The sequence below is a fragment of the Arachis hypogaea genome, chromosome 18 (genome assembly GCF_003086295.3).
Source record: "Arachis hypogaea cultivar Tifrunner chromosome 18, arahy.Tifrunner.gnm2.J5K5, whole genome shotgun sequence".
Classification (NCBI taxonomy): Eukaryota; Viridiplantae; Streptophyta; class Magnoliopsida; order Fabales; family Fabaceae; genus Arachis; species Arachis hypogaea.
Window position 1 is genome coordinate 6,963,244 of NC_092053.1, and position 71,230 is coordinate 7,034,473.

A 71,230-nucleotide genomic window follows, 5' to 3' on the forward strand; every position below is an offset into this window, starting at 1 on the left:
AAAGTTTCAACAGGAGCAGGAGCAGGAGCAGGAGCACTGCCTTGAGAAGCAGAAGCACTGCCTTGAGGAGCAGGAGTACTACCCTAAAGAGCAGCACTTGCTTGAGGTGAACTTCTAGATCCAGGATTGTTTCCTGAAAATAAGATCACATAGTATAACATAAGAAATATAGTTTAAAACCAAAAGGAACAAGCCAAGATTTGAAACCAGAGACCTGTTATGTTTGGATTAGGACAATGCCTCCTATTGTGTCCATATATATTGGCCACAGTTGCTGCAGGTAACTGTTAAGTCCTACTCCTATTGTTGCAGGTCTGACTACAAGGCTAAAAATCTAGTCGTAGTTGACTCATTGTCTCTGATGAAAGCATTTGGCCACAAGCCTCGCTTTATACTTCTGAATAGTTCCATCAGGGTTCCTCGTTACTCTAAAATCTATCGACAGCCTATTGGCTCCGAATAAGCAGGTGGATCAACCAGCTTCTAGGTTTGGTTCTTCATGAGGGCTGAGTATTCCTCATTCATTGTTTCCTTCCAGTATGGGATTGAATGTTACAGAAGGCTTAGAGAAGGGGGAGGGTTGAATCTATGGCATTCTTTTACTTTGATTAGATTATGTCTTTATGTCCAACTTCAATCTTGATTTTTGTTTGAACTGTGCAGCAAAAAAATTAAGAGACAATTTAAATTTGTCTCATAAATTTCAGAAAACAGAACAATAAGAGAAAGAAGAAGTTGACACAATCATATATTTTGGTTCAGTTGCCTTGCGTAATGCAACCTACATCCAGTTTCTACCATAACAGTGGTGGAATTTTCATTATAGTCAAAGTATTACATACACCAGTTCCCAAGATTCACACAATCCTATATGAACACATAAGTTTCTTCCCAAATTTGACTTGGTTATGCTAATACCTAACTCTTTACACTAAGTGCTTACCCAACTTAGCAAGGGACACCTCACTGGTACGAGATACAAGACAGAAAATTACAACCAAAGGAAATCTGAAATCACTCTTGGCTTTTTTTCTCAAGTGTTTCACTCAGCCTTTTTCACTCTTAGGCTTTTTATCAATGTCTCTCTCTTAGCCCTTTACCTCTCAAAGACAATACAGAAAGATATAAATTGAAGAAGAAATACAAAATAGGAAAATATGAAGGAGATGATGAATAACAGCCTTTGTTGCTAATAAGTTGAATCAGATTAAGCAGAATGTTTCTTTAGCTTAGAAACACTGTCCAAAACGTTGAGCTCTTCACAGGGAAACTCTCAAACAAAATCAGATTCTAGTTCTCTCTCCTTGCTTCAAAAAAGAAAACCTTTTTCTTTTTGTACATTGTACAGAGTCACAGTTTAGGTTTTTCTTAAGTCAACTCTTTGAACTCTGAGCTTCCTTAGCTTGTCATCTCTCTTTCTTCAATTAACCCCCAAATTAGGTATTTTAAAGCTGGTTCTTTTTGTTTGACCGAAGACCTCAGAGCAACAAAAAAGTTGTTCAGTGGTAAACCCAAATTCAAACCCTTGAGATAGTGCTTTATTCCCAAGAAACAATTTGAACATTTGATTCATAGCAGTGATTATCAGAAATCACTTTCTCCATATATTCCAAATTGGCATTGTAGAATTTTGAAGAAAGACTAAAGAAAATAATTTGCATGCAAATGGAAATAAATCACCTTTATCCTCTGACTTAGCTTAGCTTGCTTTGATTAGAGCGATTAGACATTTACTTTTGTGATTTACCTTTCTTTTTCTTTCTTCTCTGGTAGATGAACCAGGAAGAAGCTTTCTCTCTTTCTTCATGAGTCTAACTGAAGAGAACTTTGTGGACGTTGGCTTCAACTTAGATGGATTAACTTAGACTTGGATTGGCTTTCTACTCAACCCAATTGATTTCTTTGTTTCATTTCTTTGGGCTTTGAGAGTTAGAGAACCCATCAATAATTTTTTGTTTCTTGTTTCCATCTCTTTAGGCTGCTGCTACTTTAATTTTGGCCTGCAATACTTATAAAAAACAATCTAAACTAATTGGGTGTTTAACCCAATAAATCAATATTTGTTATCATCATTTAAGTTAATTATGCTCTTAACTCTATAGGAATTGCAAGTGCCTGAGCAATTGAGTGTGGAAGGTTATTGTTGGTGTCTTCTTCGACAACTAGAGTGGTAGCAAACACTCTGGGTTTAAAAATTTCACTCTTGCTTCGAGTTTGCATAGCATGGGTGTTTTGAGCAGTAAGAGAGGCACCATTGGGTGGATCAACCTAAATGTTGGGTCCAATAATAACCTGTAAAGGCATAGTTATAGATGATTTTGCATTTTCAACAATTACATTAGCAGAATTATTAACAGATGTAACATTAGTTACATGAACAGATGTTGTTGGCAATGAATTAGATATAAAATTAGTAAAATTAGAAGGAGGATCATGAATGCCTATGCATGTTAGTTGAATTGTATAGGTGAAGGGTGGTATGGTTTTGGTTTTTCAAGATTGAGGGTGGTGTGATAGTCACTAAAGAAGAGAGAAAAAAGGGAATTTGTGTTCACAAAATAGGACATGGAAGGTAATACACACTCTGCCTGATGGAGATAGGCACTTGTAGCCTCTATAGTTTAGCTATAACCAATAAAGATACACTTGATGGACCTATGATCCAAATTGTGTCTGTTATATGGTCTTAGCTAGGGATAAAAGGTGCAGCCAAAGGGCTTTAAAGTACTGTAATCAGGTGAGGTATGGAAGAGAGTTTCTAGTGGTATTTTGGGGTTAAGAACTGGGGTGGGCAGTTTGTTTATGAGGTAAGTGAAGGTCAATATTGATTCATCCCAAAAAGATATGGGAAGGTTGGCTTGGGACAATAATGTTAGTGAGGTCTCTGTTAAGTGTCTGTGTTTCCTTTCTACACAGCCATTCTGTTGGTGTGTGTGAGGACAGGTAAGCTTATGCTGAATTTCCTGTTCTCTAAGGTATTGAGTGAACACTTTGGATATGTATTCTTCACCGTTATCTGTTTGAAGTGCTTTAATTTTATGGTTTGTTTTGGACTCTATCATAGTTTTAAACTGACAGAAAGCTATGAATGTTTGTGATTTTGTTTGGAGGAGATAGGTGAAGGTGTATCTGCTGAAGGCATCGATGAAGCAAACATAATACTTGAAGCTTGATCTGCTAATGGTTGGTGGAAGCCCCCAAAGATCAGAATACACTAGTTCTAAAGGTGTGTTGTATTTGGTTTGTGACTTTGAGAAATGGAGTTGATGTATTTTATTGATGAGGCATTGTTCACAGTGTGTGTTGGAGCTGCTGTGCTCTTGGCAAAATGGGATTTGATTCTTGGTGATGAGAACAGTTTTGGTAATATTGTGTAAGGGGTGGCCTAGTCTACGATGCTAAAGGTCAAATGTGCTAGTGTTATTGGATTTGGAATTCGGTTCTTGATTGCCTAATTAAGGGCTTGCTGTTAATTTCAGGTATGTTAGTTATAATAGCATCATTAGAATCGACAGTATTAGCAGTGATAGTAGAGTCAGAAGAAACAATATTGGCCGCAACTTTATTTATATTGGGAATGACATGATGATGAATTTGAACATTATTGTTTGCACTGCTATCTTGACTACTACTGTTATAACTACTAGTGTGCTGTCTATCGCTATTACAACTGCTAAATTCTTCTTCTTTTTCTTTTATTAAGCTGTGACTATTTTTTGCTTTGTGAACTGTACTACTAACTTGACCATTATTATTAAAACTGCTAGTACTGTTGCTACTACTGATGCAGTTATTAATCACTTCTTCTTTTTCTCTTGTTGAGCTGTTGCTATTCTTTTTCTTTTCCTCTTTTCTTTCTTTTTTCAGACTATTAGCAAGTACCACACTATCAGCAATATTAGCACAAATTTTCTTTTTCTTTTCAGCAGAAAAATCTTGAACTTTATCAATTTTTTATATTGGCCTTTGTATCTGAATGTTATCAAAATGATATAATATATTTCTAAGCCTGCCTTGTAGTAGAATTTTTTTGAATTTTTGGTATTTTATTTACAGCATACAAGTAAGGTCAGAATTCAAAAAATACTCAAATTGTCAAGTGCAAATTTGGAGACATACACTAAATTATTTGAAATTTATAGGACATAAAGCAAATTCTAGAGTTTAAAAAACTTGTTTGACATAGATGCATGCATGATAGTCCTTCCAATGTTAACAATATTCATATCTTTCCATTACCTCTAAACACTTGCTCAGGTCTCTCATATTCTGAATTGTTGATCAGGTTCATTTGATCAAAAGTGATGTAGTGAAATGCTCTAGAGTTAGGATACCATTCTGTGTCACTGCTGCTTGCTGGAACTGTTAGCAAAGCTTGAGGAGCTTGGTTAGGGTGGTTTGGTTGTTGAATGCATTGGTAGTAGGATTGTGTTTGGTTGTTTTGTTGATGGAAAGCACCATTTGGTGGCAGAGGCACCTGATTAGAATGTTGAAGTTGTGGATTTTGGTAACTTTAGTTGAATCTATGGTAACATTGCTAGATAGTATGAGCCATTCTTCCACAAAGCTGACATTAAGCTCTGTTCCCTTGCCACTATGATCTGCCTCCGCTAAAGCTTCTGCCTCTACTCCTTCTGCTACTTTGGCCTCTGTATGAGTCTCTTGTATAGTTTTCATAGGAATCTGATTATTTGTGCACCAGGTTCGCATGAGCCATGGTTAGATCTACTTTTCTAAACCTATCATTCACTTCCTCTTGTGCTAGGAGTTGTGATAACACACTGTATTCTTCATCCAATCCTCCAAAAGCACATTTAAAGTATTCTTCTTTTTAGAGAGGAGCTCCAAGAGCTGAAAGTGAGTTAATTACCTTATTCATCTTGCTAATGTATTCAGAAACTGTGGATCCATGCTTCTTGATTGCCTTTAGCTGCACTTTTAGTGATCTTATCCTTGACTTTAGTCTCGCTGTAAAGTAATTTTCTAGAGCATTCCAGATCTCAAATGCAGTCATATTCTACTACTTTATTAACAAAAATTTTAGTCATAGCAGAGAGTATCTATGCTACCAGGCACTCATCTCGTTGTTCTCATTTTTCAAATTCTGGAGAGATTCTGTTTTCTATTTGATCTTGATTAGAGTTGAACTTTTTTGGAATTGACGGTCTTGTGGCAATGTAATTCAACAACCTATTTGCCTTGATGCACGCTGGTGCTTGGAATTTTCATGTCTTCAAGTTGTCTTGATCCAGCTTTATTGTTGCTGGAAAATTGGCAATTGAAGCCATTGTTATTGTTGTTGACTGAAGGTGTGAAGCTTGAACAAAGGAGTGTTAGTTGGCGGAAGATGTGAAACCCTCCATAGATTAGAACCGAAGCTCTCATACGATGTGAGAGAACTGAAATTAAAAGCAGAATTAAAAGAGAGAATTGGGAGAAAATTAAGAGTGAATGGATTTTTGCTATTGATTTAAAAATGAAGAAAAATATTACTTTAGGATTTTGCAAAGTTACAATTTATACAAAGAAAAGGGATGTGAGAGGTATGGTTGTAGTTAATTAGAAAAAGAGAGCAATAAACTAACTAATTTACTGAGCTATCATAATAGATTAACAACTTGCTAATTTTAAGAATATTTATTTGCCTAACTAACACTAGCATATGTTGCCTAAAGAATCTCTTTTAATTGTAAAAATTCATTTTGATCCTATCACAATTTTATTTGATGGAGGACCCACCAAATTCCATGTTTTGCATCTTAAAAGGGCCTGAAATTCAGCATTCATAGCTCTCTTTCGATGAAAACATTGCAGTGCTTGTTTGACATTATTTTGGAACATTTTGAGTCAAATTATACGGAGCTGAGATTGAAGCAACTAAAGCTTGAGCTATAACACCTCAAACTAAGTCTTAAAACCTTTGGTTAGGGTGTTATATATATATTGAGAAGAAATCTCATTTTAGTATTATGCAAGGTAAAAAAGAGTATTTAAGGTGTCTTATCAAAACTATATAACTGTTATTAAAAATAAAAAGACGCGTTAAATAGAAACAAAATATTATGAGTCTTAGTTCTTAGTATTTAGTTAGTGATAATGTTAGGGAGACAAAACAAACAGTCAGATCTTACCTTATTTAACATTCATTAATTGTCGCAACAATTAATAAATATTAAATAAGGCAAATTATGGCTGTTTTTGGTTAATTTTCTTTGGTTACCAAATATTTTCATTAGTTAAATATCTAATGAAAAATAACTAAAACAAATAGAATACGCCGCCATAGACTAAATTTTATCAAAGAAATTCTCATTCTTGTCCCATACTCCATCCTTCATTTGAAGCTTTTAGAACTCCACAAATCTAATGCACCAATAATCTTCAATTTTTAGGTTCACAGGAGTAATTTTTTTTCTCTGGGCTCTTCTCCATTGGATTCTCCTCTCGATGCGTCATAATAATTCTTTAGAAATAGTATGAAAAAAAAGAAGGAATGAGAACTCAAAAGTTTTAATAAGAGTGCTATGTCACACCTTTATACCATAATAATAAACAAGATATGAATTATATTCAATGACAGGAATTCAACTTCAAAGAGCTACAAGCATAGCAGAAAAATGTAACAGAGAGAAAGAACCGCATAAACTTGTAATACAAGAAAGAGTGAAATAGAGAAAGTATAATTGTGTTCTATCTTCACATAATATACTAGTATCATATATAGCTCACTGTAATTGAGATCAATGCAATTCAAATACAACTGAAAAAACATATTTGACTAAATTCTAGTTTTAACAAACTTTATAACTAACGTAACCAACTTAGTTACCTTACTCACTTATAAATATAAGGTAAGAACTCCAGTGAAGTCGACTTTACGTGAAGTTGATATCTGAGAGCTGTTAGATGAAAATTTAGTCAAATCGGTCAAATTATTTAACGACTCTCAAGTATCAACTTCACATGAAGTCGACTGCAACTGAGTTTTCACCTAAATATAGTGATGAATAGATTGATATTTTTCTAAATACGGCATTGATAATATTAAGAAGATAAAAAATTTCAGAATTTACTTTATTTAATATTTATTAATTATTACAATAATTAATGAATGTTAAATAAAATAAATTCTACCTATTTTTAGTTAATTTATTTTGGTTACTAAATATTTTCGATACAACATTATGTATTTTTATGTAAATAAAATAACTAAAATATTTAATAACCAAAATAAATTAATAAAAAATAGATAAAATTTATCTTATATAATATTTAATAATTATTATAATAATACATAAATATTAAATAAAATAAATTGTGACTATTTTTTTTTTGTCTCTTATTATTACCGATAAAAAAATAGTATATCTTGTGCATTTTATTATGGCTGAAATAGATATTGCGAGGCAAATGTTGTAAATGACGAAATTACAAGTTGTAGATAGCAGGATATTTTAGGGACCGACAATGCAATTAATCTGAAACCTGCTTTTTATTTTACCTTTCCAAACATAGATAATAATTCATTGGTGGGTGCGACCTCTCATGCTGTAACACATACATTTTGTGGGGACGATTTTGTAGCTCATATGTTGCATTGCTAGCTAGAATATTTATTTATTTATTAGCTAATTAATTTTATGTGGTGCATGTTTATTTTCTTATTAGTGTATCATCCGTACGTGTATAACGTATTGTGTGAAGATGATGAGTTTTGTTAATTAGTGGCAATATGCTCTAATCATAAACATTTTATTTTGTTAAACACACCAAAATCAATCATTATATATAATTTAATTTATTTTTAATATATATTATACTGATTATTAATTTTAGTATCTGATTTTAATATATTTATTATTTAACATGGTTAGTTGTTAATTAAATTATTCTATTATGTATATCGTAGAAGTGATAAATCATGTATTGAATTTGAATAAGTTAAGTGCGGATTTGGAGGGCTGATTAGGGTTTTTATGATAATGAAACAATCTAGCTAAGAGTAGAGTGGATTCATGTCTAGCTATGAATGAGGTTTTTCTAATTTTTTTATGCATACCAAACAGACACGCACCCAAAAAATTAAATTTAAAAAAAAAAAGAAAAAGAAAAAAGTGTGGAGGATAAGACGCACATAGCGAACGCTGTAGCTGAATGTGTACAACAATACAAGAAAATTACTTTCGAGCTGTCTATTATTGTTGATAAATACATAGAGGTCAATTCCATATTATATTAATTAGATTTTTAATTAAAAACGGGCCACTAAAGTCACCAGTCATCACTAATAATAATCACTCACTTGTCTTTTTTTAAAAAATATATTATTATATAAATCACTTTAGAAAATTTCCCTTGGTGTTGCACAGAGAGAGAAAGAGAGAGTAGAGTTTAGAGGAAGGAATTGAAGCAAGAGAAGAAGTTGAAAACTATGGCGAGTGAATAATCCGAAATCCAATCCTTACTACTGTGAAAGCAAAAGGTGAAGCTTTAATTTTCTTTTGGGCGATGATGATGATGATGATGGAAACATAGTTAGTTTGTCTAAGCTTAGATAGCAGCTTTCTACCTTGAAGATTAAAGATCATCAATCATTATTATTTATTTTATGGTATGAAAACAACACACTCCAAACTCTTTATATTATTTCTTCTGCACATACATATATCTATCTATATCTTGATGGATCTGTTTCCATTATTTCTCTATTGTTTATTTCCTTTTGTTTCTCTTTTCACCATCAAATTTCAATTCAGATCCCCTTAAAAAATTATATTCTAATAATATTTCATCTTTGCCTTTTTGTTTTCAGGATCTGTGAAGCCCAACCCAATATTATTGGTACTGGATCAATTAATTAATATATTATAATATGCTTTTATAAATAATGATTGTGGTGCAGAGAAGTAATAATAGAAAGTTTAAATGTTTGTCCGTACAGTGGGGAGAGAGAATAAGAATTTGAGATCAGAGATGGCAACGTACTTTCATGGAAGCAATTCTGAAATGCAATCTTCTTCGCCTTCAGCTTCCGCTTCTGGTGCAGATGGTGGCTTGCAGACACTTTACCTTATGAACCCAAACTACCACCACGTGCCCTATTCTGACGCGCCGACGCAAAACATGCTTCTTCTTAATCCTAACCACCAAGCCCACGCGCTCAACCTCGCCAACTTATCCCACGCGCCCCCTCCACCACACCACCAACTACTCATTCATCGACTTCCCAACTCCGACGACAACTCCCGGGCCTCTCTCTTCGGACACCACGACATCGCCACGGCTACCGCCCCGCCCACTTTCCACGGCTTCTCTGCGCCGCGCGTGCAGTACAATCTGTGGGGCTCTGTGGTCGACCAGCCTCAACCGTCGCCGTCCAGCAGCTCCGGAGGCGCCGACATGGGTTTCCGGCGGCCTACTCAGCAGGGCTTGTCGCTCAGCCTCTCCTCACAGCAGCAGCAGCAGCAGCAACAGCAACAAACAGGTACCTATAGGTCTCTCTCCGGCGAGGTTGAAGTTGCCGTTGCCGGAGGTGTCGGTAACTCGCCGTCATCGGCGTCGAACGGGATCTCGGGCGTGCAGGGTGTTCTGTTGGGATCAAAGTACCTGAAAGCCGCACAGGAGCTTCTTGACGAGGTGATGAACGTGGGCAATAAGGGAATTTCAAAGGAGGAGTTCGCAGAGAAGGTGAAGCCCAATAGGGAATCAAATTCTGGCGTCGGTGAAGGATCCAGTGGCGGCGGCGTCTGCGGCGGAGAGAACAGTGACGCCGGGAAGCATGTTGCTGAACTCACGACTGCTCAGAGACAAGAGCTTCAGATGAAGAAATCCAAGCTTGTCTGCATGCTCGATGAGGTAGTAATAATAAATATCTATAACATTATTTCATCTTCTCAATTATTTATTATTGTCTTCTAGTTTTTACTGAAAAACATGCATATCTTCTTTCCTTTCTTGTTCCATTTTGCTCTTTCTGTTTATTTAATAATTAGTCATGTGTTGGATCTTGTATATGTATATGGTAAGTACTAACAGTGTACTACTTAATTAATTAGTAGTATATTGGGTAATAATAATTGGTTTTTGGTTTTTGTTGTCATCATTCAATGTGAGCAAGTAATGTATGCGTGATTCATCGATCAGCTTTTGGAGGAATAATCAAGAATGTGACAGTGGTAGTGAAACTGACAGGAACTAACTAACACACACACACTCGTTTTCAGTTCTAACTTGTCCTAAAAATAAATATAGGTAGTAGAGAGGAAAAGGAAAGTAATGTGTTGATGAGTAGTAGATAGTGTGTCAGAGAATATAATAATTTTTGTGTTTTGGACCCATCTGGAAAATCCAAAAACCCATATATATTACTGATTGTGATATTGGATGGACATCTATGAGAGAGTTAAAGTAATACTACTACACAAATATGGGTCCAATTTTCTTACCTTTAATTTCTGTCATTGTCCTTTCATGGTTCATCTTTAAGGAACATTATTAAATAAAATATATGCAGGTGGAACAAAGGTACCGGCAATACCACCACCAAATGCAAGTTGTGATATCATCGTTTGAGCAAGCGGCGGGTTTCGGGGCGGCGAAATCGTACACGTCGCTAGCCCTAAAGACAATCTCGAAGCAATTCCGGTGCCTTAAGGATGCGATATCTTCACAGATAAGAGCAACAAGCAAGACATTGGGAGAGGATGATTGCTTAGGAGCTAAGGTAGAAGGTTCGAGGCTTAGGTATGTGGATCACCATCTTCGCCAACAAAGGGCACTGCAGCAACTTGGAATGATTCAACCCAATGCTTGGAGGCCACAAAGAGGCTTACCTGAACGCGCTGTTTCAATTCTTCGTGCATGGCTTTTTGAGCATTTCCTTCACCCGTAAGTTATCTCCTTTACATCATCATTGCCATCCATCAACTTAATCATCACAGTTTTCATTTCAATTTTCACCTTGCAGTTATCCTAAGGACTCTGATAAAGTTATGCTAGCAAAGCAAACTGGACTTACTAGGAGCCAGGTATGCATACGTTTCATCAAGAGATTTCAACATGAAATAAATGTTGACTCTTTTGTTTACTTACATTACAAGATAGAATAAATGATCATTTGTATTTATAAAAGATGAAAACGCTGATATATGTATCCACATTAAATTAAAACTAAACTTGTACCCACGCAAGATGTTTTCTGTGTGATAAAATTATCTTGTCTTTAGAGGATTGGAGTACCACGTATGGTACTTTTGTCATACAGAAGACATCTTACATAGGTACAAGTTTAGTTTCGATCTAGTGTGGGTACATATGTCAGCATTTTTATCTTTTATACGTACAAATAGTCATTTATTCTTACAAGATAATAACAGCAATATAATGAATGTGGATGCAGGTGTCTAACTGGTTCATCAATGCCCGGGTTCGGCTATGGAAACCAATGGTTGAGGAAATGTACATGGAAGAAGTGAAGGAGCAAGAAATCAATAACAACAACAACAACGGTTCAGAGAGATCAAAGGAATCAAGCAAGGAGTTAGGTTCAGCTTCAAATGCTACTACTAATAATGGAGCTCCAGATAATAATAACAATAATAATAATCCAGTTCTTGATCCCATAAAAGTTCTTCATCAATCAAAACAAGAATGCTTCAACAACAACAGCTCTCCAACGGGGGCCGGCGAGATCTCGGTGAATTCTTCGTTGTCCACTTCTCCCATGGGTGGAGGAGTAGGATCCCTTCAATCCCACAGCGGTTTCCATCTTGCAGGTTCCTCTGACATGCAAATTAGGAGCCCAAACAAGGCTAGAAACGCTTCCGAAATTATGCATAACTCCCCAAGTAGTATCCTCTCAGTGGACATGGAAATGAAGCACATCAATGGGGATCATCATAGAGAACCCAATAGTATCACTGGTTATGGAGCTTTCTCAATGGAAGACATTGGAACCAGGTTCAGTAATGTCACTGATCATCATCATCATCATCATCATCATCAATTAGGTTCTTCAAGGTTCCAAGGCAACAATGGTGTGTCTCTCACCCTGGGGCTTCCACACAACGACAACACTGTTCCTATCTCCGCAACTCAACATGGATTTCTTCCACAGAATATGCATAGTTTGGGAAGGAGACTTGAGATTGGAAACAATGGCAATGAGTTTTGTGTGATCAACAATCCAAGTTCTTCTCACCCTGGACCTACCTATGAAAGCATTGACATTCAGAACAGAAAGAGGTTTGCTGCACAGTTATTGCATGATTTTGTGGCTTGATCACAAACTCATACATAGTTATGGATACCGCAAGGAAAAGGCACAATGGTTTACATATTATACACTCACTTGGATTGCCATGATGAAACTTTATATATTCCTGTATTCTTTTTTCTGGTATATTGATTTGCCTGTGGTAGAGAAGGGGCAAGCTTAGCTTTATATATATATATATATATATATATAGGGTTCATAAAGTTGGGGGAGGGTATATTTGTATAGGGTATATTATATTGGATATGTAGGTAGCTAGGAAGGTGTGTAGAAAGGATTTGATGATTTCAATGATTTCTTTTGATACAAGCCATATATGTTATATATAGATCCATGAATTCAGTATTCTAACATGTTACTTTTGATTTGTTGCTTGCTTATTGTCTATTATTCTATACATTCATGTCTACCTAGGGTTGGAATCGCGGAACACATCAAGTAATATATTTTTTTATAAATCAGAGGTGAAGATTGGAGAAAATATTGTATGAAAAGTTAAAAGTTTTAAGTATCTTGGGCGCATCATATAGGATAATGAAGAGATTAAACAGGATGTAAATGATAAGATCCAAGCAGGTTGGTCAAAATAGTGGAGTGTGGTTTTATATGTGATAAAAAGTACCTTTAAAACTTAAAGATAAATTCTATCGCACGACTGGCGCTTTATGGTACAAAGTATTGGGCGGCTAAAGGAGAGGACGAACATAAGTTAAGTGTGGCAGAGATGAAGATGTTGAGATGGATGAGTGGTCGTACGCGATTGGATATAATAAGGAACGAAGATATAAGAAAGAGTTGGAGTAGCATCTATTTTGAAAAAGATGGTAGAATCGTGTCTCAAGTAGTTTGGACATATGAGAAGAAGACTGACAAAACATCTAGTCGGGACGATGAGTAAGATAGAAGATGGACAATAAATGAAAAGTAGAAGAAGATCTAAGAAAATTATTCATAATATGGTCAAATAAAATCTACATATAAACAATTTTTTTGTAGACATAATAAATAATAGAATTCAATAACTATCATTTGATTATCCCTCTACGAGGTAAGTTTTATTATTGTCGTAGTTGTTGTTATTGTTTTTTATGATATACATTATAACATTCTTTTATACGATGAAATTAAATGACGGTTTGAATACTTTAATTTACTAAACTACTATGCATGCATGCAAATGTATATATGTATGTAGAAATGAAGTTGTTCTATATATATAGCTGATTCAGCTTAATTTATTCTTAATATAAAAAGGAGAAAGAAAATAATACCGGATGATGACTATTTATATTAATATTGAAGCGGTAAACATTCCGATCAATTTCTGTTTTTGAATGACTACAGAATCCCATGCATAATTACCAAATCAAAATGGGAACAACTAACAAACCTACATCATAGTTAGTTGTGACGCAACATTTCTCCCTAATTAGCTTAATAAATTTCCTCATTCACTAAATTTTAATGACTAATACGAACTAATAAATATCTATATAATTAAGACATTGGGATTGGTTCATGTATATTATATATTGTCGTGATGAAATTAGGTTCAATAATATCTAAATTTTAGTCGACGAGTAATAATTCAAATGACATAATCTCCCCATACTCAATTAAAAGTTATGAATTCGAGTTTTCTATCTTTGATAAAAAAAAAATATCTAAATTTTATATTAGTAAACAATATCCTAACCATAATTCGTAATGACCCTAAGAAATTGGCTATAAATTTAGTAAAAATATTATTTGCACACTACAATTAATTACTAAAATCAGTTATCATGCATGTATTTATATATAAATATATACATAATTTAATTCATTTTTTAATATATATTTTATACGAATAATTGAAGTATAATTATAAATCTAGACTTAGATGAATCTTCTTCTAAATCTAAAGTAACTCAAACTAGTCTCAAAACCTAGAAAATGAATATATAGATAAGCAGAGACAATAAGAAGAATAAAACCTAAGAATTGAATGCTAAAAAATATGATTCTCCCAAATGAATTCTGAGTGTCAAGGTCCACACACAGCACCTACGTAGAGTTAGAAGATCCGTTATTTGTTGTAGTTCTCTCTCTAAATTAAAAGGCTTCTAGGTCACGTTACAAACTACTACATATACATATATGTGTGTGTGGCGTGAGAAGATGGCATCTAACTTATCGGAACATGAAATATAAAATGAGCTGTGTGGGCATCCCTATCTGCTTAATTATGCTGGGACCAAAAGGAAAAAAAAAAGAGAGAGAGAGAGAGAATAATAACAAGACGCACGACTAAAAACAAAGCTCCGTCCATAGAATATTAATTAGTGCCCTTCGTGCGGGTCCCATGAAATTCATCAACACGTACAACACAACGCTTCTTCATTGTGATGCTTAATTCATAGCTAAATCATGGATTTGGTAAGTTTCTCATTATTAGTCACGGATTGTATTAGATCATTCTTAATTATTGTTAGTGGACAATAGTAATAATCATCAAAATCTTATCTAACTATGCATGTGTCATGTGTGTGCACCTATCTTCCTTCTACATATGCATGCGAGTATTATATATTTGACTCAAGATGAAAGCAACTCAGAAACATCAATCTAGAACAGTAATTGATGTACATCAATATTTAGAGTCGAAATGCTTTTTTTTTTCTTTTGGCTAATATCACTATTTTAACACTACATGTTAAAATTTAAATTATAAGTCTTAAATCCTAAATTTTTTAAATAAAAGTTAATAAAATAATTTTATGATTAAAAATTAACTAATATTAATTAATTAAAACATAAATACTAACAATGTGGCATTTATATATGAACAATTTTAGAGAACTAACCAGGGGTGAAGCTTAGTATATATGAAGGGGGCAATGGCCCCTCCCAAATAAATAAATTTTATTTATAAAGTCTTCTAAATTTATAATTTGGCTCCTTTCTAATTTTATTTTTTGTTCTCTATTTAATTGTATTTTGCATGTTAGCCCCCTCTCAAAAGGGGGTTCGAGCTTCACCCCTTGGAACTAACATTTTTAGTCAGCATCAACTAATATTTTTAAAATTATTTTAAATTCTAAATCTTAAATTATAAATGTCACTCTATATCTTAAATTATAAATCTTAAAAAAAATTAGCTAATATTAACTAACTAAAAATTAATTCTCTATATTCTTTTATTCTTATATTAAAGCCAACATACTAATTGGACAAAATCATATAAATAATGAGTCAATTAATATTTTTTTTTTAAAAAAAAATACCAAACTCAATTTTAAACCGGATGCATGTGTTTGCTTTTTACCTAGCTAGGGCATGACCAGGTCATCCCTAATCTTTGTGAAATGGCCAAGGGTAAAATAGTAGTAGAAAATGTAGGTTATTTTAATTAGGGTAAATGGAACATGCATGGGGGAAGTTTGTGGCAATAGCAGTGTCGGCGAGAGATGAGAGTAGTATGTATAATAAAGAATTAGCAAATGATGCAATGATTGTGTAGTGGGTGTTGCAACAGCATATCTCTCTTGAAGCTAAATTATTTTGTGTATATCCTTATCCCATATATCAAGATCCGCTTTTGTTGGACTATGTTCTGCTCCATAATCATTCTTCATTAGCATCACTCTTTATTATTAAAGTCACAGATACTTTCATTTTCGTGCTTTGCCTTCCCCCTTTTTCTTTATTATATTTCATTTTTTATAATATAGTGGTAATGAACAAATGATATGGTATTTTAATTAAGAAGAAATAAAAACAATCTTTACCAAAAAAGGCGATCATTGCTCTTTAAAATAGTGTACACTGAGATACTATACATATTGTATACTTTGATAGGCAAAATTTAGTGAAATTTTCGGATTCTTTAATTCTAAAATATTCATATTAAATCATTAAAATATATATTTTTTATTTTTTATTTAGACTCAGTTTTTTATCGTTATCTTAATTTATTATTTCTAATTTTAATATATAATTTTTAAATTTTTCTCAATTAAAATTTATTAATTTTTATGTTAGACTCAATAATAATTTTTTGACAAGAAAAGAATTATAAAGTGATTTTTGGTATATTGATGACCAAAATATAAAATTTTATTTATACTTGTCTATTAGTTTTTGTTAAACTCTGAAAGTCAAATAAAATAGAATAATATTTGTATTATTCTCATTAAAATTTAAACGGATAAGTAATTTTAACTTTTTTTTATTATTTATACCAATAATGAGATTACTTTAAACTTATATAAATTAAAATACAAAATAGTTAATATAATTATACTTGTATATCCCATAAAATAAACTAAGGAAATAAAATTTTCTGACAAAACCAATATTGCCCCTTGAGTGTTGAGACATTAAAGGTATATATGTGCTAAATGCTTAATTAACAGAGTCTTGAATCTTGGAAATAATATATAACAAATTCTCGAGGTATAAATGTATAATAACACATGCTTGATTAAAATATTCATGTCTATCGAATTTCCAAAGCTATAACTTTATCAACAGGGCAATCATTTATCATGTCATAAACACGTTTTATATATCCACAAAGAGACTGATACCAATCACAACTTAGGTCAATTACCATTAAGAAGCAAAGTTACAACATTTTTTTTCCTTTGTGGATCTCACTCCCAACTCAAATTTGCTATATGCTATATCATCATCATCATTGAGATAGATATAGTAAATCTGAAAAACCAACCAAGAACAATTGCATTATTCCTCTGTCCAAAAGACCATAGAATTGCCCAATTAAACCTATTATATATATAGTCAGGGTCATATATAATATGGTAACTATGATCTAAATAGAACCATTTATATATGCTACAATATATTAAAATCAATCAATTTTTATTATAATTATCACTACAGGACAAGCGGTGAATGGCGGCGGTTTATCTGCCGAATTGTGGCGGTTTTGAACCGCCGCTAAACAGATTGCCAGCGGAGCATCATCCGCAGTGCATAAGGGCGCGGGAGTTACATTTTGCGGCGGTTACTAGCAACCGCCGCAAATCAGCGGTTTCGCGTCAAACACCTTAGTAGCGGTTTATAACCGCCGCAGCTCCCCTGCTCCGGCAGCGTTCGCCGAATCCACTCGCTGCCTTACCGAGGAGGGCCCTATGTCTTCCCTGGGATCAGTGTCTCTAAAGTGCTTTTCGTAAGCCGGTCAACGGTTGGCTAAGATCTTATTCCGAAATAGCTTCTTCTTTTCGGATTCATCTTCTTATGCTCCTAAAGAAAGAGAAGGGCTTTACTCCGAGTTGAAAGAAGAGTTTACATCTTATATATATTTAAGAGACAGCAGGGAATGAATGAACTAGCAAAGGATGGCCTTGACAAATCCTCCTTCGCTCCTGTGGGAGTCGAGTATTTAATGAAATTGATTTGCGGCGGTTTTAGAACCGACGCTATTTGAGGCTTCGTTTTTTTAATATTTTATTCCCGGCGGGTTGAAACCGCCGCAATTCCGACTTTTTTTTTTCGTAATTTTACAAACCTGGCCCTTTTTTTCTAAACTAATTTTAATTTAAAGATTCTTAACGTTACTTAATTTTTGTTATTTTTTATATTTTATATATTTTTTCCCATCTTTCTTAATTAAAGAATATTAAACTTTTTTTTTATAAAAGTCTGCACTATGGAAAAAAAAACTCTAATTATATTTAACTGCAAAGCAATCTAACATGTCTATTTTAATAATGTCAATAACGTATTTCAATAGTCATCCAAAAAGGTAAAGTACTTGGCTAATACTAAATGCCCCATATTTAAAAGAATCAAAACATGTACTGAAAATCTAAGTATCACCTAAATCCTAATATCTATGTTCCTCCATGTCTGTCCAAAGAATTCATCCGTGCAGCAATGTCTGGAGGCAGCTCCCCACATTGCTGTTGGACCAGATAACTCAGCACACTATCTATTTCCTGCCTCTTTGTCTTCTCTGCTGCTAATTCATCCTCAATTGCTTTCGTCTTCAATTTTTCGGTCGTCATCTCCGCTTGTAGTTCACACAGCATCCTTTGGGTCTCTTCTACTTGAGCTCTATCCACTGGCGGCTGCGAACTCGAACGGAAGAGTTAACTTCGTGTCGGCCCGTGTCCCATCCCACGCACTCTACCCGGGTGCTCTTTGCCCAGAGCTTGGGCAAGGGAATCATTCTCTGACAATATTCTTGTAGATTCATCCAGTTGCTCAAGCTCAGATATTTTTTCCTGCAGGCATAAACATAATTACACAATCACACCAGGCTAATAGTATACTCAAGACATTTCAATTGCTAAACCCAACATGTTACAACATATATGACTAAGTGTACTTACACCAATCCTCCGAGCTTCTTCATGTATATAGCTGCCATCAGATCTTTTGTGCTTTAGGATCCATAGTTCTCCCCTACCAACAGTCCTTCCTTGTAGTTGTGACTGTGAGAATTAAATTTATCCCATGAATTTTACTTCTATAAATTTTTTCAATACTTCTAACATTGTTTACTGTATGAATAAATCAACACTAAAAGCCACTTATTCTCTATTACAAGTTTATATTACCTCTTCTTCTCTAGCCCTTGCCAAGCTTTTAGATCCGCCAGTGTGCGTGTAAAGTTGCTTCTTTCGATTCAGCGCGTTCTGCTTGCACTTCGCCTATTAAAAATCAACAATAAGCTTGAATTCAATGAAGTACTAAAACTTAGTATAGTATACATATATCCTACGTTGCAAGAGACTCAAAATATTGGGGGATTAAGTATACTAGTGTGGAATTTGAGTAAACTGTGCGTATTCTAAATTTAAGTGTTGCTTTAACAAAAAGAATAATTACACGGATGCAGTCCCTATTTACATATAAGAAGTTAACAATATTATTTTATTTCTAATATGCAAATGCCACCCATAACTCATACCACAACTAACGGAAAAAACATTTAGTAGCCCATGTGAGATAGTCCAATAACAATCATATAGCATAAATTATAATAATAGGGGTACTCAAATTAAATTAATTGTCTTATATGGTAACCTACAACAAATAAGGTTCTAATAAGTAAGAATGGTGTTAACCAATCTCAGCATCATGCATGTATATATTAAGATCTTAGTCAAATAGCCTGTGCTGGGAATTGATATATTAAAGTGAATTAATCATGTATACTAATCAACATGGTTCAAATTCAGCTCAATCGGAATAAAATCTATTTATTTATACCAAATCATATCAACAAAACAAACGGATTACATTTTTTGATTTCAAGGAAATTCATTTTTTTAAAAATTATATGTATTAAATGAATGGGGTACCTTTGTTGCAGGATCATTACGATACTCAATGAACCACTTCCAATGCTCTCTAGAAATTCCCTCCGGGCACTGCTCAAGATTCTGCTCAAGTGTCCTTGTTGGTTTGTAATGCGAGTCAAACAGCCTCCCCCTTGTGTCCTTCCAAGACTTCCCCATTTGTTTCAAAAATGATTTCTTGATTAAACCACTGCTATCCTGGAAGTGGAACATCTCCTGCGACGACAATGTCTAGCTGTAAGTAATTGCAAGTTATTTGTTTGATATGATTAAACAATAAGAAAATGAATTACCTTTATACAATCGTCATAAACCCTGTCTTTGCCCCGCACCTTTGCCCAACTCTTTTCACATATAGGAAATTTACTGTAATCCGAACCCAGCGCTCCTAGAATGCCACTCAACAGGCCAGCTCCATCTCCCACTGCCTGCAGTTCCTCATTGAACCTCAGGATGATCTTGCTACCATTAAGAGATCGCTCCATAGCCTCTCTCACACTCATTTTAGCTTGCTTGATTATTCCTTCAGAATCTAACAATAAAGAAGAAAAAATGTAATTTATGTGCTCAATGTGCCCCACATGTAAGGAGCATAACAAAATCATAAGCTGATCAATTAAAAAAATTTTAAGTTCAACACTTGTTACCAATGAGATCAACATCCCAAAACTCAGTAGTCTTTCGTCGTTTGCGCTTTGTAGCATCAGAAGCAGCAAACATCCTGTCAGTGTGTTCCTCAAACGAATCTGCCTCGTTCGCCTCAGGGTCAATGGCTTCATTGCACGGTTCCGTCACTCGTAAACCGTTAGCGGCCTGTGGCTCAGGTCTTGTTTCGCTCCTGGGCGGACGAAAGGATTGTAGAATAGCCGTTGCGGAGACACCACCATTACTGGGGGGCGGAGGGATGAGCCAGTCATCGTCATCGGATGGTGAAGACACAGGAGGTGCAGCTGGAGGCTGCTGACACGGTGGCTCCACTCTTGTGCCTTTCTTGAAGCGAGCTTTCCTGGGCATCTTACAGTCCTAGTAAAAACACATGTATCATGCAAAAAAAAAAAATTAATTCCTCATGGAAGAATAGTATAATTAACCAACAAATATCATTACTCACACTTTAACTATGTAACATCATATCAAAAACCAATCTATATATGTACATATAGTGAGTATATAAATAGAATCTATTTTTTCCAAATGATCCAACTACATGTAAATTAAAAGAATCTAATGAAATTTCGTGGGAAAAGCTGTTAATGGACGAGGACACTAATAAAGCCATAGAATTTTCTGTACAGAAATGATACCTTATATACAGAATTATTAATTAAGGTACTATGATTAAAATTACCATTTTTAATATTCTTATTTATCACAGGTGTATTAAAGTCCAGTTATTTTTAATTAACGTACGATGATTAAAATTAACATCCATCATTAATAATCATTACCAGAATAAATTAAGAAATCATAGTTAAAATTAGCATCCATCATTAATAATCCTAACAGAATTAATTAAGAAAATATGAATAAAGTTAATATTCCCAAATTTGCATGAACAATATCTACTCCATTAGATTCACCATTCCCGTTATCAATGTGCGTATTCATAGCAGTTGTGCCATTCGCAATTTTTTTTTTAATCAAGAAAATATTTTTTTACTTAATATAATTAACTTAGAAATTAGAAGGAACTATCAGTGGCCATATTCTTGCACCCTTTTTTACAGTTACATTGAAGAATAGAACATACAACCCCCCGAACGACTTATATTTCATCTGTGAATGTTCATACCCACATAGAATTCAAGTTAAAGTTAAGTTAATGGAAAAAAAACAGATTGATTGCATGCAATTAGAATCGGTCATCATCTCATTTAATTTGTACTTGTGGCCAATGGATGTCAGGCAATGTGGTTTCTTCCTAATTGCATTGATACATAGTGCACGAACTCAACTAAAAATGCTCAGCTCACAACATAGATAACTGACCCAATATGAGCAACATAACTATGAGCATGACAGAGCTAGAACTTGTTACCTCAACGAGCACGACGACCGGGTGGAAGAAGATGTGACTGATGACCGCGAGAGAGGCAAGGGCGCACCAACGATGACTACGCTTCTCAAAACCAACCATGGGGAGAGTGAAAACAAGGGATCAACTATGGGAGGATTGTGCGCGCAACTGGGGCTCATGTGAGAAATATTTGGGAATTTACTTTATTACCTTAACCGCTTCGAGGCTTGATGGTAGTGGTGTGGGCCTTGATATATTATAAACCCACTAGGCCATTACTAATGTAGCCTGTTTTCCTAATTATATAAACTGACTAATGGAACCTCAAATTAAACACCACGAGCAGCTGAGGCCCAGCACAATTGGCATACCTGTCCGCCTCATACAAGGCTGCACCCGGGTTTAAATCCTAGCTGAGGCTAGTTGTTGGTTTAAGAACCCATAATACCCATGGTAGTGTGTGTGAGTGTGTTGTGTGTGTGTGTGTGAAACATGGGTGTAATGCCTAGGATTGGGGGCTGTCCAATCCACTTGACCAAAAAAAAAAAAAAAAACACCACGAATTCACCGTTTTCATAACTGTAAAAAGATAATATATCAATGTTTAATTTTGTTCACTAATCCCAATACATAAAACAATAAGACTACAATGCTATATATTCTACCAAAACATTTCAAATTAAAGACCAAAATATTAACTTAACTTGTGTATTAGTTTTATTTAAGGTGAATTCTATGGTGTAGAAATAATTTTTTTTTATACATGAGGAAACTAATGTGGCTTATGTTTAGGAGTCACTCCTATTTTTTACTATTATTGCTTTGTTTAGATGTGACAAGACAAATATATTAAAATTCAGATTTTGTCTTTTATAATTAAATATTAATATTAATGAAACTTTATTTACAAATATAATTTTATTATATTGGACCAAAAAAAATTGAAACAAAAAATAATAATTTTTGGACTGTAATATATTACTATCAAAGAAATATATTTTATTGTGTTAAATTTATCAATAAAATTAATTAGTTTTTATCAAATATTTAAGTATGCATAAATTATATTAAATACTACAAACAATAAATATTAAAAAATAAACATTTATATTCAAAATTTAGTCTCTAAATTATGGTGTAGAATACTAAATTTTTCGTTTTTAAATATCAAAATATAAAAATAATTAATAAGCAAAATAGGAGAGTATAAAAATTGTGTATCGAAAAAAAATCTTTCGTAATTTATCATATATCTTCTTATCAATAATTTCTTTGGTCTTAAAATAGGGCCAAATTTACTTACCATAAAAATAAATGGATTTGGATTCTCTAAAGTTTGAATTTCACTTTAGAGAGTAAAGTGTGATCTCTCACCATTTATTTTATAGGTGGGACCATGAATAAATATGAGAGAGAAATCATTCGAGGGTAGAAGATCACACTATACTCTCTAAAGTACAAATTTATAATTTCGCAGATCCAAATTCAAAATAAATATATAAACCCTTGAAGTTTATTCAATTAAAAATTATGTGTAACAAAATCAAAATAAAATTTAAAAATATTATTTACAAATTAACTAATTTTAAACGTTATTAAGTATAGTTATTTATTTTTAATTAGTATTTAATTTGAAGTCGAAATAAAAATTTATACTCAAAGCACTCTCTATCTTCATACATAATTTCAATTGTTGAAGAATATTCTATTTTTTAAACTCTATAATTAATTTTATAAATTATCTCCAATTTTATTATTTTTTAAAATTATTAATTTATATTTTTATTATCCCTTACTATATCAAACACTATTCTCTCTTGCTATTATTCTCTATATGACAAATACAATACTTTACATAATTAACTATCAAATCTAGTTCTCTAAATAATTAATTATTTAGAAAATTAGTATACTAATATTTAGAGCAAAGCTACAGAGTACATTGTAGTCAGAACAAAACGGCACAGACTAAAGAATTTTTATTAACTATTTCATAAATTGAATGACAAATTTTTTTAAAATGTATTCTCACAAAATAAAAAATAACACTTGTTAATTTCTTATACAAAATGTAAGAAAAATTTAGTATTATTGACAATTTTTTTAAAGATACTTTCACAAAATAAAAAATAACACTTGTTAATTTCTTATACAAAATGTAAAAAAAATTTAGTATTATTGACAATTTTTTTAAAGATACTTTCACAAAATAAAAATAACACTTGTTAATTTCTTATACAAAATGTAAGAAAAATTTAGTATTATACACAATAATTTAGAGACTAAAATTTGAATTTAAATATTTATTTTTTTACTATTTATTGTTTATAGTATTTAATATTATTTATGCATACTTAAATATTTAATAAAAACTAATTAATTTTAATGATAAAGTAAACACAATAAAATATATTTCTCTAATAGTAATCCATTACAGTTCAAAAATTATTGTTTTTCTTTGGCCCTATTTTTTTGCCCAATACAACAAAAATATATTTATAATTAAAGTTTCATTAGTATTAATATTGAATTAAAAAAGTCAAAATCTGAAGTTTGATGTATTTGTCTTATCACATATGAACAAAGTATTAATAGTAAGAGATAGGTCTCACTCCTAAACCTATACCACGTTAGTTTCATGTGTAGAAAAATATATATTTCTACACCATAAAATTCACCTCACCTTTATTTAATTGAATATTGGCAGTGAATTCAATAATGGTAATTCTACACTTTGTATTTGTTGGAAAGACAATTTTCAGCACAAATTCTTCGAGTAGCTGGCACCAAGTAGGAAATAAAAAATTAACCATAGTAAAAGTAATAAAAAAGTACCAAAAAACTATTGAATAACTTAGCTAAATATCTTTGTGTTTGAAATAAATCCAAATTGAATTCTGTGCAAAAAGTGAGGAAAACAACTAGACATAACAACGAAAACATAACTAGGATTCAACTAAGCAAATAATGAGTCACATTACTCGACAAAAACACCAGCAGAAGAAATCAGGGTAGAGATGGATCATTCTATCTGGTTCTCGTCCGGTGTTTTATTGAGGTCATAATTTCTCATGGTAGCCTTGTTACCGGTCTAAACAACCTCGTCGGAACTGTTGCTGGGCACGAGTTCTTCTTCCAGTGAGTCTGGAACTACCTCCCCTAAATCTTCTGTTTCCTCTTGAAGCTCCTCTTGGGATAATCCTGCAAGTTACATCGCATCAAAACGATTTGAATAACATTACTAAATTATTAAGGGACATGGTCTGGCTGCCATATTCTACAAGGTTTGATAGACTTACGTTCCCAGAGTTTCGTGAGTCTTCCTTCTATGATGTAGAATTGCTCTCGGGACGCCAAATCCAGTTCAACCAAGATATTGTTCTCGCATCGAGCCTAAATCAGATAAAAAATATCATCAGAACAATTGGGCATTCCAACAACTAGGAAGACATTACATAGGGTAATCTGAAAGTCTCCATGGGGAGGGGATTTGTTGACTCAATTCAGCAAGATTCATCCCAAAGTTTTATCTTTTAACCTGATAATATTTATTACGGAATGCTTTCTCAAGAATACAATAAAGAACGAGACAAGAAAAAAAGATTTTGCTTGAAATATAGATGCTTTATAAAGAAGATCATTCATAGCAATCACAGCACATAGCCTAAAATGATGATCCGCATCTGTCATAATGATGAAAAACCATATAAGAATCACAAAAATTAAACCGGTAATTAAACTAATAAAGTACATGTGTTATTATTCGTGGTCTCTTGTGATTTTAACATTATATATAGCGATTAATATCTTTCAAAGAAAAAGGTTGATACGTTTATTAGCATTAATCAATGACCCAAAAAAACGTTATATAAGACAACTTTCTATTTGTAATATGATTTTGAGTGCTGCTTAGGATCTAATTGGGTGAACTTCTACCAAATAATAATTATTTTAAGTGATTTTTAAATGAAAAAAATCATATTTAAATATCTCGTATAAAAATACTTTTTTATTTAACAATTATGTTGGATAGAATAATATAAAAATATTTGTTTGTTCATATGTTATGTTAAAAACATTTTTATGTAACAAAATTAAAATAATAAATTATAACTTTTAAAAAAAATATTTTCTTATTTTTTAATAGTATTTTTATTTTTACTATTGAAATTTATTAAACACAAGAAAAATAAGTATTTTATCAAAAAAAGTTTTAATAACTTACTGAGACCTAAATAGGAACTTATGGGAGTGTGTATATTTAACATAGAATGAAAAGAAATTATTTATGTATATATTCAAACCAATTATTGTTTCAGTTATCAATTCCCAAGCATGCAACTGTACTCTATATATATATAGTTTGATTTTACTTTTTTTAAAATCCTTAATATATATGTTAACATTCATTGAGCCTTAATATCTTGCAAACTATTAAAGTGATGTCCAAAATATTATAAGTAACAATAATAAAAATAACATTTAATTAGTTGATTTTATACCTTAACCTCCTCCAATATTTTATGGGAATGTTTAAGATCTGTAGTCGTAAAGAAATCGAAGCCAAATTTCTTCCGATACTTCGCTCCAAATTGACTCAAATCCTACAACATGCAGAGTTGTATAAATCATCCGATAGTTGGCTTTGTCTTATGAGTATGGTTATAGAACCCTTGATTGGTCAGCCAGTTTGGATACGTACCAAAATTAGTTCAGTAGGCGCCCTACTAATAGCTGTACCTATGTGCCTGTGTGCGGAGAATGCATCCAACCATGATCTAATAGGCGAATTGTTGAACCATAAATCTCGAGCGAATGAAATTGCGTGCTCAAGTGAAGAGAACGGAGATGCCTCTTGCATCGAGCGGACGAAAAAAAAGCTGGTGGCACACATAAAGAGATCATTCTCTTCCAATTTCCCTGCTTAGTCCCAACACATAAAAGGGTGAGCAAGAGAACTCTAAGTATCCAGGTCTTGCATATTAAATCTCAAGATACATACACTTAAAAAAGGCAAGTTTAAATAAGATCAAAGTCGATCCAGACGACTGATTTTTATTATTATCCTATTTGCTTATAAATGAAATTTCAAGAGTATAATAAGGGGAAAAGTACAAGTGTGCATGTCATATATTGCTATCCAAATATATCTAGGAATCAGCAGCGTCTTCACCGGTTTCGATTGCGTCAGGCGTGGGTTCTTCTAAGTTGCCATCCCTTGTCAACGATATACCTTCAACATCACGCTTAGACAAATCAGTCAGATTTTGTTGGAGGGAAAGTTCGACCTCACAGTGTTCATTGTATTCACCCATGTCAAACAAATCTCTCAGCTTCACATGGACCACTACGCTCCATTCCTTATCGACTTCATCGTCCACATAGTATACAAGGCGAGCCTCGGAAGCAAGAATGTACGGCTCGTCATCTTCACGATCACCAGTGTGAATCGGATTGCTAAAGTTAACACAGGTGTGTCCCAAAATGTCTTGCTTTATGCCTCTACCGGACGTGGTGTCTGCCCAAATGCATCTAAACAGGGCCACAGAAAATTGTCCACTGTAATTCAGCTCGATGATATCTACTAATCTTCCATAATAGGAGACGCCACCAACAGCCATGTTACTATCATGAGCGCTTGCATAACTTCTAGTGTCAGAAGTGACACAAACCCCGCTATTCTGGGTTCTCATTCCATCCTCTCTTGATAGGGTTCTAAACCTGAATCCGTTGACATTGTACGACTTAAAGTGCTTTGCCTGAATATTAGGGCCACATGCGAGCCACTGTAGTTCTCTCGGGTGCATCGAACTTCCCAGTGGTATCTACCAATGAATTAAAGATTATCAGAGTTGAGTGGGAGAAGGCAAGATATTAACGAAAATATAAATGGAAGAGCCATACAGAAGATTCACCTCATTCTTGAACCACTCGGCGAATTCTCTATGGACAACCCTGTCAATGTAGGCTTCGTTTCTTTTGCCAATACTTCGTAGCTGTCTTTTTGTACTAGCCCTAAAATCCCTGAGCATACCATGTGGATCTACTGTTAAAGGTATAAACAAATATTGCCGTCGGGTACAATACGATTCTAAGTGTAATAACTGCACTTACTCTAAGAAATTCTCCACAGTTGCGCAATTGACCAATACGTGACGATGTGCTTGAAGTCTCTCGGTTGGTGACAGATTCAAACTCTCGGAAGCCCCTACCACTTTGCCAATCAGTGGGAACATGCTTGTCGCGTTATTAGTCGCACCTTCGCTCGGTCGATCATCAACACGCAATGGTTGATTGATCCTGCTTTCAACGTTATCTAGATATCTGGAACAAAAGTGAGAATCTCATCGGAAAAGTAGCCCTCTGCAATTGATCCTTCCGGTGCTGCCCTATTACGCACGTACTGCTTAAGACGACCTAGGTACCTTTACGAGCGAGATATGTGTTAGGTTGTTAGCTTATGAAATAACTCAAATGTAAAATTAGTCGTATAGTTACCTTTCAATTGGATACATCCACCTATAATGGACCGGGCCCCCTAGGCGTACCTCTTCGACCAGATGCGCGGTTAGGTGTACCATGGCTGTGAAGAAAGATGGTGGAAAAATTATTTCCATTTGACAAAGAGTGAGGATCACATGTTCTTGTAGGAGAGGAAGTTGTTCAGGGTCTATAGATTTACTGCATAGTCGTCTAAAGAAAGTTGACAAATCAGCCAGGACGACTGCCACTGGGGCTTCCAATACATTCCTGATAGCTATTGGGAGAAGATGTTCCATGAGAATGTGGGAGTCGTGACTTTTCAAGCCGGATATTTTTCGCTGTTGTAGGTCAATACAGCGAGATATGTTGCTTGAATGACCATCTGGAAAGATGACATTCTTTAAGTTCCTAAGAAAAACGTCCTTCTGTGAATTCGACATGGAGAATATTGCAGTGGGATACTTTCCATCTTCTCGTGGCCAGAGTTCATGCCTAATTCCCATCAGCTGGAGGTCTTTTCGAGCTTTGAGGTTGTCCTTGGATTTACCACTATCGTTCAGTATCGTATAGATAATGTTGTCGCACACATTTTTCTCTATGTGCATCACGTCCAGATTGTGACGCAACAAATTATACTCCCAATATGGGAGTTCAAAGAATATACTCCTTTTTTTCCAAGGAGGCTCGTCTTGTAATGCAGCCTGTTGTCCGCGCGCTCTTTTACCGGCTTCCGTTTGCACCTTGCCAAGCTTGACATGCACATTATCCAACTGTCTCAAAATATCTCCACCCGATAATGTTACAGGCGGTCCTCTGACCTCTACCTTCCCATCAAATCTGACCCGGTCCTGCCGAAATCTGTGGCTTTGTTTCAGAAAGCGCCGATGACCCATGAAACACCATTTCTGACTAAACGTGAGTCGCTTAGACTCGGCATCCAGGTTGCACGTAGGACATGCTCTTCCACCGTACGTATTCCACCCAGATAAGTTGCCCAACCCTGGAAAATCGCTGATTGTCCACATCAACGCAGCATGCAGCTTGAATGTTTTTTTCTCACTAGTGTCGTACGTATCAACACCACGCCACAGCTGCTTCAACTCATCTATCAACGGCTGTAAGTAGACATCTATGTCATTACCAGGCATCTTGGGACCAGGAATAATCATAGACAACAAGAAAGAGCTGGGTCTCATACAACTCCATGGGGGCAGGTTGTAGGGGATGAGAATCACGGGCCAGATCGAGTACCTTGAGCTGAGATTTCCGAAGGGATTAAAGCCATCGCTAGCTAAGGCTAAGCGAACGCTGCGTGGATCGCCACTGAAGTGAGTATATCTTCTATCAAATGCCTTCCATGCCTCTCCGTCTCGTGGATGCCTCAAAAAACCATCCGAGTTAGGACCTTTCTTGTGCCACAACATGTCAACAGATGTCTTACTGGACATGAACATCCGCTGCAGTCGTGGAACAAGGGGAAAGTACCGAAGAACCTTCGCCGCCTGCGGCTTCCCTTTCTTCTTAACAACCACATTGATCCGGATAATGGAATTCCTCCTAGTCTTTTGCTTCCATCTCGAGGTCCCACATATCTTGCACCTAGACAGTATTTGATCGCTGCCCTGATATAGCATGCAGTCATTCGGACATGCATCTATCTTCTTGTACGCAATACCGAGCTTTCGTATGATCCTCTTGGCATCGTGCAGTGAAGCCGGAATCTTTGCATGCTCAAAGGCCTCACACAGTAACTCTAGTATCATTCCGAATGCCTTGTCGCTCACGCCGCACATGCACTTTATATGGTATAGCCTGACCAAGAAAGACAACTTCGAGAATTTCGCACAACCCGAATACAATTCCTGCTCTCCATCCTCAAGCAGCTCATCAAAATGATGGGCCGCTGAACTAGGTTCGCTATACAAATAAGGCAACTCTTCGGCATCCCCCTCAAAATCTTTGTTGCTCGAGTCATCTTCATCGACAACAGAATCTGAAAAGTTGAATGCCTCACGAACCATGTCGCGCATTGGATCTCGATAGACGCTACCAGGGTCAGTTTCCTGTGTCTCAGTAGAACTCTCTCCTACGCGTCTCTCCCCATGATGTAACCAAAAAGTATACTTAGCAGGAAACGGTTTTAACAGCAAGTGATCGTAAGCATCCTCTCTAGTTTGGAATAGCCGGAACCCACACGAAGGACATGGACAATGTATCATCCCATCGGATGATGCATTTGCAAATGCGAAATCCAAAAATTTGTTCAACCCGGCTTTGTATTCGATACTACCTCGTGGCCTTGAGATCCAACTCTTATCTATATCTATTTTTATGATGTTCATATAAACGAATGAATAAAACTTTAATAAGGAAATACAAATAGAAAATAATTAAAAAAAAAAAAATTCGGACGTACTGTCCAACGGGATATATTAAAGGGAAAATTTTTCTTAAGAACCATTAGGAAGATTTAATTATTAAAAAGGACGTTTAATACCAAAATTATTAAGAAGGACTAAATCTTTTTATAATGTTTAAGATGTAGAATCAAATCTTTTATAATATTTTTTATTTTTGTGATCTTTACCCAACGAAAAAAAAGACAAAAGATCATAAAAGTAATAAATAAATAAATAAATAAGTAAATAATAAAATTACTAAAAATTTTAAAAATATAAAAATAATTAATTTAAAAATAATAAAAATAAATAAATAAACAGTTAAAATTAATATTTTAATAATCAAATCTCCCTGACAATCTTTTAGACTAAATTTTTTAAAAGTAATTAACTTATTAATCTCAAGTGAATTTTCATGCATATCTGTATAACGTTAAGAATCAAACAACATATATTAAAGATTTTAAAAATTAAATAAAAGTATAGTTAAGAATATATTTATTTCCTTATAATAAGATTTGAATATTCTTCTTAAATATTATAAAAAGATTTGGTATTTTTTAATAATTTTAGTATTAAAGATTCTTTTTAATAATTAAATCTTCATAACGGGAGAGTAATATTCGATATTAATTCAGTAAGTAATACAAAAGAGAGAACGGGAGAATAACCCGAAAATGAAACATAGATAAAGGTACTTGTATCCGGGATAATAGATAGAATATAAATGGTATTAGGAAAGTTGCTTACTCATGGTCTAATTCTGCACTTTTAAGAAATTACTGAAAGAAAGAATTTCTGGTTCCGAAGCCAAAAAATGAAATGGAAAAGACGAGCTTCCTTATCACCTAAAAAAAAGGGGGCAGTAAAAAAAGTTAGAGTGTAACGATATAAAACACAAAAGTATAAATAACAGATCACAGTGCACAAAAAAATAAGAAAGTCTTTGAATCTGTTCATGTCGAGAGTGAAATAAATTGAAAAATGTTTTGGTGAGCATCTCTTCCCACACTTCCAGCACTTGTTTCCCATCTTCCAAGTTGCCTTTTCATTTTGCCTGATCCTTATTTATTAGATTTTCAGTGATACATCATTATTTATCTTTCATTTATGATCATTTTTATATATACATTAACGGTACATGTCAGTAAGATAAATCAAGGTTCCTGATTTGAGAAATGTAACGAATTCATCATACAAATCGTTAATCATAGTAAACAATATAAGGAAATGGCTAATACATGTGGGAAGTGAGATCCGAAAAGAAATTGTAGCCACTGTATGTTACATAAAGAAAGCCATCTTCATCCTTCTATTCATATATGGTTTAAATAATTGCTCCTGTAGGAGGAAGTACATTGTCCACTAAAATGAAGATGGCCTTTTCAGCACTTAACTATTGATATTATTACCAAAAGAGTATAACTAATACTCCACCTTAAATTTGTCATTTATCAGCTGGATAAAGAAAATCAATGACCATGATCACTGGCTAAGAACTAAGATGTAAATACACAATTCAGATGCAGTTCAACAAGAATTAATTCAGGTCCTATCACAATATAAAGAAACATATCAAGTGAAGAAAAATATGGTAAGAAGCCTAATCGGCAGCTTTATTATATCATGGTGCATATATTAATATCAACCAAAGTTGATGTTAAATATTTCATTGAAAGTAGCATATCGCTGCACTATCCTCATTTATTACCATTAGAAAAACGACAACAGTTGGTCATAAAAGTGAACACAATTTGATTAGTATACCCCAAAACAGCTCCACTAGTCATATTATATACATCTTGCTATGTTATTTTTAGACCAACCCCTCAAAAGTTCCTCACTATCAACTTATTTTAAGACTACATAAACAGCTATACTAGTCATTTTATATTACCAACACAAAGATTAATACTAAAGCGAACCAAATAGTAGAAATCAAAGTAATCATGAACCAATTTGAAAAATAATAAGTGCTAGAATCCCAACACAATCTTAGGGAACAAACTCGGTCAATGAAGTAACAGTAAAGAGAAACTCAGTAAGGTCTTGAACAGAGCACTTTTTTTGTGTGCTAAGGTCTTAAACAGAGCAAGAGGAAACAAAAATGTGATTAACAAAGCACAAAAGCTAAACTTAGTAACTAAGAATTCTAAAAAAAATGAAACTTTATAAGTAAACACGCAGAGTCCATATATAATATCTCCATTGTTTTTCATACTTGGAAGATTGACCAAAATCCTATCTTATGTAAACCAAGTTCTCTATCAATAATTAGTATCTAAACCAGCCAAGCTAGCTAACTGAGGAAACTAATTAAGTACTAATTTCAAGTTTCACATAAATAATAATACAAAGGAAACCTCTAATTATTTTTTGAAAAAAATTAAACTAATTAAAATAAGTACATAAATAATTATATCTCTAATTGATATTTATTAAGTCAAATTTCACTTCCTATTATTACTATTACCTAAAAACTCTAAGTGCATTTTATCCTCGTTGATTAATCGTTATGTATACATAGTTATATACTGTTTTAATTTATTTAATATATAAACTAAAAGAATGGTCAATCATCCATTCATAGGAGACATATATGAAATAATATGTGATTAACAATTGCTTCTCTTCTAGTGACATGTAAACATAAAGAGCATGTCATATATATTCTGATTTAAATGCCCCCTCTCTATCTCTCTCTGATCTGTTTCCTTTTATAATAATATATAGTAGAAACTAGGCCTTGCAGCTTGTATTATGGCATAACAGCAGACAAAATGAGACAGCATAAAACATGCAGGGTGAAACCAGCAACTATGTCTGAGTATATGAATCAACGACTGACATAACACGGAGAATTTCTATAGACCACAGCTAGATAAAACTTAGCTCGTTCAATCTTCTGTCCAGGCACAGGCAGAGAAATATATAATAAATGAATAAATGTATTAATAATTCTGTTGAAATCTGTTGAACATAACAGGTACCAATCAGTCCAACTAAAAATGGAATAAAGACTCATGTATCTATATGTTTATTATAACTTAGTAACTCCTCTTGATCTCAACAGTTAATTCATTAGTCAGAGTTTTTGGAAATTAGAATGTCATCAAATATACTATATTATCAGTTATCCAACATTTTCCAAAACTCACATAATATTGCTTATTCGAATTTAATATTACTAATAATAGGCAAAAGATGCAGTGGTGAGACGTTGTCAATGCAGGTAAGTATTGGTTATAACACATAGACAATATTATGGTTACATCAGGATCAAATCCTTCTTACTATAACCCTTTCCTAACTAGGAGAATGATCAATTCCACTACTCACATATGCAAAAGATGAATGGATGCAATATTGCTAAATAAAATTTATCATAGTGGATTCAATAGTTTATACATTCAAAATTGTTTACTCCTCTTCATCTTAATTCTCTGAGGTCACTTTCTTTCCGTCTTCATCTATCTTCAATAGTTTAACCAAATTGAATAAAGTATGAAATAATCAAACAAATCCAAACTTAAAAGATCAAATATTAGTGTTACAAGTTCAAATACCATAATTTGAGAAAGGAGGAAGAGGAGGGGAGGCAACAATTACATGTTCCAATGGTTTGTTTAGCGTAAAAATTTATTAACATGGTTTTAAACTGTAAAACCTAATTAAAAATCAAATAAAACTAGAGAAAAGTCAATGACTACCCTATATACATGTGGCCACCTCTTTAAACATTTTTTTTTGTTTTTTTACCGATTCATGTCTCTAACGTGGAGATTAGAAATGGTTGGTTAAGACAAATTGACTTTAAATAAAGACGACTTGGCAACACATGCTGCATGCAGCAACTTGCTATACTTTTGTTCATTCTAATATTATCTTACTTTAGTTATGTCCAGAAACAATAAGCCTTTAGCACAATTCGATCGAGTTCACTAATACTCAATCTGATGAGGGCCTATTATTCACAAGAGATCATTGTTTTGGGAAACAAACCAGACAAGCCAGTTGAACTGAAAAAAATTCTAAAACCGATGCCTATAGTAATTAGAGTTGGGAACAGATTTGTTTGAAGAAATATAATTTTTTACAATAATGTTTCAGAAGCAATAAAAAATTAATCGCACTGAATGAAATCCCTAACTCGAAACCGCTTCAATTAGCCACAATTTATAGAAGATATAGACAAATACATGTTCAGAACTCTGAACCAATAATGAAAACCAGAAGAAAAGCTCAATGTGGAAGAACAAACCGGTGAAAGGGGGAGGCAGCGATAGCTAGGATTCGCGCACGGTGGAGGACGGTGTCGGGGTTTCACGCACTACCGATGATATGCTCAACTTCGTCGCCGGTGATGGAACCACAGTTGGCCGCTGCGCGATTCGACGGCGAACACGGAAGCGCCGAGTGGAGCAGATGGTACGCGGCTCTGCTCCCGCTCGTGTTTGGCGCGCTACCAAAATGAAGTGACGGGTTTCTGCAAATTTGGGGGGAGGGGGTTTCAATTAATAGCAGTAAAGTAGAATGGGGAATTGAATTAAGGAATTGAAACTCACCTGGCGGAGTTTCTGGGTGTACTCGCGGGTAGGTTGCGCCAGAGGGAGGTTGGGTGCTCTTCGCGCCTCTGCTCGTGCTTTCGTTCGCGCCAAGAGGCTAAGTGAAATCAGCATGGTTAGTTGAAGATATATACACCAAATTCGAAGCGGTTCGGATTGCACGGCCGATATCCAGGGAGGTTTAGCGGTACCTGCCAGACCGCCGTGGATCTCTGCCAGGATCTTGTAAACTAGCGGCGTTTTTAGCTAGGGCCGTTGTTTCTCCGCCGCTAGGCTCCGTATTTGCTGTAGTGTATTTAGTATATTTAAATATTTATTATAAGATATTACGTTTTTATTATTTTAATTTTTTAATATTTATAAATATATTTTTATATTGTATCATTCTATACAATTTGAATAGACATAAATCATTTTTTTATATTGCTCTCTCTTACCTTTTCTAACATGGTATAAGAGTCATAGTATCTTTTTTTAGGAGAATATGTTATTTTTCTTCTGGTGAAAGTACTGTATTTTTCATACTTTTTTTCCGTGCCATTTTTTTTCTTTTCTTTTGTCAATGATTTGATACTTTTTCACCTCATCGATTAGCTCATTCACTACTTACTTATTCTCATGGAGAAATCATATGTTTTTCGTCACCTTTCGATAGTTTGCCATTTCTTCACACTTCGTCACTTTTCAGCAGTTGGCCACTCTTGTGGCAGTTCTGTCTGCGCTTTCCTTACGGCAGTTCCGTCTGGGTTTCCTTGTGGCAATTCCGTTACATTTTTTTCGTGGCAGTTCTGTTTGCGTTTCTTTGTAACCGTTTCTGATGCCGAAACGTCGCTTGGGTCACCAATCTTGGCGAGGTTAACAACCCTACTATGGTGAAAGTAGCCAAGAACCCACCTTGGCTGGCTAAGCCAAGAATGCACCTCTTACTCTCAAAGAGTCTAGAGGAAAATAAGCACACATCTGATTTAAATATATAACTCAATCAATTCAACTCATAAATAAAAGGGATACATACGCATATTTATACTAGTAGGGGAGGGGAAGCCTTTGAGTATTAGGCGATGTGGTACTAATTCATATGCATATTATAATAACATAACTAACCTTTACTACTTTAACTAATATTTCTACTAACCTAATAGATACTCCTGCATCATTCTCCCTAGGTTGAAAGAGGCTTGGTCTTATCTTCTATTGATTCTGCATCTTCTTCATAGTAAGGTGACAGATCAACCACGTTAAAAGTGGCAGATACTCCATAGTCTCACTACAACAAAACAACATTTTGGCGACGGTTTTTTTAATGGTTGGCGATAGTTTTAACCGTTACTAGATGTTTTCGCGACAGTTAAAAAAAGCGTCACAGATTTGAGCGTCGCCAGCTGACATAGTGATGGTTTTGGACCACCGTTGGTAAGAAGTGTCGCTAAATTGTTTGTGACGGTTTTTGAAGTACAAAACTGTCACTAATTTGTAACACTTGTCAAGGTGTTTTTTGTACTGTATTTCGTGACATTTTCAAACTGTCATTAAATTACTAAATCCAGCGATAGTTTTTTTTCTATTTCGTGACTGTTTTAAACTGTCATGAAATTTTTAGCTACAATTTGAAACCGTCATTAAGTTACTAGTTCTTATGACCGCTTTTAGGTACATTTAATGACTTTTTAAAGCGTCACAATATTTTTAGTGACGATTTTTTGATTTAAAATCGTCGCTAAATTACTAATTCCTGTGACAGTTTTTTCCTGTATTTAGTGACTGTTTTAAACCCTCATAATCTCTCTAACATCAATGCTTTCTTTTATTAATTATTGTAAAAATTATTTCTATTATAAATAATAATTTATGTGTTTACCAACAACATAATAAATGGCATTATATTTCAACAAATTTAAACTAAATCTCACAAGTTTTACAAAAATATAAACAATATATTTCAAAAGTTAAATTCTACAAGTTTTACATAGTCATAATCCATAAAATGTAAATTCAAAAAATCCTAACTTAATCCAAACATATAAAGCTAACAATTGTACTTGTAACCTAATCCTCAATTTTTCTCTTTAACTTCGCTTCACGTTCAACCTCAATAGTACCCAGCTTCAACAATTGCTTCACAAGCAACTCTTGTCCTTTGCAAATGAGAGAATGCAATGATTAGAATGCATTCACGAATAGAAATTTGAAGTCCATAACATAAAACTCAGCATCGTACCTTGGAAAGAATAGAAATTTGAAGACCTCTTAAAATAGCAACAGGTCCAACAGCTTTTAACTACATGGATACAAATTTCAGAACAGCTTCTCTTTAGAAAATGAAAATCTATCATTATTCTCCAACCCCTAATTGAGGAAGAGATCCCTTTTAAATTTTTGTAATGGAATATAAATAAACCAAAACTCAAAACTATTAAACCCTGGTAAGAAACTGCATGTACAAAATTTTACTTTGTGCCATCATATAATATTTCTCATTACTTTCTAGATAATGCTGTAAAACAGAATTTTGGAAGAAATAAGCAATATAATTATTAATAGCCAAGCTTAAAAAAGAAAGGTGCAATTTCAGAAAGGAAACTTGCCTTGGCCTGATCACTTTTATCCTCATTTTCAACACTAGATTCACTCTTATCAAGAAAACTGCCACATTGTGCTTCGTCAATATCATGTTCAAAGCGACTTGCTGCAGTCTTTGCTTCTTGTAGCTTGGAACAAAGCTTTTGGAGATACTTCTCAGTCTCTTTAAGAAGTTGCTTCACATGGTCAGATTTCGCATCCTAATGAAATAATTGAGGTCGATGATTCAGAAAAAGCTATTGAGCATTGGCACTTTTATGCAAGTTTAGAAACCATTAACATATATTAAGTACAGCAAATATAATGCAAGGTTTTTTAGCAACTCACACTCTCTCCTCATCAGTAATTACATCCTCCCCAAGTTTTTTTACTGCAACCTCTATCCCACGCCAGAATGTACTGCAGAAAATGCCCTGCCAATATCATGCAGAAAATACTAAGAAAGGGGCTTCTAACAGTATATATTTATATCTAGAATTCCTTTGTTAAAGTTAATAGTACTCCAATAACAAAGAATAACCCATCCCTTTGCATGACATTATTCGAAAAACACTAACAGTTGTTGCTATTCGTGATCAGTCAACACCTGTTTCTTTTCCACACTCAAGTTTTTGCCTATTTGCCAAATTCTACAATAAAAAATAGACTAAATCGTGTTAAGAGAGACAAAATCCAAACACAACCAGGCAAACATGTATTAGAGATCTCACCTCTTTGTTCAGTTTTGACAGAGAACTAGAATAATACAATGGTATGTAGAAAACATTCATAGGACAACTATAAGGAATGAAGTAATATAGAATAAAATAGTAAAGAACAATCTAAAAGGAATAAGAGCCATGAAATTAGGATTAACAGGGACTTAGTTAATAGGAACAAATATTTAGTAACTTATTATAGATAATTATGTGTTAGGCCAACATGTAAAGATCATGTCAATGTCGTTACCTCCATTTTTCTCTTCTTAACTTCAAGAGATGCTTTCCCAAGCACTAACATATAAAGGTCATGCCAATGTCTTCCCAAGAGCTTCTTAAATTCAACTTCAGCTTCAATGGTTCTTCTTCTCTGAAAAATACCTTTGACAAAGTATGATTAGCACATAAATACTAGATTTACAAGACAATGAATGACTTCTGTTATCTTTGTAATATTAACTAATAAATAAAATGAAATTTAAATACCTCAAAAAGTTTTCTGCATTGATTGATGACCTTTCCTTTCAATCCTAATAAACATATGTAACTTTCTTGTAGTTTACTCTCTTCTTGATTTGTATCAATTTTTTTATTTTCTGCATTGAATTAAACAATCACTTTTTCTAAAATTAATTACAGCTAAAATTAGGTTATATTAGTAGTTACTAGCTACCTTAAGTGTCTTGCCTTCAAGTATGATGATACCACTACAAAAAATGAGGTTTAAAATGGCATTTATATTATGGCGGTTCTTTAAAACTGCCATAATATTTAAATATTATGGCATTTTATAATGCTGCCATAATTAATTTGAATAAAATAGAAATTTTTGATAATTTTGGCGGTTGAAACCGCCATTATCAGAGCACAATGTTAAAAAAAATAAGGCCCAAAGGAAGGAAAATCGAAAAGCAAGAAAAACCCAAATATCTTAAATCTAATGTGTTCCCCCAACAAGGAAAACCCTAACACGCGTTGCCACCACTGTCAAATCCAAAAACGACGATCTGTGCTCTGCTCCGGCAACGTTCTGCACCAGGGACTTCTTCGGCAACGATCTGCTCCAGCGAATGCTCCGGCGACGATCTGCTCCGGCGATGATCTGCTCCAGCGAATGCTCCGGCAACGATTTTCTCGGTGTTCTCCTCCGACGAGATTGTGTGCTGTGAACTGAAACGCTATCTCCAGCGACGATCTCCTCTGGCGGCGCGTTCTCCTCCTTTAGCAAGCTTCTATGATTTGGATTTGATATGAAGATTGTCACTCATCTCATCACCGTCATTCATCTCTGCGCCATCGCAAGCAACACCGTTTTCAATCTGGCTCATCTCCTCGCCGTGGCAAGCAATGCCGTTGTTGCTGCCTTCAGCAAGCTTCTACAGTTTGGTTTCGCGATCTCTATCACTTCTAATAGGTAACTCTTCGTTCTTTTAGATCTACTTCATGCTCTAGTAGGAAGAAACAAAGAATGCTGGTTCTGTTTTTATTATTGTGTTTTTAACTTTCATTGATCTTTTGTGATGTTGTTGTTGTTAGCTTGTTACTGCTGCATTTTCTATTGTGTTTTTGTTTTTTTGCTTATGATTTTATTTAGTTTGAGACCTAATCTATTTTATTGAACTGATTCATTTGCATCATTTGTCCGAAATTAGTACAAAACATGGCGTGTGTGTGTATTTTCTGATGTAAGTGTTTGAATGATGGTTAAATGCAATAATGAAGAGACACAAAGCACTCCTAATCTGTTCCATGAATGTTGTGTTAATGTTTGAATGATGTAAGTGTGTATTTTGGCTTTCAATTTTTAATTTTCTTGCTGATGCAGAGGTATATAAAAGATCATAAAGGTGTTTGAACAATTTTTCTTCTGGATTGGAAGCTTTTGCCCTCAGAAATTCTAAAGGTAATGCTTACTATCTAGTTAAGTAAAAGATGTTGAGAAAAAGCTTCCTTATTGTGAATGAGAGCACCAGCTTTGCATGTAAATGGTGATATGATGCATTATTAATAATTAAAAAAAACTGTTTTGATTGCAGATTCTGGTCCTTAGGATTGAAACCATGACAGAGCAACAAAGGTCAGACATAAGCAACCTTGGAAAATCTACTGCAATGGAAAGATTGGCAGGTTTAGTGAGCTTTGTGAACCAAGTAAGAAATTTACTTCATTTTCTTGAATGAAAAGCCATTAGTTATATTCAATTTAACTTCCACCGGTTTATTATTTTACCACTGTGTCAGTGACAGCAATGATTGAACATAATTCTGCAATAAAGAATAACCCCATTTGATTTCAACAAATTTGTTTTAGAAGTGATGAAACTAGGAAACAATATAGTGTTGTTCCAACTCATGTTACTTAAAGGAAAAGAAAATAAACAAAAGAAGGAAATGAAACATCTTCATTCACTAACTTGAAGATTGAGCACTAGAAAATTGAAGGAAGCTTTACTATGTTTGAAACTTGACAAGATTGTCATTTATATGCTCATACCTTAGTTTTGGCATCCAGTTAACATGGGCTCTTGGTCAATGTTGCAGTATTAAAGGTGTTGGAAGCTGATAAATGCTTGGAGCTTGTTTTCGAGATTCCTCTCCTATACTATTATTTTCTAAACTAGTTTATACTTCTGAAACCCTTCTAATAATATAAGTTTCAATTCTTAATTTCATAGGTATACAGGACGAGGTCTTTTTATGGATCCTCCTTCTGTCTTCATGAGCAACAATATGTGGAGTCTTTTGTTGCCTGAAGGGTTTCAGATTGAAAATCTGAAACTTGGTAACATTAGTAAGTTTCAAATTCCAACACTAATTCCTTTCTTGTTTAGAATATCATCATATTCTTTTTTGACATTTTCACAGCCTTTGCTTCACGTGACAAAATATTTCTCAAGGGCAGGGATACTTCTGAGCTTGTTGTAGTCTATTCATCTTACATATCAAAACTGTTATCTAGATATAGAGGGTCCAATAATATTGGAGCATTGATTATGGAACCAGGCAAGAATTTTATGAGCTTGCATAATTTGAAGTCCTCATTTTAATTCCAAACTCTCCTCCTTTCCCTCTAATGATCTTATCTGTTGATATTACTTTCTCCAATGAATAAATATGAATGAGAAAAACAGAACAAGAATCGGTTACTCACTTAACACACATCAATGTGATAATATATTAGAGCTATGCTCACAGTAATGCAATTTTCTATGTAAGGAAAATATTGCATATGGTCTCTACTCTCTAGATCTTCCAAAAAGAAAAAGTTTCTTGCTTTTCTGTCTTGGTTTCTTAAGACGTTTTCATTCTTTAGTTGTTCCATTGTCTATTTAGATTTTTAAATTAAAATAGTTGTACCTACTTCCCTAAATTTCTATAATCTCATTTGGACCTAAACTTTTCTTTAGTTATACAAGGTGCTGGAGGAATGCATATGGTTGATCCATTGTTTCAGCGAGTACTTGTTAATGAGTGTTGGAGTAGAAATATTCCAGTTATCTTTGATGAGATTTTGTAGTCAATGTTTTATTTTTATGCTACTAGAATTTATAGTTAATTTAAAATTTAATATTTAGGTTTAAAACATTGATAAGTATTAGTTAAAAAATATTATAAATATAAAGTAAACATTGATTTTGTAAGTTTTTATGTATTTAATGTATTGAGAAAACTAAATTTTCCTTGTTTAATTTACTTCCTTTACTAATACTCTTAATTCACTTTTTAGTCAAATGATAGATAACTACACAGCAAATTTGTGAGGAAAAAAATTAAAAACTTTAGGTTATTAGCTAACCTTTATAATTATATATACACAACTATATTTAAGTTACTAAAAACTTTATTGACAACTATAATTTTCTTATACCAGGAGGGTATGATAAAGCTGATTCATTTTTCCCCACATTATTTTTATATATTTTTTTATTATTTTTATTTTTTAGTGCTTCTCGTATTTCTTGTATTTTCAGGAGGGTATGATAAAGCTGATATATTTCTTGTATTCAGGATTTGGCAGTCGTGGCTTTGCTGTACTCATTCCTCTTATTTCACCCAATTCTTCCAAAGGAAGGGTAAGATTTTTTTCAAGTATTATTAGTCTTGAAATATCTATTTTTGCAAGACTATTTCTCTTTGCTATTTTCTGTTCATGATTAGTGTGCAATGTGGTACTTATTTAGTTACTTGAGATCAAGTGAAATATGGCTAGTGGTACTTATTTAGTTACTTATTTTCTGTTCATTTCCTCTTATCTCACTGCATAATAAGAGAGTGCAAAGTCCCAACTATAGTGAGATAATAACCATGTAGTTAGTCACTAGCATTGTATATATAGAGAGTGCAAAGTCCCAACTAAACTCAGCAGCCTCAACCTTATTTTAATTTTCTTCAGACTCCAATCAATAATCATCAGTTTTTTTTCTTCTTCTCTAGTCTCTAGATCCCAAAAAAAAAAATCTACCACCATCATCATCATCATAATCATAATCGTAACTCCTCTCTATAGTTTAGTTTACACACTTTAAAGCACTGCCACTTACCATTTATTAAAGCACTGCCATTTTAAAGAAGAAGATAGGGCCTGGGGTGTACAACATTAGTACGGCGGATGATGCAGAACGCATATTGACGTCTGAGAATAAAGTTGTCTTGGCCTTCCTCACCACTCTAGTTGTAAGTGTTTGGATTTCTTATATTTGGTCATATATCTGTTTTACCATATAGCAAGTTGGTTGCCTTTTTATCCTTGTTTAAAAGTAGGGGCTGGGAAATGGAAGTAGAATTTGTTTAGTTTTTGCAATTTCTATGTCCATTTCAAGATAACTTGATGAAATTGTAGTCTCATTCCTCAGACTATGTTTCCATCATAGTTAAATGAAAATACTCCGCTGCATTTACTAATCAAATCAATGGATTTATCATTTTGTTTGTTATTATATGCATGCAGGGTTCTGAGAGTGAGGAGCTAGCTGCTGCATCCAAACTTGAGGATAATTATTTGTGTCTGCATCTTTTTATATTTGTTAAAGTAGGAAGCAATATTCTTTTAAAGGACTATTTTCTAACTCTATTATGTGTTGTAGTTGTTGCTGTTTGTGACTAAGAAAAATTCAGATGAGTTTTTTCCAAAATTGATCTTTCTTTCTTTTATCATGCATTTTGTTCATATAATCTCATGATAGTCTCAAAATTTATTCACCTGCCATTCCCTTGAAAAGAATCTTTGTATTTCTAATGTTCAATTATCTGTTGCAGCTGGTCTTTGTTCATGTGGACATGGACGATGAAGATGCTGGAAAGCCTATAGCAAGCTTCTTTGGCATCACCGGAAATAAAGTATATGAGAAACAAAGTACTTAGAGATGTAATTCAGTATATATTGCAAAGGTTTGAAAACTTTCATTTTCTTGTTATGCATAGATTTCATCAGTAGTCCTTGAAGGGAAAGGTGTATCATCTTCCAATAATTTGTTGCCCAAAAACAAAATGATCAACAGAATCCTGAATGCACAAAATCTTCAAGGAAAACTCCCTCCAGAACTTGTCAAGCTGCCACACCTTCAAGAGATGCATGTAATAAATGTCTTATTTGAAGTAGTAAAAACAGCACTTATTAGATAGTTTAAATACATTATTAAATATTAAGATAGTTTAGGGAACTGGATGGTAGATTTGACTAATTAGTGCTTATTGCAATGCTTGTATTTTGGTAAGTTTAGTAAGACAAATTCTTGTATAGGAGTTATTACTTTTGATTTTCAATAATAAAAAATTATATATTATATTAATATTTTGTTTATGAGTTATAATATTTCATTTATGGATTATGATTTTTTGTTATTGTAAAATTTTAATCACAAAATTATTTATTTAACGCGATAAAAACGTCGGTAAAAACTGGTTTTTTAAACGATAAAAAATGTCACTGTCAGGGTAAAACGGCGGTTCAAAATGTCATTTTAACTAACTAAAACGCCACTGTCAGGGTAAAAATGGCGGTTTAAAAATGCCGTTTTAATCAACCAAAATGTTATTCTGTCAAGGTAATAATGGCGATTCAAACTGCCATTTTAACCTATGAAAAACTGCCGTTTTAACCCTGGAAATAACAGCGGTTGAACCGCCATTTTAACCTATCAAAAACCGCCGTTTTAACCTATTGAAAACTGCCGTTTTAACCTATCTAAAAACTGCCATTTTAATCCCTGAAAATAACGGCGGTTTGAACCGCCGTTTTAACCTATTCAAAAACCGTTGTTTTAACCCAGGAAATTATGGCGGTTTTTAAAAAACCGCTGTAATAACCAGAATGGCGCCCAGAATTACATCGTTTTACAAAACCGCCATTCTTGGTAATAATGGCGGTTCAAACTGCCGTAAATACCCAAAAAACCGCCGTTTTTTACCAAAATTTTTTGTAGTGTACCCATGTTTACAAGAAGGAGGATTAAAAACTGAAAAACCCATGTGATGTGATACAGCTTCTTTCCTTCACATATTAAGAAATAATTCAAATTAATACTCATCAATAATAGTTTTCTTCTTCGGTTAGAAGTTAAGACTTGTAACAAGATATCATATTATTTTTACACATTAAAGTCATGTGATCATATATAGAATTAAAATGATTGATCATTGCCATAAATGAATCCCATAAGGTCTCTGTTTACTTTCATAACCTAATTTTTAGTACCTAAACTTTTGTTCTGGACTTGAAGAATAGCAAGAAAGAAAGTATGTTCTCCACTGAACTCCTTAACCTTCCCTGATATTAATCTTTAAGGTGACTGAGATTTTAAAATATGAAAAATATAAGTCTATTGGCACTTAAAATAAATCAAAGCTCCCAAAAATACCAAAAAGAAAAATAAGATGATCTAACCTGCATTCTTCAAGCATAAGTGCACAACACAAGATACTAATTCAGAACAATAAAAAATGAAAACATTCACTCATTTAGATAGATATGACACCAATCATCCTACCAGAATTAGAGCAAACTACAAGTGTTTTATGTACTTATAGATAATCTATCAAAATGGTTTTTATGGAAGTGGTGAGAATCAAAGTTAGGTCCTTATGGGATTCAAATGATCAAACCCTAGACCTAAACTGTAAACAAGATGAGATGAGTGATCAAGATACCTTTTTAGTTAGACCATGAGCTGACATAACTTCATAGAGCTTGTGCATAAGCATTTCTTCTTCGACATATTAATTAGAACTCCATAACTTAGTGATGAATTAATGTCGATGAATTAATACAAACATGTCACACAGAAAAATAAATCATTATTCAAAAATTTATTGATACATGCCACCAGAAATCAATATCACAGTCCCAATATAAACCAGAAAGTACTTTCTCTCTTACAAACATCACATTTGTTATTTGTTATTGAAAAATGCATCAAACTAGGACCTCAAACTAGGACTATCTAAATAAAGAATGTAATTTCTATTTCAAAGAGAATAGCTAAAATAGTAAAAAAAACAAATTAAATTAGAGACAGGAAAATTCAGGGGTAGTGCCAAGCAAAGAACCTGAAGTTTTTGCGATTCATGGAGCATTGATCTGTAGGCTTCCATAAGGATCTCATTCTGCTTATCCATATGCCTATTTCAACATAAAAATCTGAATCAAACTAGGTTCCCAAAAAATAAAATAAATTGAAGAAAAAAAGAAGCAGGGCGCAGGTTGAAGGGAAAGTACTTCAATAACTCTGAGGAGTAAGTTGGATCAAATCTTCCAGGTTCCATGGTAAAAGAAAGAAATTGGGGTTTCAAACTGGAATAATAACGGAACACGCTCACGGGTTTTCCGGGGAAAAAGAAGCAATCAAATTGAAACGAAAGATGGTATGAATCTGCTCAAGCAAAGTGTGGAATGGCTAAATTCCAATTTCAATTCGAGCAATCACTCTCTTTACTGCTTGCAGCATGTGTTTAGAGAAGGAAACTAGGGTGTTTTTCTTATTTCCAATGGTCAACTTCGACCACAAGCATTTTCAAGTCAGTCTTTGATCAGAAATCAATCTAGTTCTTTAGGCTCATTACTAGCAACTCGTAGCAGTAGTAAGAAGTCAAGTGGGAAAACAGGCAGCGTAATGAAATATCAGGAACAACATAGCAAAGCAAGCAGACATAAAATCAATGAAAGCACCACAAGGAGAAGATTTGGCCAAAAAATGAAGTTCTTTCTTTCACATTGCCGAGATTCGCAAGCCATTAAGGCAACTGTTGCTAAAGCACAAACCATTCCAGAAATTTGATGATACAAGGTTTATTCCCTGTAGAATTCTTTCTTCAAAGAATAGAGAATGGCATCAAGTATTTGGCCTTAAATAGCTATGTAGTTTTGCTTAAGTAGAAATGTGAGTTGGCAACTTATATATAAAATAAGACATAGCATGCAGTTGAGAGAGTTTTAATTTATCATAAAAAGCAAAAGTAGTGCAATCACAAATCATATGAAATGACCAAAGATATATTAGACACATGGAAAAAGCTGTGCCTTTGTTCTTGAAACAAGAAACACACACAAAAGCTAACTCAAAGAAGAACATCATATATTATGATAAATTTTGCATTGCACAAAACCAGAGCTGCAACTCTGAAGTTGGTTACAAGATTAGATTGAAACCACAAATTCTACCTATGACTAATCCACAATATAAACTCAGAGCCAACTAAAAGCATTGTTAAATACTCAATTGAAGAGCTAATTCACAATATAATATGAACAAAAGTAAAACATCAAAGCGGAGACTATAATAAAACCTAATGATAAGAGCATTTTTAATGTCAAACTTGTACTGTAATAGCAATAGAAATAAGAGAAGGCAAAGAAAAAAAAAATCAAACAACTTTGGTTGAAGCATTTCATCGAACATGTTGAATATTATGGTTGAAAGAGAAGAAATGGTTACCGAAAAGAGGCCAGAGATTAAAGAGCTCCTGTTGAATTTAATCACACATTGAATTTACATCTCATAAAGAGGCAATATCAAAGCTAATCTAGTAAAAGTGGAGAGAATTTACATCCATATATGTTAACACATCAAGTCATCAATAATCGATTAATCAGAAAATAAGATCTTGAGAGAGGTACAGAAACTAAACGAGAGCATATCAGTGGAGAGAACTGATCGAAGGCAGGAGAGTTCAGAGGCAGTGACGGAGACTGGAGGATCGGAGCAGAGAGCAGAGCAGCGGCGGCGAGAGCAGATTTGAAGCAAAAACAGAGCAATGGCGGAGAGAGGCACAAAAGAGAAAAAGAGAGCAGATCGGAGACTAGCTCAGAGGTGGCGAATGACAAATGCTAACTTCCTAGAGATTCAGATTCAAATCTGCGAACGCCATCTTTCATCTCATCTCTGCAGTAGTAGGACTGAACGACGAAGAAAGCTGAACCACGAAGAACACGAACCGCAAAGAGCACGAACACCATTGTTACCTTCTCATCTCTTCTCGTCTAATCTCAACTCCAATTGCTACATGACCAATTGAATCAGTTAGGGTTTTGGAAAATAGAAAATAAGAAGAAAAAGAATCAAAAGAATAAATTGCTATGTTTCTTATTACTAGGACACTTAAATTTTTAGTAACGCTAAAAAAATTATATAAATAAGTGTCACCATTTTATTTAATAACGACTGTTTAAGTAAGGGTCATAAAATAAGTGTAGTTATTCATCTAATTTGGTGTAGTGTCTCTTGGAAGCTCAATCTTGTAAGCATTATCATTAATGCGCTCCAAGACTCTGAATGGTCCATCCGCTCGAGGAGATAATTTTCCACGAGACTTAGGAAATCGTTCCTTTCTCAGATGAATCCATACCAAATCTCCAACATTGAAAATATTTGGTCTCCTATGTTTGTTGGCTTGGGCCTCATACCGAGTAGTCTGACGCAATATCTTCTGTCGTACATCTTCGTAGAGTTTCTTGATTTGTTCAGCACGTTCATCAGCATTTGCACTATACTCTCGAGGAGTTGGTAACGTCGGAAGGTCTAAAATTAAAGACTCAGGGGTTGCTTGCTATATACCACCTCGAATGGACACCTCCCTGTTGTTTGACTAATGGAATTGTTGTAGGAGAACTCAGCTTGTGGCAACACAAGGTCCCACTGGTGAGGGTGTTTGCTCACAAAACTTTGTAGCAAATTTTCCAGGCTTTTGTTGACCACTTCTGTTTGACCATCTATTTGCGGATGACTAACAGAACTAAATTGTAGGTGAGTTCTCATTTTTCTCCTTAAAGTCCTCCAGAAGTGACTCATGAACTTCACGTCTCGATCTGAAGTGATTGTTTGAGGGATACCATGCAAGTGCACAACCTCTTTAAAGTACAAATCTGATATGTAGGAGGCATCATTTGTCTTATGACAAGGTACAAAATGAGCCATCTTCGAGAATCAGTCAACCACTGCCATAATAGAATCCTTTTGCCTCTGTGTCCTAGGTAATCCCACAACAAAGTCCATGCTAACATCTTCCCATGGGGCCTTCAGAACAAGCAACGGCTTGTACAAATCAGTGTTTTGATTCTCACTTTTAGCACTGTGACAAATGTGGTGGTATCTCTAAATGTGTCGAATGACATCCCGCTCAAGTTTTGGCCAATAGAATTTCTCTTTTAGGAGAGCCAACATTTTGTCCCTTCCAAAGTGTCCTACTAATCCTCCATTATGGGTCTCCCAGATAATTGATTGGTGTAGTGAACAACGGGGCATGCACAACTGATTGCCCTTGAAAACATAACCTTATTGAATGAAGAATTGTCGATAGGGTTGTTGTAAGCAGCACGTCCAAATTTCTCAAAAATATTGATCTCCCTCATATAACTCCCTTACAACCTCAAAACCAACAACATTAATTTGTAGAGTGGAAAGGAGAGTGTGTCGTCGGCTTAAGGCATCAGCAACCTTATTTTGAGTCCCAGATTTGTGCTTAAGGAGAAATGGAAAAGATTGTAGAAACTCACTCCAAGTTGCATGACGTCGATTCAACTTTTGTTGGGAGTTAATATGCTTAAGAGCCTTGTGATCAATATACAAGATGAACTCCTTAGGCAATAGATAATGGCTCCAATAGTTTAATGCTCGTACAATCGCATAAAACTCCTTGTCATAAATGGAATACTTCATTTTAGCGTCATTAAGCTTTTCACTGAAGAAAGCAATTGGTCATCCTTCTTGAGAAAGTACAGCATCAATGCCAACATTTGAAGCGTCACAATCGACCTCAAACATGGAATCAAAGTTTGGAAGTGCAAGTACAGTATTTGTAGAAATCCTTTCCTTCAATGCCTCAAAACTCTGTTGCGCCTTAGTGTTCCATGTAAAGGTATCATGCTTAAGACATTCAGTAAGTGGAGCAGCAATGGAGCTAAAATTCTTGATGAATCGCCGATAGAACGAGGCTAATCCATGGAAGCTCCTTATATCATGCAACGTCTTTGGAGTAGGCCAATTAACAATAGCATCGATTTTGCTATGATCCACCTCAATGCCTTGACTTGTCACAATATATCCCAGAAATATGACTCTATTCGTCAAGAAGTCACACTTCTTGAGATTAGCATATAGTTTTCGCTCTCGAAGTACCACAAATACTTGATGTAGGTGGACTAGATGTTCATCATGATCCTTACTATATATTAAGATGTCATCAAAGTAAACAACAACAAACTTCCCAATGAAGGATCGGAATACTTGGTTCATCAAGCGCATAAAGGTGCTTGATGCATTAGAGAGGCCAAATGGCATAACCGTCCATTTGTACAATTCATCTCATGTCTTGAAAGCTGTCTTTCATTCATCACCAGGCCTCATACGGATTTGATGATAGCCACTTCTTAAATCAATCTTAGAGAAGATAACAGCACCATGTAATTGATCCAGTAGATCATCAAGTCGGAGAATAGGGAACCTGTACTTGATGGTGATCTTATTTACAACACGACTATCAATACACATACGCCATGAACCATCTTTCTTTGGAACTAGCAGAGTAGGAACGGCGCAAGGACTAGCACTTTCTCTAACTAGGCCTTTGTCTAGGAGATGTTTTACTTGGCGTTGCAACTCGTCATGCTCCTTAGGACTCATATGATATGCTGGCTTGTTTGGGATCACCGAACCAAGGACAAAATTAATGGCATGTTGAATATATAGTATTGGTGGTAACTCGTTAGGGATCTCCTCAGGGACCACATCAGAAAATTCTTCAATCAAAGGCTTGTCATCCTTATGCACAGACAAAGTCTCCTTGTTCTCTTCATAAATCAGTAAAAAACACATGACGTTGAACTTTCGATGAGTTTTGTTAAGGTCTGACCTTATTGCCACAGACGTCCTAGTAATAAGTGACATGCGTCTATTGGGATGACATCACACCATACCTCGTCTGTATATTTAATCCCAATTGAGAATTGAACGTAACATCACCTTGTCACTTTGACCTCATTCCCTTTTCTCAGCCACTGCAACTTATAAGGGTGAGGATGTTCCTCTGTTGGAATCTTCAGCTTCTCCACCATATAAGTCGCAACAACATTCTCACAACTTCTGTAGTCAATGATAACCTTGCACACCTTTCCTTAGGCAGTGCACCTTGTGTGAAAAATGTTATGGCGGAGCCATCCTTCATCTTCCGTTAGCATGGCAGTGTTCAAAATGTGGCGAACCACCAAAGCTTCACCACAATCCGCTGGAACCTTCTCTTCAGCATCATAGTCAATATCATCCTGCTTTTCGAACGCTTCACTTGGCTCTTCATGGTTTTCTTCTTCAATTAGAGTGATAACTCTTCGATTTGGATAATCAGCAGTAATATGCCCAAATTCTTGGCACTTGAAACACCTTCTGTTGGATTCAGTAGAGCGAGAAGAGTTGTGCTCCTTATTGGCTTGTGGACTTTTTAAAGGACTTACCTTAGAGGATTGTTGAGGAGTCCATTTCTGCTTTGGAAGATTAACCACCCCCTCTCTTTTGGGAAGCGATTGTTCTTCTTCTGTGTTATTTGCCTTTCAACCTTCAACGCTAGTCTTGTAACATCATCCAACGTCCATAATGGTTGTAGTTGAACAATGTTTGCAATGTCCTCATTAAGCCCTCCAAGGTAGCGAGCAACAGTTTGTTCTTCAGGCTCTTAAATGTCACACTTCATAAGAAGCTCTTCAAACTCCATAGTGTATTCCTCTACGGTCAATGATTTTTGTTTCAAATTGTGAAATTTGATGAAAACTTCTTGCCTGTAGTACTCTGGAAGGAACTTTTTCCTTAGTTCACGGTGCATTTTATCCCATGTCTTGATCTTGCTCCGTCCTTCTCTTTCTCGCCGACGCTTGAGATTCTCCCACCATACTAATGCGTGCTTCTTTAACTTGATTACCACAAGCTTCACATGCTTGTCATTTGGATGTCTTTTAACTCAAATGCTCTTTTTACTATGCAAAGCTAGTCGATGAAATCAATTTTGATTCCTAAGTCTTTAACTTTATGAGTCGTATTGTGCCGTGCTCTTCGTGTGGACAAATCTTCAGATGAAGAAGAATAATGAAATGGATTTGCATTATCCTCTTCACTAGAAGGATTGTCTTTAGTCTAGTTTCCATGATTATGTTGAGCAGCTTCATATTTTGCAAGTTGCTCTTGCAACTCCTTAACTTGACGGCGTAATTCCTCCACTTCAATTTCTTGAATAGTTCTATACTTCGGAGCCATCTTTTACTACTATGCAATGAGACTGGTGCTTAGATGTTGATGTTGTGATGATGATGAGGATACACAATAATGATAATGAGATGAGGATACACAATGATAATAATGATAGAAATGAACGAAGATAATCCGTACTTCGCAACAGATAATCCGTACTGATGACGACTCGTACCAACAACGAGAGAACCTTATTGGAGCAAGTGGAGGACCGACCTTGCTCTGATACCAAACTGACGCCGAAACGTCGCTTAGGCCACCGACCTTGCTCTGATACCAAACTGACGCCGGAACGTCACTTAGACCACCAATCTTGGCGAGATTAACAACCCCACTATGGTGAAAGTAGCTAAGAACTCACCTTGGTTGGCTAAGCCAAGGATGCACCTCTTACTCTCAAAGAGTTTAGAGGAAAATAAGCACACAACTTATTTCATATTCAAATCAACTTCAACTCTTAAATAAAAGGGGTACATATGCATATTTATACTAGTAGGAGAGGGGGAGCCTTTGAGTATTACGCGATGTGGGACTAATTCATATGCATATTATAATAACATAACTAAACTTTACTACTTTAACTAATATTTCTACTAACCTAATAGATGCTCCTGCATCAATTTCGACTGTGCTTCCTTCCGACAGTTCCGTCTGTGCTTCCTTCCGGCAGTTCCGTCTGCATCGTTCTATCAGTTTATGCATTTTTTTTATTTCGTTATTTTAAATAAGTTGATGTTAAAATTATTTAGCATATCTAAATATTTATTATGGGATATTACGTCTTTATTATTTTGATTCTCTTAACACCTATAAATACATTTCTATATTATATCATTATATACAACTTGAATACACACAACTTCTTTTTCTATATTGCCCTCTCTTACCCTTTCTAACAATATAGATTAAGAATGCTGAGACTTTAAGGTATCTGATAGAATGGAACACAAAAGCATGAAGATCACACTAAACCAGAAAGCTAAGAGTAAAGAATGATTGCAGAAATGTGTATCTTGTATTGAATATCTTGTTATCATGTATTTTACAAGTCTCTCTTATATATATAGGTAAATAAGGTATACCTTGCTATCTAAAAGAGAGGGAAAATCAGTTGCTTCTATAACTACTTTTTACACCTGTTATAACCAATTCTGTTTTGGTTAACTAACTCTGGTTTACTTGCTTGGTAATGTGATCTCTCTATTTTGTTAATAATACAATATTGTTGCATTTCACTAATTAGTAGAAGAATATTTTAATGGAACCGAGGGTCCCCTGTGTGACAACAACCTTAATGGTTTGCATTAACATTTCACTGAATAGCAGAAGACTATAAATGTGTTATTAGAGCATATGTTTCTGCTGATGTTGATTATTACGATGTAAAAAAAAATCATCTATCTATGTACTACTCACTTGTGATTTTTAAGTATGAGAAAAATGATTGTGATTTAAGCATGCATGCTTGTTGAATTTACAAGAGTGCATAGTATCTAGAAGTAACAACCATTAAATTGAAACTAATAAATCAGTGTGAATATGTGACATATAACACTACTGAATCTGCATACAACATTTCTATGTTACATATCATATGGATAATCATTCATTCAATTAAACCACTTTCAGTCTTTTTTTTTTTTTTTAAATGATACCTTCTTCTAATTCTTTTCTTAGCCACTGAGCCCAATTAGAAAGACCCCAATAACTGCTTACTCTTCGTTATCATTAATATGATGTGAGATTTGTGAAAACCAAAAGCAAAAATATGATGTGAGATTTAATTAATTAGGATCCCATGCTACAAAAAAAACGAGAGAATTTTTCCCTCAAAAAGAAAAAAAAAAAGTCAACAGTATGCTTATATATTAATTACGAATTTGGAATTTTAATGGCAGAAAATAATTTTGTATGATCATGATATATTTAAATGAATTATACTCAATTCAATACTTACATGAATATTTTTTTAAATAAAATATATATCGTATCATATATATGTAAATCTTAAATATTTATCTGTTGTTTAAATTTAGGAAAAATTATTCTAAAGGACCGTTAGAAAGATTTAATTATTAAAAAAGACCTTTAATACTAAAATTATTAAGAAGGACTAAATCTTTTTATAATATTTAAGATAACAAATCAAATCTTTTTATAATATTTAAGAAAACGAATCAAATCTTTTTAAAAAGAGATAAATATATCTTTAATTATTTTTTATTTATTTTTATAATTTTTATATTGATAAATTTTATTTCTCTTAAAATTTTAGTAATAATTAATTATTTATTTTTATTTATTTATTTATTTTTATGATCTTTACCTAACGAGAAAAAAAGACAAAATAAAGATCATAAAAGTAATAAATAAATAAATAATAAAAATTACCAAAATTTTAGAAAAAAAAATTTTAATATAAAAAATATAAAAAATAAAAAAAATAATTAAGAATCAATATTTTAATAATTAAATTTCCCTAACAATCTGTTAGAGTAATTCTTTTTAAATTAATTAATTAATTAATTCCAAATGAATACTCATAAATATCTATATAACATTGTAAATCAAATAGCATATATTAAAGATTATACAAAATAAATAAAAAAATAGTTAAGAATATATTTATCTTCTTATAAAAAGATTTAGTTCTTCATTTTAAATATTATAAAAAAAATTGATTTTTTTTAATAATTTTAGTATTAAAGGTCCTTTTTAATAATTAAGTCTTTCTAACGGTCCTTTAGAGTAATTTTCCCTTATTTAACACAGTTCACCAAATATCATATTAGCGTCCAAGAATTCTTTTTGACTATCATATCTAGGGAATGGATAAAGAAAATATGTCCTATTTTTCTATCCAAAGTTTGAATTCAAACTCATCAACATCACATACAGTAGACATCTTTGAAAATTCTGCACACCAATTTTAAATCTCGACTACCGTTTGTTCTTTGCACTGATCTATTAGTTTAGTTACATAATACACATCTAATTAGAGAAATGTATTCCAAAATACACATAATAAAAGGGGGGAAATGAGACAATTTTGATTACATTACAATAGTAATATTACTGTATATATGCTGCAATTATATATTATTGTTGTTATATAAAATTTTTGAATTTACAAATTACAAATGTTATTTTTGCTATTGCATGGGAATAACACATAATTAAGGATTTTCCTGAGGAATGTCTTAAGGAGGTTGTTAAGGATCTAAAAATATGTGAATATATATATATATATATATATATATATATATATATATATATATATATATATATGTATGTATGTATGACTAATTTTAGACACAAAACATGTTATATATGGGAAGAGGGAAATGGTCTTCCTAAACTGAATATTTTTATATAAAATTTTTTTTATTTTATAGTTTAGCTTCCTAATTTTATTTTTTTCTCGTCTCAAATTATATTTTTCATGCAAGGCTCTTCTAAGTAAAAGCTCTAGCTTTATCCTTGACTAATTTAGTGGTTAATTTTTAATGTATATATATGATATTTTTTATTCAACAAATTAAAATTATATTATATTAATTATAAACTTTCAATTTAACAGTTAATTTTGTTAAAAAGTTTTAATAAAAACTTATTGAATTTGACTTATACTAGTGTAAGAATATGTCTCCTCCATTATAAATTATTACAAATAACCTTTTCATTTAAAAAAAATACTCATTATTGAGTATTCATAGCTACTTGAGCATCATTTAGTTTGAAACTTAGTTTGTTTTGCTTGCTCTGTTTCTTTTGTGTTTCGAAAGTTAACAGATAATCTAAATAAATAGATTTTTTCCCTACATGATGACAAATTGACAATGAAACTTAAATTTAAGTTCTTCTGCACAGTAGCCAAACTCTTCACAATCTATATCGATCCTAGTGCTTATTAAGCGATATATAGAAATTATGATTTTAAATAATATAGTTAATGCATATCTTAAACATGTCCATAGATATTTGTTTTTATTTATAAATAAGGTTTAATTACTCTACAGATCCGTATAGTTTTACCGAATTTTTAATTAGGTTTCTATACTTTTTTTTCTTTTCAATTGGGTCTCTATACATAAAATTTTTTTCAATTAAATCCCTGCCGTGTGTATAACGTTAAAGTTAACAGAATATTTTTTATAAAAAACGAATATTCTTTAAATTTGGTTAGAGTGGCTAGCTGAAGAAACATGCATTGTTCCAAAATACCCAAATCACCCCTTACAGTTTATCATAAGTAAAAAAAAAAACCCTAAGATTCTCTGTGAAGAACGCGATTAAGTCGTCCTCTGCTTCCCCTGTTTCGGACCGTCGTCAACATCCGTCGCTGGGGCCTTCTGCAAGGAACGCTTGGTGGTTTGCCGTCCGTTGCCACCTTCCCTGTGAACCGTTCTGTTCTACTCTGTTCCGTTCGAAGGTGGTCAGCGCGTTTTCCGTCGCCGTCCATCGCGGTGAAGCCCATCACCGTCGTTGCGCCGTATCGATCGGAGCTTCGTAGCGCCTGGCCTCCCGTCCCCGCATTGTGCGTCTGCTCCATCTCCCTGTACTCGAACGTTCTCTCTGAAAACAGGTCAGGAAAAAAAAGCTTCTTTTGTTAGTTTTAAAAGTTGATGTGTATGCTAATTTTATTTTATTTTTTTATAAAAATGACATTGGTTGAATATCTATTTCTGGGATTGATTTTTGGATTGTTTTGATAATGGTTGATTTAGGGTTTACAATATGGATATCTCTGTGCATAGATTTTGTTAAAGGAGGAATTGAAATATAAATTAATTTTGCTAATGATAAATTGTGTTTATTCTTGAATGTTGATTGTTGTGGCTGTGATGATGTTTTTTTTAAATGGATTATGTTTCTGTTTTTAATACCTGTAGTGATGGGGACTCATATTTCACCATAGACATACATCATGGTGGCAAGTTTATGACAAATCTTGAAGTAACGCTAACCATTGAAGACGTGAAGCTTCTCATGATAAATCTTTTTTGTTACTTCATGCCTTAATATCTGATTTCATATCATGTTATGTGATGCTTTGCGCCCCCAATTTGAACTAGGATTAGTGGATTACTCATTGATCCCTTTATTGGGTCTGCTATGCAAATTTCAATTAGTTTTTTTTAACCATGTTTGCTGGTTTTGTGGAGTAGGAAAGAGGCAAAATTTTTGTAGCAATGAACAATGTGTGTTACTGCTTGTATTATTCTTCATTTGATGTATTCTTCTTTCATAAAAAGTAAATAAATAAATAAGACAAATAAAAAAGAACTCTTAATATTGGAAGCAACATATTTTAGTTTGAGTTATATATTAGTTTTGTTAAGTCCATAATAATTATTTTAAACTCATTGCTACACTGACTGGTATTCCTGCATCAATTCTCTAGTATGAGTTTAATAGTGGATCTGTTGCATATATTTTGCAGTTTCTTCAAAGCAGTGGTGCTAATATTTTAAATCTAAAGACAGAATACCAAATATGTAAAATTTTTTATTCTTGCATTGAGTTTAGTTTTGGAGCTTCATAAAGCAAAAGAAATAGCTGTTAAATATGGTAATAAAGCCAGAACTAATGTAGCAAATGTCTTTTCTAGAATAGCTGATGGTCTTAGTTTATGTGAAAAATCGGTGACTGTATTAGCAAAAGACCTTTTGAGAATTTGCTTTTAATTAAGGTTTGGTGCTATTCATTTGATATTATTTGTTATTGTTAATTTGTGTTTCCAAAAAAATTTTTAGTGTGTTTTCTGATGTTACAATTTATCATATTTTCTAGGAAAATATTTTGTTGTGACAAAGACGTTGTGAGAATGCATTGTATTCCCTGCTCACTTTTGGTGCTCGATGGCCTGTGCGTCACTTGACATCAGTTGCAATGGCAAAGATCATATCCAAGGGAGATGGAATATCTATTTATGCTAGAGCAAGCAGTCTTTAGGGATTTCTTTCTAATGGTTCTTGTTACCATAAGGAAAATTCATTTCTTCAATATACTTGTTTTTGAGTTTTTGTTAGTCAAATTGATTCTCTTGTTTGAGGAATTATATAGAACTCATTTTTGTGAACAATTTTAGTTATTATTCTATCAATGGTTCTTGTTACTATATATCATATGCAAGTTCTTTCATTATGTTGGTCATAATAAATACTTGAGTGATGGAAATTAAATTTTATATTATACTTATTATTACTATTTCCGTTTATTTTTTTTTATATTCTTAAGATAAGATATTTTGAAAGTTAAAAAAATAAAGAGAAGGTATTTTTGGTACAATTTGTATATAAATAAGAAAAAGAATGATAGTGATAAAATAAAAGAGATTATAGGAATATCTTTTATTGAATATTTATAATTTTTCTGAATTTTTAATTAGGTTCCTATACTTTTTTTCTTTTCAATTAGGTCCCTAGGGGTATACAAATAATTTCATAATTTACTAACATTTTTTTAACGTTTAACGTTAACAAGGACTAAATTAAAAAAAATAAATATATACAGACTCAATTAAAAAAATATAAAAATTTAATTAAAAATTCGATAAAACTATAAAATCTTGCAGAGTAATTAAACTTATAACTAAAGTATGTTAGGCTTGACTGAAAAAAATTTTAGACTACCGAGGATAAAATCAAAGTCAAAAAACAATACTCTCCATACTCCAAAACAAAAATAACATGTATTAAATATATATTTGTGGACTATAGTATATGCAAATAATTCTATCCAACGCAATACATGCATCAGGTGCGGTAGCAGCCGTCGTCTTAGATAAGTGACCACTAATATTATGACATGTGGCAGAGAGTGCAGTGTGCATCTAGAAATTCATGCATCTAGATACGCACTTCAAACTGCGGTAGTAGTTATGTTTGACCAAACAACACACCGTTGACAAACTTTGAGCCTTTATGACTCGTAAAGTGGTAATAACTACATGATTTATTATATTTATCACATGCTTATTTATTTTATCAGAAAATCTTTACATACAAATGTTATGTGTTTACAAGTTTTATAAGTTTAAAGAAGATGAAATCTACTAAATTTATTGTTTATGTTAAGTGCCTCTTTAACAGACTCTTAAATAAATTCAAATCAATTAACGCGTAAATATATAACTTTCATTTTTCAAAAGATTTCGTTTGTTTTTTCGAGTTTCTTGCCAAATTTGTTGGATCTCCTTAGTGCGTTCTCTCTTTGCTTCGTTTTTTTTTTTATTTTCATGGTTTCTGAAATCAAGTTTTGAAATCGTTTTGAAGATAATGGAACTTCAGAAATACACTCAAACGGTTACAGAAATACACCCAAACGGTTACAGAAATACACTCAAAAAATTACAGAAATACACCAAAATGATTTAAGAAATACACCCAAAACTGAGGGAGACAGTATATTTCTTGAAATCTTTTAATGTTTTGCTGGTTATAGATGAGGCACATGGCAGAGACAATCTAGAAGAAAAACCTAGAAGAACAGTAAAACAGTATCTTGAATAATGTTTCTTCATTTTTTTCTGGTGATTTTTGATGGAGATTTGTATCTTTTCTTCTTGATTTCTTCTACTCTTCGCGAGGAGTTGGAACGTTTCTGTAGAATTGTAATTTGTTTCGAATGTCCCTTGAATCTTGACGGTTTGCATTTTGATTGAGGAAGAAGAAGAAGAGTGAACGTATTGTGGAAGGATGATTAAGGCGCGTGCGTTGGACGCTTGATTCTAAAAGAGTGGTGTGCGTATTTTTTTCTTGGACTTTGAACAACTTGTATAACTTATAAGCCAAAAAAACTTATATATGTAGAAGGCCTGTTATTTTATAGTGTGAATCAATTTTCTTTCCATTATATATTTCTATTTAATTTTTTGTTTTATTGAAATTAATAAATAAATTTTCTTCTTAATAAAAGAGATTCATTCTATATAATGAAAATTTATTTGAGATTTCTTTCTTCTTTTCCTCAAAGATTAGCCAGTGTTATTATTTGGTAAAGAATATTCACTAAGACTGAAGATCTAAAATATTTGTAGACTTTATTATTATTTTTTAGGATTATGTTATATACTAAAATTAGTCATTAAGGCTAGTCATTAATATAAAATACATATTAGAATATAAATATATATTAAAAATAAATTAAATCACACATATATTTATATACAAATATATTGGTGACTGATTTTAATAGTTAATTTTAATGTAAAAATAATATTTTGGTGAATTCTATCATACCCTCTCTAAAATAAAAAGTAAATTATCTCTTGTGATATATATATTGAATGTGTATAATATAAAGTTAATTTAATTGGTAAGTATTTAAAATTTTAATTAAGAAACCTTGAATTTAAGTTTATAAATAATAAAATATATTTTTATTAAAAATTTAATTTTAATATACTAATAATATAAAATAATTTACATAATTATTCATTTAAGTAGTAGATTTTAATTATTTGGTTAATATGATAATGCAAAAATCTAATTCTTTTGATAATTATACGTGATAATTAAATAGTATTTTAAGAAGTATATTTATGCACCAAAACTTTTTTACCATTAAATCAAAGTACTAAAACTCACATTTTTATTTTATATAATAGATACATAAAATTATATATATTTTTAATATAAAAATATTATTCGTATATCAAAATTACTCATTAAAATCAATCACCAATATAATTTAATTTATTTTTAATATATATTTATATTCTAAGATATATTTTATACTAATAATTAACTTTAATTTCTGATTTTAGTATTCGCATAGCATAATCGTTTTTAATAATACCTTAATTGATATATTTATATATAATAGCCACTTTCTCTTACCCAAGTAAGCAAACACATATTTTCTTTGTTTTTCTCTTGATTCGAGAAACATATCTTCGTCATGCTTTACGTGTGTTCCTAATAATCTGAATCAAGAATGGCGGAAATCGAAGTTCCTGAGTTGTTGCTGTGTCCCATCTCGCTTGAGATAATGAAGGACCCGGTGACAACCGTAACAGGGATAACATACGACAGAGAAAGCATAGAAGAATGGCTGCAGCAGAAATCTAATAAGAAGGATTGTATGTGTCCTGTTACAAAGCAACCATTGCCGACGGACTCTCATTTCTTGACTCCAAACCACACCCTCCGGAGGTTCATCCAAGCCTGGTGTTCAGCCAACGAATCCAACGGCGTCGATCGGATTCCCACCCCCAGGTCCCCTCTCGACAACTCCCAACTTCACAAACTCCTCACAGATCTTGATGCTCCTCGCACCTTTCAAACCTCATTGAACAAGATGCATGATCTAGCCACTCAGAGCCAGAGGAACCGCAACTTCATGGCTCAACAACGAGTACCCAAGGCCATGGTACAATTCATCACAACCACTTTCAAACAAGGTACTATGAAACCATTTATTCCAATATCGAAAATGTTTATAACCAAAGAAAATCAACCAAAAACAGCCATAACCTGTTGTTCCTGCCTGGTTGTGGCCGAGCTATATGTCTCCTTGGAGGGTTGAACGTCCGACCTTGTTGGAGAACTTCAATATGCCTCGACCACCAAGTGAAACAAGGGGGGGAGCACCTGCAAAAAGCACTCCGACGCTCAAGTCAGCTAAAGAGAATTATTTGAAGAGTTATTTTAGCTTAGAACGATGATCTACCTTTTCAATTTCAGCTGTTTCCTTTATAACTCGGAGATGATGGCCGTTTATTGACCGTTTCTGTGTAACCGATCATAGTGGTTTAATGCCATAAAGTCGGCAAAGTTAATGTGCCGATTAAAAAGGGATTCGCCGAGCTATAATTCGTAACCGACGTATAACGGTTGTATCACAGCCCCCAAGCTTAGCCTGTGTTTTAAATGAGGCAGGTTGAGCTTTTGAAATTAAATGGCCGAATTATAGCTCGGCGCAGGGATGGAGCCCCCAGTTCAACTTGACTCATTACTTTGTAACGTCAATTAATATTAGTTAAAAAAGTAACTGCTATGATGGTATAAATGAATGTCAACAGTTTTCAATGCAAGGCTCAAGTTCCTAAGTAGGCTTGGAACCGTTGGAAGTGGGTCTTGGATTGATGGCCATGATTACGGCTTGGAATTGAAAGGGTTTCATTAAATGAATGGGAAAAGGAAATTTTCTTTTCAGGTTCCGCTTACAGTTTGCTGTTTACACTTCATCTTCCTTCAAAAACAATGAGTAGAAGAGGTAAGTAACTGCATTTTCTTATTTGCTTCTTTCCTAATTTCTGTAAAGAAAAATGAGTGACAAAAAGGTGAAAGCTTTTCCTAAAGTAGAGGATGATGATTTGTATGAATGGGTAGATGATGATGTGAAGATAAGGGCTTCTCTGTTCTTTGACAGAGAGAGTTTCGAGGGTCTGAATATGTCTAAGATGGTCAGACCTGGTTTTCATATTGAGTTGTTGCCATGCAACCGTACGGATCGAATTTTTCATAGAAGTAAAGGTTTTGAAAACTTTTATATGTATAGCTGTGTGCTTGAGGAATTATCTGTAAAACTTCCTTTTACTAAGTTTGAATGCAATTTGTTAACCCAAATGAATTGCGCACCTTCTCAAGTTCATCCTAACGGATGGGCGTTCATTAAATGTTTTCAAATCCTAATGGAGTTTTTGGAGATTAAACCTGATTTGGAACTTTTTTTCTCCCTGTTTCAAGCAAAGGGTGTATGGAAAGGTCTCTGGATTAACTTGAATAGTACTCCTGGATTTTCTGTTTTCAAACTATATAAATCTTCTTTCAAAGATTTTAAGGAAATGTTCTTCAAGGTAAAGCCAGTAGATGAAGAATTTCCATTCTATTTAGATGAACATCTTGGGGAGAAGTTTCCCCTGTACTGGTGTTGTCAACCCAATCATATCCTAGGGCCTGAACTAATAACACCTCGGAATGAATGTATTATAAGTTTTTTGATGGAAATGGTTGACCGAGGTGGTTTAGTATCGGTGTCGGATTTGCTTCCTTGGGAAGAGGATAAAGCATCTGTTGTGCAATACCTTGGTGAGGCACTGTTTGCGCTACGTAAGTTGGGTTTGCTTATATTGTTTAATTGTTCTCAATAAGGTTGTGTTTCTTTTGTAGGCGGGAGGTTTCCTGGAGTTTCGGCTTCGAGCATGAGGGCCCGGTTTAAAATGAAAAATTTTGAAGGGTCTTCTTCAAACGCCGAGAAGGTAGAGGGTGAGGTTGAGGTTAACCAACCGGCACAGAAGAAAAAGGGTATTGTTTTTAAGAAGAGAAAATCTGAGGTGATTAATCTGGAGGAAGGGGAAAAAGCGGTACCGTTGAGTGAGTTATCGAATTTTACTGTTAAACAAGAAAAGCTGCATTCTTTCGAAGAAGAGGGTGATGGCTCGTCTGTGTGGGATAAAAAGTTCCCTTTCAATGTCTTGGCGGATGAGATTGTTCAATCTGCTCCCGACGTTGCTCGCATTGAGGAAGTTGGGGATGTTGGGATAGATCAATTCATGCAGGTCGGTTTTGTTTCATGTAATGATATATGTATATATTTTTTGAAAACTTCTAACTGATTTTCTGGTATTGGGCAGGTTCTAGGTTTTCGACTAGTTAGCATCGGGCGAAGTCAGGAAAAAAGGCATAAGATGATGCTGGGTAATAGTTTAGAGATAATTGAGCTGAAGGAGCAATTGAAGTCAAAGGAAATTGTTCTTACCGAGCTTAAAGAGGAGCTGTCAGTGTCAAAAGAAAAGCTGAAACTTGTGAAAGAGGATCATGAAAGGGCAGTAGAGTCTCTAGGAAAAAAGGTAAATGAACTGTCTACAATGAGCGACCAGATTATTGAGGTTACAGCAAAATTGAAACATATGGAGTCTAATCATGAAGCTGAGATCCTTGATGCTTTTGCCGAGGGTTTTGAACGTGCCGTTATTCAAGCGAAGTTCTTACATCCTGAAGAGGATTTTACCGCTTTGGATCCGAGCAAGGTGGTTCGGGATGGTCAGTTGGTTGATGATGAAGAAGTTGTGGAGGAAGAGGGTAATAATAATTTAGCCGATTAAGAAATGTTTGAAGTAATTAGTTTTATATTTTGTGATGTGTTGAGGGATGCTAATACTCTCATGAACACTGTGTGCTTTGATTAAAGTGTGTATGGCCCCTTTAGTGACTGTTATTTTGTTTGCTGACAATATATTTGAATAGTTTATTGTCATAGATTTTGCTTAGCTGATACCGTCATATGGGGTTTGATCATTATTAGGTGCTGAAAGATTGTCAGCTATTGATTTTGCGCACTTGAGTCTAATGCGACTTTTGTGTTGATAAGATACCGTTTGTGAATGGATAAGTATGTAACATAAGATTTTCATAAACAAAGTAAGTCGTAACAAGAAGATAAATATTGTTCTGACGCAGTACCTTTACATCTTGAATTTGGTAAGCTAGCCTCGTTAAAACCTCCTTGAGCAAAACCTAACTTTTAGGAAAAATCTCAAGGTAGGAAAAAGAGTGCCAGCATTCTGCATTGCTAACTATAGTATTGTTTCAAGGATTGAATATTCCAAGTGTTAGGTAGTACCGTGCTATCTAATTGTTCCAATCGATATGCTCCTTTTCCGAGCACTTGGTGAACACGGTAGGGGCCTTCCCATGTCGCTGCGAGTTTTCCATGAGTGGGTGGCCTTCGTGCTGCTTCGGTTTTCCTCAATACTAAGTCTCCGACGTGGAAGGATCTTGGCTTCACCCTTTTATTGTGGCGCTGACCTATTCGCTGTTGTAAGGCTTTATGGCGCACAGCCGCTACGGCTCGCACTTCCTCTAGTAAATCGAGCTCGGCTCGTCGAGCATGGTCATAATCCTCGGCTTGTGTCCTTAAGGAGCTCTGTGATATCTCAATGGGTATCATCGCTTCCGATCCGTATACCAAACGAAATGGTGTTTCTTTAGTTGCGGAGTGTGTTGATGTATTATAACCCCACAAAATCTCTGGGACAAGCTCGGCCCATAGTCCTTTAGCATCGTCGAGCTTTTTCCTTAAAGCTTGAAGGAGGACCTTGTTTGCAGCTTCAGCCTGGCCATTGGATTGAGGATGTTCTACTGAGGAGAAATGCTGCTTTATCTTTAAATTCTGTAAAAAAGTCTTAAAATTATGGTCGGTAAACTGGCGACCATTATCAGTTAAGATGTGACGAGGTATACCAAATCTGCAAATTATGTTTTTCCAGACAAATGATATCATTTGAGCCGATGTAATTTTAGCAAGTGGCTGAGCCTCAATCCATTTAGAAAAATAGTCAATTGCAACAATTAAATATTTTACCTGTCTTGGAGCTGTAGGGAAAGGTCCTAAAATATCCATCCCCCATTGATTAAATGGCCAGCTTACCGTTGAGTGATGCAAATCCTCGGCAGGGATGTTAATAATCGGGGCATGTTTTTGGCAATGGTCGCACGTTCGGACCTTTTGCTGACTGTCCTTCCATATGGTCGGCCAGTAAAAACCGGCACGAAGAATTTTTTGTGCTAGGCTCCTTGCTCCTGAATGCATTCCGCAAATACCTTCATGTACCTCAGCTAAGGCCAGGTCGGCCTCTGACCTGTCTAAGCATTTTAACAATGGTCGAGAATAGCCTCGCCTATACAATTTGTTATTCAGTAATGTAAAGAAAGATGCCTGTCTTTTGAACGTTTTTAGGTTCTGGAGGCCTTTTGGAAGCTCTCCACTTCTAAGATACTGAATATATGGGTCTTGCCAACTATCTTCATCGTCTATATGATAGATATTAAGTATATTTATGCTCGGCTCATGGAGGGTGGATTGTAAAAGTGAGGCAGTGTGTGACTGAGTGGTAGCTAGTTTGGATAATATGTCGGCCCTGTGATTTTGATCTCTCGCTATATGGTTAATTTCAACTTTTGAAAAACGATGCATGAGGTCTTTGACAATTGCTAAATATTTTGACAAAATTGGGTCTTTAGTTTGAAAACTCTGTTTTACTTGTTGAACAACTAAAAGAGAATCGCAATAAACTTGCAAATTGTCAATATGTAGTTCAATTGCTAACCTGAGCCCGGCGACTAGGGCTTCATACTCGGCTTGATTGTTGCTAGCCTTGAATGAGAATCGAAGAGAATGTTCAATAACAACTCCTTCCGTGTTTTCCAAAAGTATTCCTGCTCCAGACCCATGAGGGTTTGAAGCCCCATCAACAAATAATGTCCAGTCTGCAATATTCGTATCCGAGCTTGATCCTGTGAATTCGGCCACGAAATCTGCTAAGTACTGTGACTTGATAGATCCTCGTGGTTGATAATGGATGTCAAACTCGGAGAGTTCAATGGACCATTTTATCAACCGTCCTGCAAGCTCGGGCTTGGCGAGTATTTGTCGCAATGGTTGAGAAGTTCTAACATTGATAGTGTGGCTCTGAAAATATGGGCGTAGTCGTCTTGCCGAAAAAACTAGTGCATAGGCGAGCTTCTCTAATCTCGGATAGCGAAGCTCGGCATTCTGCAATGATTTACTCACGAAATACACCGGCCGTTGAGCACTCTTAGTTTCTGCAACAAGGACGGAACTAATTGCCATATCAGTAACTGACAAATATAAATATAACGGCTCGCCAACCTTGGGTTTCTGTAAAACAGGGGGTTCAGAAAGAAATTGCTTTAGACTGTTAAAGGCCATTTCACAGTTTTCATCCCATTGGAAAGTCGTATTTTTCTTTAAACATTGGAAAAAGCTGAAGGACTTGGATGCTAAACATGGTAGGAATCTGGATAGTGCTGCTAACCGCCCTGTTAATCGCTGAACCTCCTTGATGTTTGTGGGACTATTCATATCAAGGATTGCTTGACACTTCTCAGGATTAGCCTCAATTCCTCGGCTAGTAAGGATGAAGCCGAGGAATTTTCCTCCTCGAACACCAAAGGCACATTTCTCCGGATTGAGCCTCATGTTATAAGCTCGGATTTGGCCAAAAATTTCAGCAAGGTCTTCAATATGGGAGTGGCCGACCTTCGTCTTGGCGACCATGTCGTCCACATATACTTCAATGTTCCGACCTATTTGTTGTTCGAAGACTTTGTTCATCAGTCTTTGGTATGTTGCACCTGCATTCTTTAAGCCAAAAGGCATGACATTATAGCAATAATTACCATATTCAGTAATGAAGGCTGTTTTTTCTTGGTCTGATGGATGCATAAAGATCTGGTTATAACCAGAGTATGCATCCATGAAACTCAAGGTACCATAACCACAAGAGTTATCAACTAAAGTATCAATAGACGGCAAAGGGTAGGCGTCCTTAGGACATGCTTTATTAAGATCTGTAAAGTCGACGCACATGCGCCATTTACCGTTATTTTTCTTTACCATGACGACGTTGGCCAGCCAGGTTGTAAACCTGATTTCTCGGATGAAATTTGCATCAATGAGCTTTTTGGCTTCGGTCATAGATGCGAGCCTCTTCTCATTTCCAAGATTTCGTTTTTTCTGGGATATTGGTCGGGCGGCCGGGCTTAATGCCAATTTATGAGTAATGACAGATGGGTCAATGCCTGGCATGTCTCCTGATGTCCAAGCAAATAGATCAGTGTTTTCCCGCAGAAAATGGACGAGCTTTTCCCTTTCCTTGTCTTTTATGGAGGATCCTATGAAAGTAAACTTTGTCGGGTCATCTGTTAATATAAGCTTTGTTAGCTCCTCGTTTGGTGATGGACGATCTTGAAAATCGGCTCTGGGATCAAGCTCGGCCAGCGTTGGCTGTTCGGCACTGATGGAGTTTACACGCCGCTCGCAACTTCTCTTGATAGGCTTTAGGCTTGTATTATAACAATATCGGGCTTCTTGTAGGTCTCCATGGATTGTGGCGACAATATTATCCTGCACAGGGAACTTGACACACAGATGAACAGTGGATACAATTGCAGCAAATCTGTTTAAAAAAGGTCTTCCTAAGATAAGGTTGTAGGGACTAAAACAGTCAACAACAAGGTACTGGATATCATGTGTTTTAGATAAAGGCTGCTCACCAAGTGTGGTTTGTAACCACACTGAACCCATAACTGGAACTCGTTCTCCTGAAAATCCGACCAAGTCTCCTGCAGATGGTTGTAAAATGTTAGTACTTAGCTTCATTTTTTCAAATGTAGTAAAGAATAACACATCGGCGCTGCTGCCTGGGTCTAGCAGCACTTTCCGAACTATTAAGTCGCCCAATTGGATAGAGATGACAACGGGGTCATCCAAGTTGGTGTCCTGGCAACTAAAGTCGTTCTGGCAGAAGGTCATCTCTGGCACGTCTGGCATTGGCTGAGGATTGCTCGTGGTAGCTCCAAGTGCTAACATGGCCCTGTATGTACGTTTTCTAGCCGAACTTGTTTGTCCTCCTCCGGCATAACCGCCTGAGATGCAATTGATTATGCCTCTAGGTTGAGCAGGAGCCTTTTCTTTGTCCTTCGATGATGATGATGATGGTGGTGCAGGTGATGGATCTGAAGTCGGAATAGCTCTCTTCTGCATATGACCCGAGATGAATTTATCAAGGTGTCCCTGTCTTGCTAAGCGTTCTAACAGGTCTTTGGCGATCACACAATCGTCGGTTGTGTGACCATACTTCTGGTGGAATGTGCAGTACTTGCTTTTGTCGATGTTCTTCGGTTCAGGGTAACTGCCAGCTTTACGGGGGGGTTTAATCAATTTGGAGTTCAGAATCTCTTTAATAATATCGTCCCTCTTCGTATTAAACTGAGTATATGTCTCATAGCGGGGGGTGGGTCTGAAGTTCTTCTTACTGTCCCGAGGTCTGTCGTCGTCTTTAGTAGCCGACGACCTTTCAGCCTTCCGAGCTTGTCGAAGTTCTTCAATATCGATTTGCCCCTTCGCCTTCTCTCGAAACTCGGCTAACGTCTTTGGCTTGGATACTGCAATAGCTTCTTGAAATTTTCCTGGGCGGAGGCCGCTTTTGATGGCATGGAGATGTACTTCAGGATGAAGGTCGGGGATCCGCATGGCTATTTTTGTAAAACGGGTGATATAATCCTTCAGACTTTCTTGAGGGGCTTGCTTAACAGTCGTCAGGTAATCGGAATCATGTAAATATATTGCTGATGCCGCAAAATGATCTTCAAACTGTTTTGCTAACTCCTGGAAACGTGAAATGGAATCTGCAGGCAAAGAGCAAAACCAGTCAAGTGCAGGACCATCTAAAAAGGATGGAAAACAACGACATAAAATAGGATCAGATGCACCGTTAACGATCATGATAGATCGGAATTTTTTGATATGTTGCTTTGGATCTCCCAAACCATCATATGGAGTTAGAGTCGTTGGCAATGTGAATTGTCTAGGCAGTTGAAAGTTCATAATATCGGCCGTGAAAGGTCCTGCCGAGTTGTCAGGCTCATCCTCCTCGTCGTTGGGCGAGGTTTCATTGTTATGGGGATCTCCGCCATCATCATCTTGAGGGGTTTCCGAAACATGCGTTGGGTGGGATTGATGCTCATCATTGGTGTTTCGCCCGTGATGGGTGTCGTTGTGCTCAAGGCGGGCGTTGGCTATCTGCTGAATTTGTTGTTGCATTCTTTGATTTTCCTCCGCCATACGTTGATTTGCCTCAGCCATGCGTTGATTTGCCTGCTGAAGCTCGGTTACCATCCGAAGGAGCTCGGACGTAGAAGGGGGAGGCACATCAGCCATTAATGGATGTTAGGGTATTTTGGGGCCTAGAAAGAAAATTTTTCTATAACCTCGGCCCCACGGTGGGCGCCAAATGTTCCTGCCTGGTTGTGGCCGAGCTATATGTCTCCTTGGAGGGTTGAACGTCCGACCTTGTTGGAGAACTTCAATATGCCTCGACCACCAAGTGAAACAAGGGGGGGGAGCACCTGCAAAAAGCACTCCGACGCTCAAGTCAGCTAAAGAGAATTATTTGAAGAGTTATTTTAGCTTAGAACGATGATCTACCTTTTCAATTTCAGCTGTTTCCTTTATAACTCGGAGATGATGGCCGTTTATTGACCGTTTCTGTGTAACCGATCATAGTGGTTTAATGCCATAAAGTCGGCAAAGTTAATGTGCCGATTAAAAAGGGATTCGCCGAGCTATAATTCGTAACCGACGTATAACGGTTGTATCACCTGTCTTATTTAACATTTATTAATTGTTGCAACAATTAATAAATACTAAATAAAATAAGTTTAGGCTGTTTTTTTTGTCTCCCTAACATTACTCGATATTATATATTATCTATACACTAAAATTAATTATTATATATTATTATAAATATATATATTATTTAACTCATTTTTAATATATATTTTATATTTTAATATATATTTTGAGTGATTAATTTTAATAACTAATTTTTATATATACATAATATAATTAATTATAATATTTTTTTAAAATTTTAAATTAATATAAAAAAATTACATAAATAATTATATTTTTAATATCAGCAGCATCTTTTTACCAGTTTTATTTGAGTTCATTCTGATATTGTAATGTCTGAATAATTAGGCAAAACCAGCGGCGTTGAAGAAGCTCTGAGAATTCTTCGCTTACTATGGAGGAGCACTTCATCATCATCATCATCGTCATCCTCGCCAACTGGCGGCGGCGGCGGCACAAACATGAAGCCCCTGGTAGGTGAAACCTTGGACTTCATCAAATCGTTGACTTGGATTCTTCAACTCCCAATAATCGACAATGACCTTAACATGGTTAACGAAGCAATGCAAATTCTAAAGCTGACCATCGAAATCACCGATTCAACGCTCTTGGGAAGCTTAAACCACGAGTTCTTCAAACAAATCGTGAGCACCATGACGAGACTAAGCAAATCATCATCATCAATTCACCAAAATGCCCTCAAATCCGCGTTACACGTGCTCATAGAAACATGCCCCTTAGGAAGAAACAGAACGAAGATCGTGGAATCCGGTGCAGTTGGCGAACTCATCGAACTGTCCATCGATAAACCAACGGAGAAGAACCTAACGGAGCTTATATTCAAGCTGTTGGGTCAACTGTGCTCGTGTGCAGAAGGGAGAGAAGAGTTTTTGAAGCACCCGGCCGGAATCGCTGTTGTTTCGAAGAGGACGCTGAGGGTATCGGCAGCGACTGATGATCGAGCCCTTCATGTGTTATGGCTGATTTCAAAGTTTTCAGCTACGAATGAGGTG

At 34.5% G+C, this 71,230-nt stretch overlaps 5 protein-coding genes and 2 long non-coding RNA genes across 16 annotated transcripts in view; 3 read left to right on the plus strand and 4 right to left on the minus strand.

The window, feature by feature from the left end:
* Nucleotides 1-8,156: 8,156 nt before the first annotated feature.
* Nucleotides 8,157-12,619, plus strand: LOC112770698 (BEL1-like homeodomain protein 1). Its single transcript, XM_025815056.3, has 6 exons — nucleotides 8,157-8,611; nucleotides 8,813-8,841; nucleotides 8,942-9,855; nucleotides 10,514-10,887; nucleotides 10,967-11,027; nucleotides 11,399-12,619. The coding sequence occupies exons 3-6, from the start codon at nucleotides 8,974-8,976 to the stop codon at nucleotides 12,278-12,280; spliced, it is 2,199 nt and encodes a 732-aa protein (XP_025670841.1). The 5' UTR covers nucleotides 8,157-8,611; nucleotides 8,813-8,841; nucleotides 8,942-8,973; the 3' UTR covers nucleotides 12,281-12,619.
* A 12,076-nt stretch (nucleotides 12,620-24,695) lies between these two features.
* Nucleotides 24,696-26,465, minus strand: LOC112769486 (uric acid degradation bifunctional protein TTL-like). Its single transcript, XM_025813999.1, has 4 exons — nucleotides 26,307-26,465; nucleotides 26,107-26,208; nucleotides 24,904-24,997; nucleotides 24,696-24,805 (listed from the first exon to the last, which is right to left on the minus strand). Exons 1-4 carry the CDS (start codon nucleotides 26,463-26,465, stop codon nucleotides 24,696-24,698), a joined length of 465 nt encoding a protein of 154 aa, XP_025669784.1.
* A 289-nt stretch (nucleotides 26,466-26,754) lies between these two features.
* LOC112769487 (uncharacterized) lies at nucleotides 26,755-30,429 on the minus strand. Its single transcript, XM_025814000.1, has 4 exons — nucleotides 28,103-30,429; nucleotides 27,719-27,928; nucleotides 27,520-27,628; nucleotides 26,755-27,429 (listed from the first exon to the last, which is right to left on the minus strand). The coding sequence occupies exons 1-4, from the start codon at nucleotides 30,427-30,429 to the stop codon at nucleotides 26,755-26,757; spliced, it is 3,321 nt and encodes a 1,106-aa protein (XP_025669785.1).
* Nucleotides 30,430-36,966: 6,537 nt separating this feature from the next.
* LOC140181546 (uncharacterized) lies at nucleotides 36,967-37,372 on the minus strand. Its single transcript, XR_011876325.1, has 2 exons — nucleotides 37,270-37,372; nucleotides 36,967-37,186 (listed from the first exon to the last, which is right to left on the minus strand). It is a non-coding gene; the product is annotated as an uncharacterized lncRNA (long non-coding RNA).
* A 1,815-nt stretch (nucleotides 37,373-39,187) lies between these two features.
* Nucleotides 39,188-44,117, plus strand: LOC112772336 (bifunctional dethiobiotin synthetase/7,8-diamino-pelargonic acid aminotransferase, mitochondrial). Of its 7 annotated transcripts, none has more exons than XM_025817260.3 (10): nucleotides 39,222-39,743; nucleotides 40,155-40,232; nucleotides 40,366-40,479; nucleotides 41,004-41,119; nucleotides 41,194-41,331; nucleotides 42,337-42,401; nucleotides 42,898-43,002; nucleotides 43,277-43,357; nucleotides 43,585-43,665; nucleotides 43,750-44,117. In XM_025817260.3, the coding sequence occupies exons 4-10, from the start codon at nucleotides 41,026-41,028 to the stop codon at nucleotides 43,948-43,950; spliced, it is 765 nt and encodes a 254-aa protein (XP_025673045.1). In that variant the 5' UTR covers nucleotides 39,222-39,743; nucleotides 40,155-40,232; nucleotides 40,366-40,479; nucleotides 41,004-41,025; the 3' UTR covers nucleotides 43,951-44,117. The 7 variants fall into 7 exon arrangements, with proteins under 7 accessions (XP_072081525.1, XP_025673049.1, XP_025673045.1 ...); XM_025817259.3 differs by having other exon boundaries at nucleotides 39,232-39,743; nucleotides 40,870-41,119; XM_072225424.1 differs by lacking the exon at nucleotides 41,194-41,331 and having other exon boundaries at nucleotides 39,188-39,743; nucleotides 40,870-41,119.
* Nucleotides 43,540-47,929, minus strand: LOC112772337 (uncharacterized). Of its 2 annotated transcripts, XR_003187471.3 has the most exons (4): nucleotides 46,043-47,929; nucleotides 45,874-45,946; nucleotides 45,475-45,561; nucleotides 43,540-43,887 (listed from the first exon to the last, which is right to left on the minus strand). It is a non-coding gene; the product is annotated as an uncharacterized lncRNA (long non-coding RNA). The 2 variants fall into 2 exon arrangements; XR_003187472.3 differs by lacking the exon at nucleotides 45,475-45,561.
* A 12,971-nt stretch (nucleotides 47,930-60,900) lies between these two features.
* Nucleotides 60,901-71,230, plus strand: part of LOC112772143 (E3 ubiquitin-protein ligase PUB23) — a 10,548-nt gene continuing 218 nt past the window's right edge. Inside the window, exons 1-3 of one of the 3 annotated variants that reach the window (XM_025817028.2) lie at nucleotides 60,901-61,458; nucleotides 63,170-63,558; nucleotides 63,634-64,458. In XM_025817028.2, coding sequence (XP_025672813.1) covers nucleotides 60,993-61,458; nucleotides 63,170-63,558; nucleotides 63,634-64,104 — 1,326 coding nt within the window. In that variant the 5' untranslated portion in view covers nucleotides 60,901-60,992 and the 3' untranslated portion in view covers nucleotides 64,105-64,458. Of the gene's footprint in view, nucleotides 63,089-63,169; nucleotides 63,559-63,633; nucleotides 64,459-70,565 lie in introns of those variants that run through there. The other 2 variants (XM_025817027.2, XM_025817029.3) reach the window with 2 other exon arrangements.

What these genes read in the sequence shown, in the direction of transcription:
- LOC112770698 (XM_025815056.3), top strand. Translation starts at nt 8,974, where the DNA reads ATGGCAACGTACTTTCATGGAAGCAATTCTGAAATGCAATCTTCTTCG. An exon ending in TTGTCTGCATGCTCGATGAG is followed by an intron (nt 9,856 to 10,513) that starts GTAGTAATAATA and finishes AAATATATGCAG; the next exon opens with GTGGAACAAAGGTACCGGCA. An exon ending in TTTGAGCATTTCCTTCACCC is followed by an intron (nt 10,888 to 10,966) that starts GTAAGTTATCTC and finishes TTCACCTTGCAG; the next exon opens with TTATCCTAAGGACTCTGATA.
- LOC112769486 (XM_025813999.1), bottom strand. Translation starts at nt 26,465, where the DNA reads ATGCAAGAGGCATCTCCGTTCTCTTCACTTGAGCACGCAATTTCATTC. An exon ending in CGCCTACTGAACTAATTTTG is followed by an intron (nt 26,209 to 26,306) that starts GTACGTATCCAA and finishes TGCATGTTGTAG; the next exon opens with GATTTGAGTCAATTTGGAGC. An exon ending in AAATATTGGAGGAGGTTAAG is followed by an intron (nt 24,998 to 26,106) that starts GTATAAAATCAA and finishes TATCTGATTTAG; the next exon opens with GCTCGATGCGAGAACAATAT.
- LOC112769487 (XM_025814000.1), bottom strand. Translation starts at nt 30,429, where the DNA reads ATGAACATCATAAAAATAGATATAGATAAGAGTTGGATCTCAAGGCCA. An exon ending in ACTGTGGAGAATTTCTTAGA is followed by an intron (nt 27,629 to 27,718) that starts GTAAGTGCAGTT and finishes TGGTATGCTCAG; the next exon opens with GGATTTTAGGGCTAGTACAA. An exon ending in CCGAGTGGTTCAAGAATGAG is followed by an intron (nt 27,430 to 27,519) that starts GTGAATCTTCTG and finishes ATTCATTGGTAG; the next exon opens with ATACCACTGGGAAGTTCGAT.
- LOC112772336 (XM_025817260.3), top strand. Translation starts at nt 41,026, where the DNA reads ATGGATCCTCCTTCTGTCTTCATGAGCAACAATATGTGGAGTCTTTTG. An exon ending in CCAATTCTTCCAAAGGAAGG is followed by an intron (nt 42,402 to 42,897) that starts GTAAGATTTTTT and finishes GCCATTTTAAAG; the next exon opens with AAGAAGATAGGGCCTGGGGT. An exon ending in ATCTTTTTATATTTGTTAAA is followed by an intron (nt 43,358 to 43,584) that starts GTAGGAAGCAAT and finishes TATCTGTTGCAG; the next exon opens with CTGGTCTTTGTTCATGTGGA.